This window comes from Macaca mulatta, chromosome 13 (genome assembly GCF_049350105.2).
Source record: "Macaca mulatta isolate MMU2019108-1 chromosome 13, T2T-MMU8v2.0, whole genome shotgun sequence".
Classification (NCBI taxonomy): Eukaryota; Metazoa; Chordata; class Mammalia; order Primates; family Cercopithecidae; genus Macaca; species Macaca mulatta.
In genome coordinates this window covers 77,061,187-77,133,275 of record NC_133418.1, presented here as the reverse complement: position 1 = coordinate 77,133,275, position 72,089 = coordinate 77,061,187, and the positions used below count along the sequence as shown (strand labels likewise).

Genomic DNA, 72,089 nt, shown 5'->3' with positions numbered 1-72,089 from the left:
TTAGTAATCTTCATGAACATACCAGCTTTTTTCCCTTTTTTTTTTTTTTTTGGAGACAGGGTCTCACTATGTTGCCCAGACTGTTCTTGAACTCCTGGGCTCATGGGATCTTCCTGCCTTGGCCTCTTAAGCAGCTCAGGCACCATCACACCCAGCTGGCACCAATTTTTAAATTAGATTCCTGGAAGTGTTTTACCTACTCATTCCAAAGTTATCAGAAACCTGTATTCAGAAACCTGTATTCAAAAGTGCTTGTCAGGGTGCTTTCCATGAATTTCCCTGAAGAAACAAGATTGTGGATTGTATCTTATTACAAATGGCTTTTTGAGAAAAATCAATATAAAAATCATTATCTGTGGATGACAAAAGGCTTAGGATGGCCATAGTTAAAGATGTGATTGACAGGCTGGGCATGGTGGCTTATGCCTGTAATCCCAGCACTTTGGGAGGCTGAGGTGGGTGGATTTCCTGAGGTCAGGAGTTCAAGACCAGCCTGGCTAAAATGGTGAAACCCCGTTTCTACTAAAAATACAAAAAATTAGCTGGGCGTGGTGGTGCAGGCCTGTAATCCCAGCTACTTGGGAGACTGAGGCAGGAGAATCCCTTGAACCTGGGAGGCGGAGGTTGCAGTGAGCCGAGATCGCACCATTGCACTCCAGCTTGGGCAACAAGAGCAAAACTTTGTCTCGAAAAGATGTGATTGACAAAAAAAAAAATTTGGTTATTTCTGTGACATACAAAAGTTTAACATAATAATCATTATAATTGATCACATTTACTAAGACATATCAGAATTTTAGGTATCTCACCCAATTTTGGAACACATTAACAACACATTTATACAAATAGAGCTCAGAGAAAGTTAAACACCATTTCTTACGTGACAATGCTTCCTGTGTGATATTTACATACAAAATAAACTTAATGTGTCTCTCTCGAACTTCCAGAGGCTCTTTTTGGAACTTGAAATTTAATTTTAGGAAGTTTGTCAAATATCAAAGGTTTAAAACATTTTATCAAAATAGGATCACAGGTCACTGTAAAATAATAATCATTCATTGAGCCAAAGTGATAATTCAAAGATTTCAAAAAGCAAAAATTTTACTCTTTGATAGAGAAGAGATTCATTTTCCCAACAATCAAAAGACTTAAGAAAGACAGCATGAGGCAGTCTGTCTCTCCTTCTCCCCTCATTTTTTTCAGTATACTTAAAAGTAAACAAAAATCTATTATTATCTCTTATTAATACTACATGAGAATCTCATTCAAAATTCTACCTTTGCATCAGTGTATTTAACAAAACCTTATAAACAAATTCACCCAACTTCAATCAGTTTGACCATACACAATAAGAGTTCCATGAACCTTTTAGAACCTCTCACAATTTTTCATTCTCTTTCTTTTAGCTTTTTATATGCATTCTATTTTATCTATCATTCCTTTTATTTCTTAAATTTATTTTTATGTATTTATTTATTTATTGAGACAGGGTCTCTCTCTGTCACTCAGGCTGGAGTGCAATGGTGCAATCTCAGCTCACTGCAGCCTAAACCTTCTGGGCTCAGGTGATCCTCCCATCTCAGCCTCCTGAGTAGCTGGGACTATAGGCATAAGGCACCATGCCTGGCTCATTTTCTGCAGTGAGGGGATTTTGCCATGTTGCCCATGGCTGGATATCTGGTTTTTTTCTTTTTCTTTTTCTTCTTTTTTTTTCTTTTCTTTCTTTCTTTTCTTTTCTTTTTTCTTTTCTTTTCTTTTCTTTTCCTTTCTTTTCTTTTTTTTTTTTGAGACAGAGTCTTGCTCTGTCGCCCAGGCTGGAGTACAGTCATGTGATCTCAGCTCACTGCAACCTCTGCCTCCCAGGTTCAAATGATCCTCCTGCCTCAGCCTCCCTAGCAGCTGGGATTACAGGTTCCCACCACCACGCCCAGCTAATATGTGTATTTTTAGTAGAGATGAGGTTTCGCCATGTTGGCTGGGGTGGTCTCGAAATCCTGATCTCAGTTAATCCACCAGCCTCGGCCTCCCAAAGTGCTGGGATTACAGGCGTGAGCCACCACACCTGACCCTAATTTTTTTCTCTTTTTGGGACAGGGTCTCACTCTGTTGCACAGGCTGAGTGCAGTGGTGTGATCACAGTTCACTGCAGCCTTGACCTCCCAGGTTCAATTGATCCTCCCACCTCAGCCTTCCAAGTAGCTGGGACTAGAGGCATGTACCACCAAGGCCAGCTAAAAATATGTGTTATTTAATTTGTCTCAGCAAAACTCTAAGCGTATAGAGTTACCAAAAATATTTTATAAACTTTTTTAAAACTCTTTCTCTCTCTCTATAGGAGACAGGGGTCTCACTTTGTTGCCCAAGCTGGACTAAAACTCCTGGAGTCAAATGATCCTCCCACCTCAGCCTCCTGAGTAGCTGAAACTCCAGGCGTATGCCACCACACCTGCCTCTGACAAACCTTTTTAAGAAAACACATTATAAAACGTAATTGTTATTAAAAGTTCATTGTAGGCCAGGCAAGGTGGTTCATGCCTATAATCTCAACACATTGGGAGGCTAAGGCAGGAGGATTGCTTGAGCCCCGGAGGTTGAGGCTGCAGTAAGCTATGTTCGTACCACTGCACTCCAGCCTGGGCAACAAAGCAAGACCTTGTCTCAAAAAAAGAAAGTTCATTTCTAAACTTTTATCTCATTTACATTTATTTATTCTTTTTTTTTTGAGACAGAGTCTCGCTCTGTCCCCCGGCTGGAGTGCAGTGGCGGGATCTCGGCTCACTGCAAGCTCCGCCTCCCGGGTTCCTGCCATTCTCCTGCCTCAGCCTCCCAAGTAGCTGGGACTACAGGCACCCACCACCGCACCCGGCTAATTTTTTTGTATTTTTTGTAGAGACGGGGTTTCACCGTGGTCTCGATCTCCTGACCTTGTGATCTGCCCGCCTCGGCCTCCCAAAGTGCTGGGATTACAGGCGTGAGCCACCGCGCCCGGCCCCTATTTATTCTTAACAATTGTGTTTGAGGCTGGGTGCAGTGGCTCAAGCCTGTAATCCCAGCACTTTGGGAGGCCGAGACGGGCGGATCACGAGGTCAGGAGATCAAGACCATCCTGGCTAACACGGTGAAACCCCGTCTCTACTAAAAAAAAAATTACAAAAATCTAGCCGGGCGAGGTGGCGGGCGCCTGTAGTTCCAGCTACTCGGGAGGCTGAGGCAGGAGAATGGCGTAAAACTGGGAGGCGGAGCTTGCAGTGAGCTGAGGTCCAGCCACTGCACTCCAGCCTGGGCCACAGAGTGAGACTCCGCCTCAAAAAAAAAAAACAAAAAAAAACAAAAAAAAATTGTGTTTGAAAAACTGCATGAGACATGAAACAAATTCAGTCATTTATCTCAAGTTAAATTTTTTATTAACTATTTTATATGTTAGGCAAGTATCAAAAAAGAAAGAACTTTGAAGTTAAATACATATATAGTTTGCTGATAACTCAAAAGACATAGTTTTTTTGTTTTTTGTTTTTTTTTATTAAACCAACAACATTAAACCAGTCCTTGACCAGGCACATTGGCTCACGCCTATAATCCCAGCACTTTGGAAGGCTGAGGCGGACGGATCACTTGAGGTTAGGAATTCGAGACCAGCCTGGCCAACATGGTGAAACCCCGTCTCTACTGAAAGTAAAAAAAACTAGCTGGGTGTGGCGGTGCACCCCTGTAATCCCAGCTACTCAGGAGGCTGAGGCAGAAGAATTGCTTGAACCCAGGAGGTGAAGGTTGCAGTGAGCTGAAATTGTGCCACTGCATTCTAGCCTGGGTGACAGAACAAGACTTGGTCTAAAAAAAAAAAAAAAAAAAAAGTAAATATAAACCAAAAGACTGCTAAAGTCACATTAACTTGTGTCTTGTGAAAGGGTCATATAGGCAAAGTGACCCTGATAAGCAGAAGGAGCCAGGAAACCAAAGGAGGCAGACAAGTCCAGCATGTCATCATAGAGATGATTTTGCTGGGGAACTTACAGACAGAAGCGTGGTCTTGGGCAACCACAAGAGAGTTAGATCGACAAGGAGTGGTGGCTCACACCTGTAATTCCAGCACTTTGGGAGGCCAAGATGGGTGGATTGCTTGAGCCCAGGAGTCCAAGACCAGCCTGGGCAAAATGCAAAATCCCCTCTCTACAAAAAATACAAAATATTAGCTGGCCATGGTGGCATGTGCCTGTAGTCCCAGCTACTCAGGAGGCTGAGGTGGGAGGATCTACTGAGCCTGGAGAGTTTGAGGCTGTAGTGAGCCCTGATTATGCTACTCAAGCCTGAGTGACAGAGAGAGACCCTGTCTAGAAAAAAATTAAGATGGTTGGATTCATGCTGTGCCTTTGTAAGTGGGAAAGGTTAAAGTTTATCTCTCCCACAGTCGAAGGCCCCTACCAAGTTTTAGAGAAAACTGAATGGCAAATTTATATCTCAAAGCACAGAGAGAAAATTTAAGCTTTTTCAAGAAGTTTAGGTATGTTAGGGGAAGATTAAACATGGATGCCAAGGTAATACAATATCATGAGTTCACTGTAGGGTTTTACAAGGAAACATATAGAAAAGCCTAGAGGAAATTCAGAAGTCTTTTCAAAATAATCACTTAAATGGCAATCTACTTAGATATGTGCTGATTTAGCCTTTGTTTTCTTTTCTTTCTTTTCTTTTCTTTTTCTTTTTTTTTTTGACAAAGTCTCGCTCTGTTGGCAGGCTAGATAGAGTGCAGTGGCACGATCTCGGCTCACTGCAACCTCCGCCTCCCGGGTTCAAGTGATTCTTCTGCCTCAGTCTCCCAAGTGACTGGGACTATAGGCACCTGCCACCACAGCCGGCTAATTTTTGTGTTTTTAGTAGAGATGGGGTTTTACCATGTTGGCCAAGATGATTTCAATCTCTTGACCTCATGATCCACCCACCTTGGCCTCCCAAAGTGTTGGGATTACAGGTGTGAGCCACCGCGCCTGGCCCTTTTTTTTTTTTTTTTTTTTTGAGATGGAATCTTGCTCTGTTACCCAGGCTGGAGTGCAATGGTGTGATCTCAGCTCACTGCAGTCTCCACCTCCTGGGTTCAAGGGATTCCCCTGCCTCAGCCTCCCAAGTAGCTGGGACTACAAATGTGCACCACCATGCTTGTTTAATTTATATATTTACACACACACATGTATATACACATATATATACACATATATGTGTGTGTAATATATATGTGTGTGTATATATACATATATGTGTATATATTATATATGTGTGTATATACACACATATATACATATCACATATATACATATATACACATATATACACATATGTGTGTAATATATATACACATATATACACATATGTGTGTAATATATATACACATATATGTGTGTGTAATATATACACATATATGTGTGTAATATACATATTACATACTACATATACATATCACACACACGTATATACACATATGTGTGTGTAATATGTGTGCATGTATATATACATATATGTGTATGTGTGTGTGTATATATATACATATACATATATGTGTGTGTGTATATATATATATTTTTTTCGAGACAGAGTCTCACTCTGTCTCCCAGACTGGAGTACAGTGGCATGATCTCGGCTCACTGCAAGCTCTGCTTCCGGGTTCACACCATTCTCCTGCCTCAGCCTCCAGAGTAGCTGGGACTACAGGCACCCGTCACCACGCCCGGATAATTTTTTTTTTTTTTTTTTTAGTGGAGATGGGGTTTCACCGTATTAGTCAGGATGGTCTTGATCTCCTAACCTCGTGATCTGCCCACCTCGGCCTCCCAAAGTTTTGGAATTACAGGCGTGAGCCACCGTGCCCAGCCTCCAGCATGATTTTTTAAGGGCGTTCTTTTGTGTGAAATAATTCAAGTAAGGATCCACTCTAACTGCCTGCCTGACCGGTTTTTCCTTTCTTCTCTCTCATCAGGTCCCTGGTTCCCATGACTGCAGCTTCCAGAAGAGCAGAGATTTGGTATCCTGCTCACAGCGCCAAAACTGCAGGGGCCAAGGTAAAACTTCCTCTTTACCCTCTGAAGGTTTGCTGAAAAATCAACTAACAATAGCAGATTAATTGGAGAAAAGGAATACAAATGTATTAACGTGCATATGGGAGAGAACTGCAGAGTGATTATCCCTACCACACAATAGGGTTCTGAAGCTTACATGTCATCTTGAGGTTCCAGAAAGAATGGGGGCTTTGGTTGTGGCAAAACAGGTTCTGGCACGGGGAGGAGGCCTGACTGGCAAAGGTGGTCTTGTTATGCAGATGAAACCTCACAGGTAGCAGTCTTCAGAATAGATGATAAATGTTTCTTTTGAAACCACCTTTGCAAAAATTCTAACAGTGAGAAGATTATGACAGTGAAAGAGATCTAACCTAACCAACCCCATCTTGCCTCTAACCTTCAAACTGCCCTTAATCATTCCTGGACTTAGACCAAGCTAACTTTGGGAGACATTTAGTTTATAGTTTAAATGATGATAACCCTTCCCCAAAACTAAATCACCTTTGTAAAGCTAATGAGAGACTACCAGCTTAGCAGGATGTGAGCAGGCTGAATTCTGATAAAGTGTAAACATAAACAATTACCAGCCATTATTCTGGAGGTCATAAGATTTGCAACTCTCCCAGTTACTCCTGCAGATAACATCACTATTACGTTTAATTGCAAAAACTGCAATTACTTTTGCACCAGCCTAATAGAACCTAAGATTGGTCTTTTGTTGCTGTTGTTTTGTTTTATTTTATTTTATTTTTGAGACAGAGTTTCACTTATGTTGCCCAGGCTGGCGTGCAGTGACCCGATCTCGGCTCACCACAACCTCCGCTTTCCGGGTTCAAGTCATTCTTCTGCCTCAACTTCTCGAGTAGCTGGGACTACAGGCATGTGCCACCAGGCCTGGCTAATTTTGTATTTTTAGTGGAGACAGGGTTTCTTCATATTGGTCAGGCTGGTCTCAAACTCCTGACCTCAGGTGATCCGCCCACCTTGGCCTCCCAAAGTTCTGGGATTACAGGCATGGGCCACTGCGCACAGCCGAGATTGGTCTTTTGAGATATCTTTTCAGGTTTTTGCATTTCTGACCACGGATGAACCAATGGCTCCACTCAGACGTGCTGATCTCTGCCACCTGGTCATGTGGCCCCACCCAAAAGCAGGCTCCCTGGCCTGCCAAACTATCCTTAAAAACCCTAACCTCTGCATTTATCAGGGAGATTGATTTTAGTAATAATTCAGTCTTCCACGTGGTGTGGCCAGCCTTGTATCTGTTAAACTCTTTCTTTATTGCAACGCTGTGGTCTCAGTGCATTGGTTTTGCCTGTGCAGTGGGCAGGACAAACCCATCAGGTGGTTACACTTTCAGACTTTTAAAGGTGTCAGACTGAAACTGCCTTTGCAAAAATCATAACTGAGGAAATTATCACAGTGAAAAAGATCAGACCTCACTGATTCCATCTTGCTTCTAGCCTCTAAGCTGTCTGTTCATTCCTGGGTGTAGGCTGAACTAGTCTTGGGAAGGAATTTAGTTTATAGTTTAAACTCTGAACCAACAAAATTGATAATAGCTCTTTCTGGAAAAAAAGCCCTTCTTGGGTGGAGACCAGTCTGTCTTTGGAGGACTAACAAATTAGCCACAAGATTAGAAATTATGATTGAGGAACCATGCAGTCTCTGGCTAGAAGAGTCTGAACCTCCCCAAATTGCTTCTGGGAATAAGATCACTGTCGCAAAACCTAAGACCAGTGTTTGAGATCTTTTGCAGACCCTGCATTCCAGTGCAGCATATGACACCACCCAGACTGCTAATCTGGCTCAACCAGTCCTGTGATCCCATCCAGGAACAGAAGTCAGCAAGAACTCACTTTGACCCCCTGTAATTTTATCTTCAATCCGATCAATCAGCGCTCCCTACTTCCTGAGCCCATACCTGCCAAATTATCCTTAAAAACTCTGATCCCTGAATGCTCAGGGAGACTGATTTGAGTAATAATAAAATTCCAGTCTCCCACACAGACAGCTGTGCATGAATTACTCTTTCGCCATTGCAATTCCCCTGTCTTGATAAATTTGCTCTGTCTAAGCAGTGAACAAGGTGAACCCATCGGGTGGTTACAAGACTCTCAGTTAATCTTTGCTAGATTCAGAGAAGGGAAGGCTTTAGAGGAAAGAGAAAATGCAGAGAAAAATGGCTGCATTAACGCAGATTTTCTCTACAGATGCAAATCTTCCCCACAAAAGACAGCTTTGCAGGGCTACTTCCGTTTGCAGGCCCTCTGAACAGCCGTCTCAAAACATGTCAAAGAAGTATATCTTGGGGTGAAATATTTTAATTTCCTTCCTATACGTGGGAAATAGCCAGGAGAAAATGTGTAACTCTCCAAGAAGTAGCTTAGAATTCGGGCTTATATTGCATATTCAGCTAAAAATCAAAGGAAAAAGAGTATGGGGGATGCTGGTTATAAGGATATGACCAGGAAAAGCATGGTAAACAAGATTAAAGTTTATTGTGCAGATTTAATTTGGTGCCTTCTCCATTGAAAAGAGTTTCCTATGATTTAGTTACCCTTCTCTTCCTGGTACAAAGAGGGAGACACCCTTACAAATGGAGGTTTTCTTTATAGATGTAAATTTCCCTTACAAAAGGGTAACTTCTACTCTGTTTTTAGAGCTTCTCCTGTGTCTGCTGTTTCTCAAAATAATCAGCTCAAAATAGTCTTTATGCCAAAGAGGCATATTTTGGGGTGGCACATTCTGGTCTCCTACACTACCCATTTAAATATTGTCCTTTACCTCCCATTATAGCCTTCATTTTTTGTATTAAATATATTTACTTTTATGGAGATAGTAGATGGTATAAATTTTCTGTTTTTACTTGACAGAATAAACCTTGCCAACCTTACTGAGAAAGTATACTTCTCAAAAAGTTAAAAAACATGAATCTCATGCAAATAAAAAAATGAGCACACGTCAAATGTTTAGTTAACTCATTAATGAAGGAACCAGCAAAATGGTAAGGCTAGTTCAAAGAGAATTAAAGAGAGTGAAGCCTTATAGTGGCTAAAAGAAAGAATGCAAAAGTTTGCCAATTTAGATACAAAACTGGGTAATTTTTTTTTTTCTTTTTGAAACTGAGTCTCACTCTGTCGCCCAGGCTGGAGTGCAATGGTGCAATCTCGGCTCACTGCAACCTCTGCCTCCTGGGTTTAAGCGATTCTCCTGCATCAGCTTCCCAATTAGCTGAGATTACAGGCACCCACCACCATGCCCAGTTGATTTTTGTATTTTTAGTAGAGATGGGGTTTTACCATGTTTGCTAGGCTGGTCTCAAACTACCAATCTCAGGTGATCCACCCCCGCCTCGGCGTCCCAAAGTGTTGGGATTATAGGCGTGAGCCACTGTGCCCAGTGAAAACTGGTTAATATTCTACAGTAACTGTCACCTTTGGGATTGTCTTCTCTAAAGGACAGAAATAATCAGCATCTCTATAGGACAAAATTAATTTAAATTCGTATTCATTTTCTACCAGTTAGTCTTCTAGTTAAATACTCAATAGAGTAGCAATTCAAAGGAAGGCACACGCCCCTAGCCCATCAGATAAATCTTTGGGTACCATTACTAGACAAAGCCCAGCAGCACCCTGAGAAGAAAGGGAGTAATCCCTTTTCCCTATTTCCAAGTTTTGGAAATCTTTCCTTAATGTGCTTTTGGTCACCTAATGGTTTTGAGTTTTCTTTATATCTTTCTTTGTTTTGTTTAATTTTTATGTTTTACTAATCTACCCCAAAACTTTAGAACTCTTCACTCTGGGAAATGTTTTACATAAAATTTTATTGAAGAAAAATAAAAGTCGCTGGGCATGGTGGCACGTACCTGTGATCCTAGCTATTTGGGAAGCTGAGGCAGGAGGATAACTTGAGCCCAGGAGTTTGAGACCAGACTGAACAACAGAGAGACCATGTCTAAAAAAAAAAAAAAAAAAAGAGGAGAGAGAAGAAAAATCAAATAAAAATGTTTACAAGAGGCATTTTCTTTTTTTTTTTTCCTTTTTTTGAGACAAGGTCTCGCTCTGTCACCCAGGCTGGAGTGCAGCTGTGTGACCCCAGCTCACTGAAACCTCTGCCTTCTGGGTTCCATGCCTGGCTAATTTTTTTGTATTTTTTTTTTTTTTTTTTTAGCAGAGATGGGGTTTCACCAAGTTGGCCAGGCTGGTCTTGAACTCCTGGCCTCAAGTGATCCACCAACCTCAGCCTCCCAAATTGCTAGGATTATAGGCATGAGCCACCATGCCTGGCCTTCAAGAGGCATTTTCTACTCTTTCAATGTGAAAATAGCTGTATCGTATCTCTTGGAAACAGTGTATGTTCTCACAACTTTGATAACCTCCCTTTTAGAGTAGAGAAATATTAATGGGGAAATTGGCTCTATTTTTAACTACTGAACCTATTTAAGAAGCACTTTCTAATCTTCCTGGATTGAGATCTCCAGGCCCCAGTTTATCCTGCTAAGGCAGCTCATACTGACTTAGACAATAACTTAAGGGATTTACTGGCAAAACCTCAAAAGAAATGGGGCCCTAGAGGGTGGTGATGGGGTAATATTTGGGGGCCAGTGGGAGAAGGGCCCAGAAAAGAAGGCAGGGTTTGGGGCATTGTAATTCTGCAGAGATCCATGCCAAAAGTCCAAGAGTGCTCAAGTGAGATCCTTAAGATAGTGGGGGTAAACTTAACTTTTGAAAACGTGGAGCTTTCAAAGCAGCCAACTGGGCTTAGAGAATTTAAAAGGAAAGCATTTCCCTTAAGGACCAGACCTAGTCCTTTCTAGATAAGTGAGGGTAGGGGATAAAATGTTCTGCCTCCAAGTCATTATGGGTCCAAGTGGCTGTTGTTCTAATGGCACAGTCTACCAAATAAATGTTTTTCCCTCGTGGATGGCACATGTGCCTTCTATCCATAAGAGTGGCTAATGGTGGGGATTTTAGATACTACATCAAACCAGTGGTACCGATATTACTGGGTGGTGTAGTGGGTGGCCTATCACTACCAGTTCCTATTGTTGCAGACCAAATGCCACCCTAAATCATGACTGTAGGAGACCAGAATATGCCACCCCAAAATATGTCCTTTGACATAAGGACAATTTTGAGCTGATTTTTTTGAGAAACAGCAGACACAGGAAATGGTCTGAAAACAGAGTAAAAATTGCTCTTTTGTAAGGGAAATTTACATCTATAAAGGCAACCTCCATTTCTAATGCTGTCTCCTCTCTGTACCAGGAAGAGAAAGATGACTAAATCACAAGAAATTCTTGTAACTGAGCAGCTTGGCTTAGCCTCAAACTTTTTTTTCTTTAAAACTTTTTTCTTCATCTGGGTGTAGAGGCTCACACCTGTAATCCCAGCACTTTGGGAGTCTGAGGCGGGTGGGTCACCTGAGGTCAGGAGTTTGAGACCAGTCTGGCCAACATGGTGAAACCCCATCTCTACTAAAAATACAAAAATTAGCTGGGCATGGTGGTGGGCACCTGTAGTACCAGCTTCTTCTCCAGCTACTGAGGCAGGATAATCATTTGAACCCAAGAGGCAGAGGTTGCAGTGAGCCAAGCGCACCACTGCACTCCAGCCTGGGCAACAGAGTGAGACTCCATGTCAGAAAAAAAAAAAAAACACACACACAAAGTTTTTGTCAAAGATAAACATCAACACATTCCTCAAAATAAAACTGTCTCAAAAAAAAAAAAAAAGACAACATTTTTTTCTTTAAAACTTTTTACTGGCCAGGCACAGTGGCTCATGCCTGTAATCCCAGCACTTTGGGAGGCTGAGGTGGGCAGATCACTTGAGGTCAGGAGTTCAAGACCAGCCTGGCCAACATGGTGAAACCAATCTCTACTAAAAATACAAAATCTAGCCAAGTGTGGTGGTGCACGCCTGTAATCTCAGCTACTCGGGAGGCTGAGGCAGGAGAATTACTTGAAACCAGGAGACAAAGGTTGCAGCGAGCTGAGATGGCACCACTGCACTCCAGCCTGGGCAACAGAGTGAGATTCTGTCTCAAAAAAATAAATAAATAAAAGATAAAACATTTTTTCCTTTTCCATTTGCTGCTCTCCCCGCCCTACCCAGTTTCAAGATGTAGCTCCGAGATAAACTTTACAGCCTCGGAGTGTTCCATACTCACTTATCTGGTCATATACGTCCTTAAACGCTTCAAGGGTCAGATCCTGATACAGACCTGACACCTCCAGAAGTCTCTCTCTAACAAAAGATGACTTCAAGGCTGGAACCTACTCCTGGCTACTAGATTGACTACGATTAATTTATAACCTGGTAGGACCCACCATGGCACCAGCCCCTTCACCAGAGGGAACAATAATTCGAGATGAGCCGTGGAAGCAAATCACACAGCGTGGCACCTCCCAGTCCTCCTGCCTCTTCTGCATTCCAAACCCGCTCTTTAAAAACCTGGGCGTTCCCTCCACAAATTGAAGAGAGGAATTTTTTTTCACCTGCTCTTCCTCTTGCTGGCATAGATCATAAAGTCTTGCTCTCTTTCTATCACATCTTATTATTATTTTGGCTTCTTTCTACAAGCAAGGAACAGCAGACCCTTTTACGTTATCATTGGTGAAGACACTGAGTTAAATCTGCACAACGAATCTTACTCTTGCCTGTAATCCCAGCACTTTGGAAAGCCAAGGCGGGTGGATCACCTGAGGTCAGGAGTTTGAGACCAGCCTGGCCAGCATGGTAAAATCCGTCTCTACTAAATATACAAGTTCGCCAGGCATGGTGGTTGGCACCTGTATTCCCAGCTATTCGAGGCTGAGGCAGGAGAATAGCCTGAACCCGGGAGGCGGAGGTTGCAATGACCTGAGATCACACCACTGCACTCCAGCCTGGGCAACAAGAGCAAAACTCTGTCTCAAAAAAAAAAAAAAATCTTATTATTGTTTACCATACCTTTCCTGGTCATCTTCCCATAACCAGTCATCAACAGATGATAGTACTTAAGCTTGAATTCGAAATCACCACTTACAGATTTCGTCATTTTTCTGGGTGTCTCCCATGTATACATGATGTGTACATGTTAATAAACTTCTGTTTGTTTTTCTCTTATTAGTCTGTCTTTTGTTATGGGAGGCTCCAGCTGAAAACTTGGAAATGGTAGAGGAAATATTTTTGTCCTACATTATGCTGTCCAGTAAGGTAGCCACTCACCACATGTGGCTGTTGAGTGCTTGGAATGTGGCCAGTACAAAATATACACAGTGTAAAAAAAAAATCAGATTTAAAAGGCTTACTGTGAAAAGAAAAGTAAAATATCTCATCAATAACTTTTTATATTGCTCATATGTTAAAATGACATTTTGGATATACTGAGTTAAATTTTTTATTATTATTATTATTATTATCATCATCATCATCATCATTATTTTTGAGACGGAGTTTTGCTCTCTATCCCAGGCTGGAGTGCAATGACACAATCTCGGCTCACTGCAACTTCCGCGTCCTGGGTTCAAGTGATTCTCCTGCCTCAGCCTCCCAAGTAACTGGGATTACAGGCACCTGCCTCCGTGCCCAGCTAATTCTTTTTTTTTTTTTTTTTTTTTTGTATTTTTTAGTAGAGATGGGGTTTCACCATGTTGGCCAGGCTGGTCTCGAACTCATGACCTTGGGTGAGCCACCCACCTCGGCCTCCCAAAGTGTTGGGATTACAGACATGAGCCACCAGGCCAAGCCAATATATTATTAAAAATAATTTATTGCCGGGCATGTTAACTCATGCCTGTAATCCCAGCAGTTTGGGAGACTGAGGCGGGCAGATCACCTGAGGTCAGGAATTTGAGACCAGCCTGGACAACATAGTGAAACCCTGAATCTACTAAAAATACAAAAAATTAGCTGGGTTTGGTGGCGCGTGCCTGTAATCCCAGCTACTCGGGAGGCTAAGGCAGGAGAATCGCTTGAACCTGGGAGACAGAGGTTGCAGTGAGCCGAGATAGCACCACTGCACTCCAGCCTTAGCAACAAGAGCAAAACTCCATCTCAAAATAATAATAATATCTTGGCTCCCGCACCACCTGACACTCAGATCCTCAGGCCACGGCCAACACTGAGAGCATCATTATCAATCCTAGTGGTGTTCATCACAGCCTGGTGGGTGAAATCATCAAATACTCTGAGCAGAAGGGATTCTACGTGGCGACCATGAAGTTCTTTGGGTCTCTGAGGAACCCCTGAAGTAGCACTACACTAACCTGAAAGACCACCCATTCTTCCCAGACCTTTCTGAGCATAAGGTCTACTCTGCAGTATGGTTGTCTGTGGACAGACTGTCTTTCTCCCTCAGGTCTGAGTGCTCAAGCAGATCATGGTGTATTCATCAGTGTATCCCAGTGCCTGGCACATATTAGGCACTCAATATAAGTGAAGTACATGAACTCAGGGCAGGTTGTGGCCATGGTCCTGGAGGGACCGAATGCAGCAAAGACAGGGCAAAGGATGCTTGGGGAGACCGATCCAGTGGGATCTATGCTAGGGACTATTATTCGCAGGGACTTCTGTGCTAAAATAGGTGGGAACATCATTGGTGGCAGTGATTCAGTACAAAGTGCTGGAAAAGAAATGGCTTAAAGAAGAACTGGTTGACTACAAGTCTTGTGCCTATGACTGGATCTATGAATAAGAGGAAGTCAAAGCAGCAGTCTGCTCTGATGTCCTTCCTGTGTCCCTAGTCACAGCTCTTCATTTCATTGACTTAGAGGCAATAGGATCAATCATTCTTTGCTAATAAAGCCTTTGGAAACTGGAGGAAAAACTTACTTTGTTTCTTTCTACTTTTAAAAATGTGTGTACTGGAAATGTTAAAATGACACAAGTGGCTGGCATTACCTTCCTGTTGGACAGTGCTGGACTACTATCATTTGCTGGCTTCCCACAACTCCTAAGGTGCAGCAGCTCCCAAGCCTGTCATTCCTCCCACCTGCCTTGACAGCCTCATCTGGCACTCATTTGTAGGATGGATGTCTTTTGTCCCAGGTAGTGATTACTCCATTCATCTCCATCCATGCTCTGTGCAATCAGTGATATGGGAACACACTGTGGAACTGGGGAATCAGGGACTTGGCATTTAGTCCCAGCGTTGCCACTAACTTGCTATGGGACCAGGCAAGTCCCTTAACCAACACCCACCCCGCCCTGCTGTCTCACCTTCCCCACTTGAATTATATAGCCTGAGTGAGACCAACTCCAATATCTCTTCCTGCTCTAGAGGTTCTGTTTGTTTTTCTCTTTTTTTTTTTTTTTTTTTTTTTTTTTTTTTTTATAACAGGGTCTTGCTCTGTTACCCAGGCTGGAGGGCAGTGGAGCAATCTCAGCTCGCTGCAACCTCTGCCTCCTGGGCTCAAGCAATTTTCCTGCCTTAGCCTCCCAAGTAGCTGGGACTACAAGCATGTGCCACCACACCTAGTTAATTTTTGTATTTGTTGTAAAGATGGGGTTTCACCATGTTGCCCAGGCTGGTCTTGAACTCCTGAGCTCAAGCAATCTGCCCACCTCCATGAGCCACCACGCCCAGCCTAGAGGTTCTGTTTCTTTACAGGAGCCTCAGGCCATGCATGTTCTGCTTGAGGATAAAAGGAGAAAAAGGAACTCTTAAAATTATTGTTGGGGCTGGGCTCAGTGGCTCACACCTGTAAACCCACCACTTTGGAGGCTGAGGTGGTCATATCATCTGAGGTCAGGAGTTCAAGACCAGCCTCACCAACATGGTGAAACCCTGCCTCTACTAAAAATACAAAAATAAGCCAGACATGGTGGCAGGCACCTGTAATTCCAGCTACTCAGGAGGCTGAGGCACGAGAACCACTTGAACCTGGGAGCCAGGATTTGCAGTGCGCTGACATTGCACTGTAGCAGTGAACCAATCACTGCACCCCAGCCTGGGTGACAGAGCAAGACTCTGTCTCAAAAAAAAAAAGTTATTTTTGACTGGGCACGGTGGCTCATGCTTATAATCCAGCACTTTGAGGGGCCAAGGTGGGAGGATCTCTTGAGTCCAGGAGTTTGAGACAAGCCTGGACAATATAGCAAGACCCCATCTCTACTTTGTATTATATAATATTTAAATATAAAAATAATAAAATTATGGTTGTTATTTGGTGACCTGTATCCTTTGTCTAGATGAGCGACCAGAGCAGGTACACCAGGCCTGTCTTTTTGACCCTGGGCTCGAATAGTGACTTTTAGCCTTGCTGCATTTCACCCAGGCAAAGTAGGTCCTGCTGCCAGGCTTTTGCCCACATCAGTCCCTCTCTATCAACATTCATTCAGCCAACTTATATCAAGTGCCTAATACGTGTGAGGCACTGGGATACACTGACGAATATACCACGATCTGCTTGAGCACTCAGACCTGAGTGGGGAAAGAGTCCATCCACAGACAACTGTAAAGCAAGGTGGACCTTGTGCTCAGAAAGCTGTGCCTACTGAGGGGGTTGGGGGTCAGGGAAGGTTTCCTGGGGGAGGGCCACCTGTGCTGTGTTTCGTGGGGTAGGTGGGAGTCAGCCAGCTGAAGAGAAGTGGGAGAGGGAAGGCATTCCAGGCAGTGGGAACAGCTTGAGCAAAGACACAGAAGCAAGGCACAGCTTGGTGTGGGCCGGAATTCTAAGTCCTCTAGTGTTGTTGGAGCTTAAAATTCAGTGGTAGGAGAGGAAGCTGGAGAGGTGGGCAGGAGGCTCTGCTTCAGGGCAGCACTTAGAATTCCTGAGGACATCCAGGCCCACTGCCTGGTTCATTTTCCCTACCTCTTGCCTTCTTTTTTCCTGGTTTAGGAAAGGTACAAAATTCTTGTGTGCAGCCTCTTTTGGACTCCAGCTCTTGTTCTCTTGCTGAATCCCACCCCCACCCATTCAAGTCATAGGCTGTGATTCACCTGTGGGCTTCTGAAGGCTAGAAGCTTCCACAGTGAGCCAGGAAACAAGTTCTGATTGGCTGGAAACAGACCCCTGCTCCAAGATTCGGGGCTGGCAGTATTCCTTCTGTTCTGGTGGCTCAGTCCTCATGACTTTCCTCTGGACTTGCAAGTTATTCCAACAAACCCCAGCTGCTCTGCAGCGAAATGTTCCAAATAATTAATATTTCTGCAGGAATTACCTTGTAAAAGATATGTGCTTTTAAGCATTTGGTAGTGCAAATGTTTTTGACTGCCTTTTGTGGCCAATTTTCTCCTTCAGCGGGACTCATGTATAATTTTAGATAAAAGTACAAGGAAATTATATTTCCATAATCATAAGTCTTCTTTCAGCAATACACGTATCTTCAGAGAATCCCAGTCTCCCTGCAGCATCCTCCTGGTGCACAGACAAAAACTGCTGAATTCTGGCAAGATACTCAAAGGATTCTGACAGGTGACCATCTCAGGCCAGAGATATGCCCAACCAACTGGAGAAGCAGAGACAGCCATGGACAGATCCGCTGATGCTGAAGTATATAGACAGCTGAGGTACAACCCGTATAATCACCCAGATGTTATTAGGCCATGATCATTCTGTAGTTAGCTACCTCCCTTCTGTGTTTCCTCTCACCTGAGAACCTATTGTGGCCACTTCCAAGGCCCCACTGTGTCCAAATCACACCACCACCAAAGCTCACAGAAACACGCTGGTAGATTTCTCCTCTTTGGTGGTTTCCCATGACCAGCCAAGCGAAATACCCAACAGTCATTCTCAGTGCGCACAGATTTACCTTCAGTTTTTTTGGTTATATTGTCATTATTATGTTCTTTGCCAAGTGGGAGAGTTAAGGGGCCTGCTATGGACTGAACTCTGTCCCCCTCAAATTCATATGTTGAAGCCCCAACCTTCAATGTTACTATATTTGAAAACGGTCCCTTTATGGAGGTAAAGTTAAATGAGATCACAAGAGTGGGGCCCTTGTTCGACAGAATTGGTGTCCTTACAAGAAAAGGAAGAGGCTGAGTGCAGTGGCTCACACCTATAATCCCAGCACTTTGGGAAGCTGAGGCGGGAGGTACGCTTGGGCCCAGGAGTTCAAGACCAGCTTGGGCAACATAACAAGACTCTATCTCTACAGAAAAGAATTAAAAACTAACCAGGTGTGATGGCATGTGCTTGTGGTACCAGCTACTCAGGAGGCTGAGAAAAAAAAAAAGCCATCTGCAAGGCAGGAAGACAGCCTTCAACAACAACGAAATCAGTCAGCAACTTGGTTTGGACTGCTCGGTCTCCAGATCTGAGAGAAAATAAATTAAAATAAATTTCTGTAGAATTAAGCCACCCAGTCTATGATGTTTCATTACAGCAGCCAAAGCAGATGAATACAGGGCCATTCATTCATTCCCCACTTATTGAGCATCTTCTTTTTTTTTTTTTTTTTGAGACGGAGTCTCGCTCTGTCGCCCAGGCTGGAGTGCAGTGGCCGGATCTCAGCTCACTGCAAGCTCCGCCTCCTGGGTTCACGCCATTCTCCTGCCTCAGCCTCCGAGTAGCTGGGACTACAGGCGCCCACCACCTCGCCTGGCTAGTTTTTTGTATTTTTTTAGTAGAGATGGGGTTTCACCGTGTTAGCCAGGATGGTCTCGATCTCCTGACCTCGTGATCTGCCCGTCTTGGCCTCCCAAAGTGCTAGGATTACAGGCGTGAGCCACCGCGCCCGGCCTTATTGAGCATCTTCTATGAGGCATTCTGATGGTTAATTTTAGGTGTCAACTTCACTGGGCTGAGGGATGCTCGGATGACTGGTAAAACATTATTTCTGGGTGTGTCTGCAGGTATTTCTGGGAGAGATGAGCATTTAATCAGTAGACTGAGTAAAGATCTGTCCTCATTAATGAGGTTAGGCATCATCCAATTCATAGGGAGCCTAAATAAAACAAAAAGTTGGTGAAAAAGTGAATTTGCTCTCTTGTCTGGAGCTCAGACATTCATCTTCTCCTGCCCTTGGACAATGGAGCTCCTGGTCCTTGGGACTTATACCAGGCCCAAGAGATGAGAAGCCCTATCCTTCCCCACTGTCTTTATATCCCCAAACTCCTGGCCAGTGTGCAGCAGTGTGGCATGGATGACTCTATTCCCTGCTTTAACAATCGAGTTTACTGCAGAGGTGTAAAATATTCATGCTGAGAAAGGCCTGGGAAGCTTCAGCGAATGCTTCCCAGGGGTCTAGCTGTGCCAGAGGCTTGAAGTCAGGGAGAAAATGAACTGCCTCCTCCTCCTTCTGTGAAGCGATGCTGGGAGAAGGACATAGTTCTCAAGAGAACATGCTCTGAGCAGTGGTTCCCAAAGGAGGGTTTAGGAAAAAGCCAAGTTGGGACCCTGGGGAGGGACTGTGTGGCCCCTACTAGAGGGGTCTTCCAAGGCCACATTTCTATGATAACCTGGAGAATCCAGGAGATCAGTGGGAAGGGAGCTGCCTCCAGAGGGATTCACCTGCCACCTGAACCAGAGGGAGGCAAAGATGAAGCAGTGGGGAGGCCCTTCCTGGCTGGTAAATCCTCCTGGGTCAGGCACTTGTAGGAGCAGCCCTGTGGCATGGAATTGAGCTCATTACTTTTACAACATGCCAAGGACAGGGCCGGGTGCTGGAGATACAACCAAGAATAAAATGCAGCACCTGTTCTCCACAGTTAAGTTAAAAGCACAGACCCGAACAGACAAAATACAACTTGACTTAGTAGTGGAAGAGCACGCTGCACCAAACTGGTTGTCCAGCAAGAGAGGACTGAATTAATAACCTGTGATCTATCTATACAGAGGAATACCAGAAACTGTTGAAAAAACTAAGGCATTGCTTATTTTATGATTTGAAATGATGCACAAGAAATACGAAGTAGAAAAGCAATGGAAGCTTCCAGATAGCTGAATTCCTAGAGGGTGGCAAGCCAGAGAGGGTGAAGAAAGAAGCTCTGTGCTTCTTCCCTCATACACACCCTATGCATTTCTTCATCTAAAACTTTAAGGACAAAGCAAAAAAACTGCCTGACTTCTTGGTTGACAATTTGGGCTGGATACTGGTTTCTTCTTATAATAATTATTGCTTTATAAATTCAGGTATATAAGGCCGGGCGCAGTGGTTCACACCCATAATCCCAGCACTTTGGGAGGCTGAGGCAGGTGGATCACTTGAGCTCAAGAGTTCAAGACCAGCCTGGTCAACATGGCAAAACCCTGTCTCTATAAGAAACACAAAAATTCGCTGGGCATGGTGACACCCGCCTGTAGTCCCAGCCACTTGGGAGGCTGAGGTGGGAGAATTGTTTGAGCCCAGGAGGTTGAGGTTGCAGTAAGTTGAGATTGTGCCACAGCATTCCAGCCTGGCCAACAGAGCAAAACCCTGTCTCAAAAAAAAAAAAAAAAAAAAAAAAAAATCAGGTATATTAAAAAAAACCGAGGCCTGATGTGGTGGCTCACGCACGTAATCCCAGCACTTTGGGAGGCTGAGGTGGGAGAATAGGTTGAGCCTAGGAGTTCAAGACCAGCCTGGGCAACATAGTGAGACCCTGTCTTTACAAAAGAAAAAAATTTTTTAATTAGCTGGGCATGGTGGTAAGCATATGTGGTCCCAGTTACCCAGGAAGCTGAGGTGAGAGGATGGTTTGAGCCCAGGAGGTCAAGGATGTAGTGAGACATGATTGTGTCACTGCACTGCAGCCTAGGTAACAGAGCAAGACCCTATCTTAAATATATATATATATATATAAAATAAAAATGTAAAAATAGGAAAATCTAAAAAGCAAAACATAACAATCTACACAACAGTTTCTAGGATGGTAGGATGGAAAAGTTCACTGGGTTGCCCAGGTCAAAACGAATCTACAGCAGCCGGGCACGGTGGCTCACACCTGTAATCCCAGCAGTTTGGAAGGCCATTGCGGGTGGATCACAAGGTCAGGAGTTCGAGACCAGCCTGGCCAACATGGTAAAACCCCGTCTATACTAAAAATACAAAAATTAGCTGGGTGTGGTGGTGTGTGCCTGTAATCCCAGCTACTGGGGAGGCTGAGGCAGAAGAATGGCTTGAACCCAGGAGGTGGGTGAACCAAGATCGTGTCACTGTACTCCAGCCTGGGTGACAGAGCAAGACTCCATCTCAAAAACAAAACAAAACTTATCTACAATTGGTGGGCAAGTAGGAAGCACTTGCCTCCAGGGTACAGGTGGGCCAAGGTTAGCGGGTGGGAGTACAGAGGGAATCAAGGCCTTGGGAACCAACTTAGCAGCAGGACATGTGATGCCTAGGTTCCATGGTATCCATGTTAGGAGGGTCATAGGAAACAACCATTTGGGGTGCAGGTGGGCCGAGGCTAGTAGATGGGTACACAGAGGGAGTCAAGACACCATGAGCCCACTGGCTGGCAGGGCAGCCTGAGGCCTAGGATGCATGGTATCCTTTGTAGTCCTTGGGAAGGACTACAGTGAGGTGGTTACCAGGCTGGAGCCAGCAAGCTCACTGAGGAATTTTGTGCATTGTGGTTGTCAGTCATGCAACAAGAGCAAACAAACATATGGGCAAAAATGGAAGCACTGGAGGCCAGCAGGGTGGCACACGCCTATAATCTCAGTGACTCGGGAGGCTGAAGCAGGAGGACCACTCAAGGCCAGGAGTTTGAGACCAGCCCAAACAACACAGAGGGATTCTGTCTCTAAAGTAAAAAGTAAAAAAAGGCTAGGCATGGTGGCTCATGCCTATAATCCCAGCACTTTGGGAGGCCAAGGCAGGTGGATCACCTGAGCTCAAGAGTTCAAGACCAGCCTTACCCACGTGATGAAACCCCGTCTCTACTAAAAATACTAAATTAGCCAGACGTGTTGGTACACACTTGTAATCCCAGCTACTTGGGAGGCTGAAGGCAGTGAGGCTGGAGAATCGCTGGAACCCGAGAAGCAGAGATTGCAGTGAGTTAAGATTGTACCATTGCACTCCAGCCTGGGCAACAAGAGGAAAACTCCATCTCAAAAAAAAAAAAGTAAAAAAAAAAAAAAAAAAAAGGCCGGGCATAGGGGTGCATTCCTGTAGTCCAAGCTACCAAGGAGGCTGAGGTAGGAGAATCCCTTGAGCCTAGAAGCTTAAGGTTGCAGTAAGCTATGATTGGACCACTGCACTCTAACCTGGATGGAAGAGCAATGCACTATCTCTAAGTGGAAAAAAAAAAAAAAAAGGACACACTGGAACCAGGAGAGAGCCAATAATTCCTGTAAAGTCCCTCTAGCCTCCTCTTCTAACAAAAACTAATATTGTTGTCATTGCAAAAGAGAAATGCTGAAAAGATCCAGTTCATTATCACAGAGCAGATCATGAAAGGTTGATTTAGCACTTAGACACAATAAATTGATAACTAACTAGCACAGCAGTCAAGAACTTTAAAATAGCTATTGTGGCTGGGCACGGTGGCTCACACTTGTAATCCCAGCACTTTTGGAGGCCGAGGCGGGCTGATCACCTGAGGTCAGGAGTTCAAGACCAGCCTGGCCAACATAGTGAAACCCCATCTCTATCAAAAATACAAAAATGAGCCAGGCGTGGTGGCGTGCACCTATAGTGCCAGCTACTTGTGAGGCTGAGGCACGAGAATTGCTTAAACCTGGGAGGTGGAGGTTGCGGTGAGTCCAGTCTGGGCGACAGAGTGAGACTCTGTCTCAAAAAAAGAAAAAGAAAAAGAAAAAGAAAAAAACCCCCAGCTATTATGAATATTTTCAGAGATGTAAAGGAAAAGGCAATTACAATGACTAAGCAAATGGAGAATCTTAGCAGAGAAATGAAAATTACAAAAAAGGACCAAAGAGAGTTAGGTTTCTGGATGGGAATAGTCAGTTGATTTTTGACAAAAGATTCAGAGCAATTCAATAAGGAAAGAAAAGTTTTCAACACATTGTACTGAAATGACTAGACAAACATATGGAGGAAAAAATGAACTTACCACCACATACAGAAATTAATTTAAAATGGTTCATGAATGTAGACAGAAAAGCTTAAATTATAAAGCTTCTAGAATAAAATATAGGAGAATATCATAATCTTAGGCTAGACAAATATTTCTTAGGACTCAGAAAGGAGTAACCAGGCCGGGTGTGGTGGCTCACACCCGTAATCCCCATACTTTGGGAGGCCAAGTTGGGAGGATTGCTAGAACCCAGGAGTTCAAGACCAGCCTGGGCAACATACTGAGATCCCATCTCATTTAAAAAAAGATGGGGTGGGGAGTAACCACAAAGAAAGTTGATAAATTTGACTTCATCAAAATTAAAAACTTCAGTTCATCAAAAGACATCCAGAAAATGAAAAGAGCTGGGCACGGTGGTTCACACCTATAATCTCAACCCATTGGGAAGCCAAGGCAGGAGGATCACATAAGGCCAGGAGTTTGAGACCATCCAGGGCAACATACTGAGATCCTCCTCTCTATAGAATTTTTTTTTTTTTTTTTTTTTTTGAGACAGAATCTGTCTCTGTTGCCCAGGCTGGAACACAGTGGCATGATCTCGGCTCACCGCAACCTCTGCCTCCCAGGTTCAAGCAATTCTCCTGCCTCAGCCTCCCGAGTAGCTGGGATTACAGGTGCCCGCCACCATGCCCGGCTAATTTTTGTATTTTTAGAAGAGATGGGGTTTCACCATCTTGGCCAGGCTGGTCTTGAACTCCTGACCTCATGATCCACCCGCCTTGGCCTCCCAAAGTGCTGGGATTACAGGCATGAGCCACCGCGCCCAGCTGAAAACGTTATAAAAAATTAGCCAGGAGTGGTGGTGTGTGCCTGTAGTCCTAGCTGCTTGGGAGGCTGAGGTGGGAGGATCATTTGAGCTCAGGAGTTTGAGGCTGCAGTGAGCTATGATCGCACCATCACACTCCAACCCGGGTGACAGAGTGGGACCTTATCTCTAAAACTGAATAAATTAATTAAAATTAAATTTTAAAAAGTGTTTAAAAGAAAATGAAACATAAGCCATAGGCTAGGATGTGCCTATATCCCATTCCATATTTGTAACTCATATTTCTGACAAATGACTTGTATCCAGATTATGTGAGGAATTCATACACCAATTTTAAAAGAAACAACAGGCCGGGCGCGGTGGCGCAAGCCTGTAATCCCAGCACTTTGGGAGGCCCAGGCGGGCGGATCACGAGGTCAGGAGATCGAGACCATCCTGGCTAACACGGTGAAACCCCGTCTCTACTAAAAAATACAAAAAAACTAGCCGGGCGATGTAGCGGGCGCCTATAGTCCCAGCTACTCGGGAGGCTGAGGCAGGAGAATGGTGTAAACCTGGGAGGCAGAGCTTGCAGTGAGCCAAGATCCGGCCACTGCACTCCAGCCTGGGCGACAGAGTGAGACTCTGTCTCAAAAAAAATAAAAATAAAATAAAAAAAAATAAAAGAAACAATAATAAAAATAGTGAAAAGACAACAGACACTTCACAAAGAAAGTGGGCTGGGCATGATGACACATGCCTGTAATCCCAGCACTTTAGGAGGCTAAGGTGGGCTGATTGCTTGAGCTCAGGAGTTCAAGACCAGCCTGGGAAATGTGGCGAAACCCTGTCTCTACAAAAAAATACAAAAATTAGGCATAGTGCCACACACCTGTAATCCCAGCTACTCAGAGCTGAGGCACAAGAATCGCTTGAACCCAGGAGGCAAAGGTTGCAGTGAGCCTAGATCATGCCATTGCACTCTGTCCTGGGCAACACAGTCTCAAAAAAAAAAAAAGGATATGCAGATGACCAGTAAGTGCATGAAAATGTATATATTACTCCTCAGACAAATACACATTAAAACCATAATGAAATATATACCATTTCACACTGCTGTAATGACTAAAATTCAACAGACAGACAATAACAAGTGTTAGCAAAGATGTACAGCAATTGGAATTCTCGTAAAATGCTCATGAAAATGTAAAATGACACAAACACTTTGGAAAACAGTTTGGCAATTTCTTATAAAGTTAAACAGTTAAACATACGCCTACCCTATGATCTAGCATTTCTACTCTTAAGTATTTACCAGGATAAATGAAACTATCCACAAAAATATTTGTGTCCAAATGTTCGTAATAACCTTATTTCTACTAGCCCCAACTGGGAAACAACCCAACTGTCCTTAAACAGATGAATTGTGATACGAATTGTGATAGATCCATACAGTGGTGTCTAACTCAACCTTTAAATGGAAAAAAAATTTGGCCAGGCCCAATGGCTCATGCTACCTGGCCAAGAAAGTTCTATATCTTGATTGAGGTGGTGGTTAGATGGGAATATGCATTTGTCATAACTCATTAAGGGTCAGGCACAGTGGCTCACAGCTGTGATCCTAGCACTTTGGGAGTCCGAGGTGGGATCATTTGAGGCCAGGAGTTCCAGATCAGTCTGGGAAACAAAGTGAGACCCCTTGTCCCTAAAAACATCATTTAAAAATTAGCCAAGCACGGTGGTGCATGCCTGTGGTCCCAACAACTCAAGAGGCTAAGGTGGGAGGATGGCTTGAGCCTAGAAGGTCAAGGCTGTAGTGAGCCATGATCGCACCAGTGCACTCCAGTCTGAGTGACAGAGTGAGATCCTATCTCCAAAGAGGAAAAAAACCCAACTCATTGAGCTATCTACTTTAAATATGCAGTTTATTGTTCGTAAATTATATCTGAATAAATTTTACTTTATTTATTTATTTTTAGAGACAGGGTCTCGCTCTGTCACCCAGGCTGGAGTGCAGTGGTGCGATCACGGCTCCCTGCAGCCTTGACCTCCTGGGCTCAAGCCATTCTCTTACCTCAGCCTCCCCAGTTGCTGGGACCACAGGCATCCACCACCATGCCCAACTAATTTTTAAATTATTTGTAGAGATGAGGTTACACTATGTTGCCGAGGCTGGTCTCTAACGCCTGGCCTCAAGCAATTCTCCCACCTCGGCCCCCCAAGGTACTGAGATTGCAGATGTGAGCCACTAAGCCCGCCTAAATTTGACTTCATAAAAAGAATTATTTAGCAACCACTAGATGCCAGGTTTGTAAGGTGAGAAGAAAGAATGAACAAAGAAGAAATAGTTGAAGATATATGAGAAAAGGGATAGCAGACAAGGTCCCTGAGAAAGCGAGAAGGAAGGAAACTCAGAGCCCAGATGGAGGAGTTTGCCGTGGCCAATGCAGTGAACACTGAGGCACAAGGGAAGGAAGGCAATGGGAGAGGGAGCCGACTAGAAACAGGCAGAAGGCGCTGGGCATGATGGTTCATGCCTGTAATCCCAGCACTCTGGGCAGCCGAGATGAGAAGATTGCTTGAGGCCAGGAGTTCAACACCAGCCTGAGCAACATAGTGAGACCTCATCTCTATTTAATTTAATATATATATGACTGTCAGGCCATGCCACAGCCCAGTTCATATCAGTACCCAAATAATTTTCCTGTTCTTATTATGAATTCACTGGTATGCCATTGCATTGCACGGAAGTACCATATAACCATATATATATATATATATATATATATATATATATATATATATATATATATATATATATATATAAAACTTTCAGGCCATGCCATAGCCTAGCTGAGTCTGGCGACCTTGGATATTCAATGTCCCCAAGAATGGAATTTCTCCAGCATTGCTCAGTAACCTGGAGGAGGAGGCAGAGAGTCCAGAGTTTGGGGAGTTTAGGTTGGGGCATGGTGGCTCACGCCTGTAACCCCAGCATTTTGGGAGGCCAAGGCAGATCACTTGAGGTCAGGAATTTGAGACCAGCCTGGGCCAACATGGTAAAACCCTGTCTCTATTAAGAATACAAAAATTAGCTGGATGTGGTGGCAGGTGCCTATAGTCCCAGCTACTCAGGAGGCTGAGGCAGGAGAATTGCTTGAACCCAGGAGGTGGAGGTTTCAGTGAGCTGAGATCATGCCACTGCACTCCAGCCTAGGCAACAGAGCAAGACTCTGTCTAAAAAAAAAAAAAAAAAAAAAAAAAAAAAAAAGGTTGGGGAGTTTAAAGCAGGTGGCATGAAAGAAAAAAACATGTTAAGAGTTGGAGGCATTGACAAGTAACTTGTAAGACACAGCCCTTGGAGGGCTCAGCTGGATGGGGAAAGAAGTGAAGCCAGGAGGAGTACGGATAAAGAAAAGGGAAAGCTTGAGGGGCAGGTGGAACAAGTAAGAGTCTGGGGGCAGGAGGTGGTGGTTAGGCTGGATTTGGAGCTGAAATTCTCTTTAGCTTCTGTCTGCTCCTCTTCAGCTCACAGACAAAGCATTTAAGATATCTTTGACAACCTACATTTCAGCAAATTCCACATATTTGTTGAAAGCCTATTGTATAGGAATCCAAACTGTACTGTAAAAGGAAGTTTGTGTAGGTTGTTTCTGCCTAGTAGAAGATAAATTCTCCTGCAGCTGTATTCATACAGCTCTGTATCCTCCCACCGCAGCAGCGAACATCACACTGCATCTTTAAGTCGATAACCTAAATATCTATCTCACACCCTTTAGTCCACGATTTCACTTTTAAGAATTTATTCTTAGGCTGCGCGTGGTGGCTCACGCCTGTAATCCCAACACTTTGGGAGTCCGAGGCGGGCGAATCACGAGGTCAGGAGATCAAGACCATCCTGGCTAACACGGTGAAACCCCATCTCTACTAAAAATAAAAAAGATTTAGCCGGGCTTGGTGGCTGGTGCCTGCAGTCCCAGCTACTTGGGAGGCTGAGGCAGGAGAATTGCCTGAACCCAGGAGGCGAAGCTTGCAGTGAGCCGAGGTCGCACCACTGCACTCCAGCCTGGGCGACAGAGCGAGACTCCGTCTAAAAAAAAAAAGAAAGAATTTATTCTTATGGATGTGTTTGCATATGTGTGCAACGACTTCAGTACAAGACTTTTCATTTGAATACCATTTGTAATGGCAGCCCTAGGAGGGCTAACATCACTGGGAGGCTAGTTTAAAAAATAATGGCACTTCTGTGCAATGGCATGCCATTGCATTCATCACAACAACAGGAAAATGATTTGGGTACTGATATGAACTTATTTTAAAAATGTATTACTTAGCCTGGGCAACATAGGGGGACTATGTCTTATATATATGTATTAGAGACACCTGTAGTCCCAGCAGCTTGATAGGCTGAGGTGAGAGGATCACTTGAGCCCAGGAGGTTGAGGTTGTAGTGAGCTATGATAGCTACTGCATTCTAGCCTGGGCTTCAGAGTGACAACCTGTATCCAAAAAAAAAGGAAAGAAAAAAGAAATGTATTGCTTAAAGTGAAAATGAAAATAGGGCACAGAACAGGGGCGATGGTGTTTTATCTTTTCTATAAAAATAAAAAACACATATACACGTAGGAACTGGTGTCACTCCTGAGGAAGGATAGGGAGGAGGGACCTTTACAATTTTATGTGATTTTACCCTTAAAATTTGGGGAGAAAGTGAGAGAGAGAGAGGGGAAGAGAGACTTCACTTGTTAGTTTCTGGAGGGACAGCGAAAACTACAACCTACAGAATGAAGCTCTAATGGTGGAATTTCAGGACTTGAACTCCCCAGCATCCCTCAGGAGTCACTATGCTGCTGACCTCTATCCAGCATCTCCTGGAGCTGATCGAAGATATGTCCCTGGCTCTAAATGACTGGACTTAAGAGGCCAGGCCTCTGGAAAGGGGGATCCATAAAGCATCTATGTACAAACACCTCACCAATCCATCACAGAGCTACTCAGCAGCCTCAACAGAACATAGCTGAGAATCAGAACTTTTGGCTTTTTTGAGACAGGGTTTTGCTCTGTTGCTCAGGCTGGAGTGCAGTGGTGCAAGCACAGCTCACTGGAGCCTTGACCTCCCAGGGTTGAGCAGTCCTCCCACCTCACCCTCCCAGTAGCTGGCACCACAGGCGTGCGCCACCAGACACAGCTAATTTTTTTTTCTTTTCTCTTTTTTGAAATGAGTTCTCACCACGTTGCTCAGGCTGGTCTTGAACTCCTGGCTTCAAGTGATCCTCCCGCCTCAGCCTCCCAGATTGCTGGGATTACAGGTGTGAGCCACTGTGCCCTGCCCAGAACTTTTTTTCTACTGACTCTGAAGTGTTACCATAGATGATACTGAAACTCATATATCTCCTTGCTCCTCAGTCAGAGCCCATGTTCCTCTTCTGGGGATCCACTTGGCCATCTAGAATAAGTGTGAAGATTATTTTAAACTGAAGACACTAGAGATACAGCAGATGCAGAAAGAAGCCTTTTTGGAACTTCCTTTATTTTACTAAAAGGAAGAGACTTCTGGGAATAAAGTTGCCGTAAATCTCCTCTCCAGAGGAGCTCACTCCCAGGGAGAACACCAACCACTCATGTAGACAAACACAAACAAACTGCATACACAGACATCAGCAACAAACTCCCATCTCTTCCATTTGTTTCTCTAAAAGTCCATTTGTCTTTCCTCAAACGTCCATGTGTCTTTCCCACAGAAGCCTTTCTCTCTCCTCTCTTTCCCTTATTAGGTTGAGATCAATGAGCTTCTTTATCTGAATATTCCTGCATGCATATAAACAAAACTTGTTTCCTTTTTTTTTTTTTCGAAACTGAGTCTTGCTCTGTCGCCCAGGCTGGAGTGCAGTGGTGTGCTCTCAGTTCACTGCAACCTTTGAACCTCCCGGGTTCAAGCAATTCTCTGCCTCACCCTCCCTAGTAGCTGGGATTACAGGTGCCCACCACCACGCCCAGCTAATTTTTGTGTATTTTTAGTAGAGGTGGGGTTTCATCATGTTGGCCAGACTTGTCTTAAACTCCTGACCTCATGATCCACCTGCCTCGGCCTCCCAAAGTGCTGGGATTACAGGTGTGAGCCACCGTGCCTGGCCAACTTGTTTTCTTTTTCTGTTTTGTTTTTGAGACAGGCTTTTGCTCTGCTGCCCAGGCTGGAGTGCAGTGGCACAATCATGGCTCACTGCAACCTCAACATCCTGGGCTTAAGCAATCCTCCCACCTCAGCCTCCTGCATAGCTGACACTACAGACACATGCCACCACACCTGGCTAATTATGGGGTCTCACTTTGTTGCCCAGGCTGGTCTTGAACCCCTGGGCTCAAGTGATCCTTCCACCTTAGCCTCCCAAAGTGCTAGGATTAAAGGCGTGAGCCACCTCGCCCGGCCAAACTTATTTTCTTTTTGCCTGTTTATCTGTCTATTGTCAGTTAATTTGCAGGCCCCTGAGCATTGGACCTAAGTCCTCAGTAGAGAAAAATATTTTTCTCCCACAAACCTTCCATATAGAGTTTTTAACTAAGCCTGGTTAACAGATTTTCAAGCCAATAGGGGAAAACAGCAAATTACAAGGGGAGAAAGAGGTTATTTCAGGCAGAAGCCTTCCCTCAGCTTCATTGTGACAGATGACAACCTAGCATTTGAAGGAGAGAAAGAAACATCTATTAAAAAAAAAAAAAAAAGGCCGGGTGCGGTGGCTCACACCTGTAATCCCAGCACTTTGGGAGGCTGAGGCGGGCAGATCACGAGGTCAGGAGATCCAGACCATCCTGGCTAACACGGTGAAACCCTGTCTCTACCAAAAATACAAAAAATTAGCCGGGCATGGTGGCGGGCGCCTGTAGTCCCAGCTACTCGGGAGGCCGAGGTAGGAGAATGGCGTGAACCCAGGAGGCGGAGCTTGCAGTGAGCCAAGATAGTGCCACTGCACTCCAGACTGGGCAACAGAGCAAGACTCTGTCTCAAAAAAAAAAAAAAAAGAAAAAAAAAATCCAGGCACAGTGGCTCACGTCTGTAATCCCAGCACAAAGGCCAAGGCAGGAGGACCACTTGAAGTCAGGAGATTGAGACCAGCCTGGCCAACATGCTGAAACCCTGTCTCTACTAAAATACAAAAATTAGCTGGGCGTGGTGGTGCGCGCCTGTAATCCCAGCTAATCAGGAGGCTGATGTGCGAGAATCGCTTGAACCCAGGAGGCAGAGGTTGCAATGAGCTGAGATTATGCCACTGCACTCCAGCCTGGGCGACAGAGTGAGACTCCATCTCAAAAAACAAGCCAGGAACCGTAGCTCGTGTCTGTAATTCCAGCACTTTGGGTGGCCAAGTCAGGAGGATTTCTTGAGTCCAGGAGTTCAAGACCGGCCTGGGCAACTTAGTGGGACCCCATCTCTACAAAAAATGAAAAAAAAAAAAAATTAGCCTGGTGTGGTGGCATGGGCCTAGAGTCCCAGTTTCTTAGGAGGCTGAGGTGGGAGGATCACTTGACCCCAGGAGTTCAAGTTTGCAGTGAGCTATGTTTGCGTCACGGCACTTCAGCCTAAGCAACAAAGTGAGACCCTATCTGAACAATAAAAAAAGAAAAAAGAAGAACTTCCAAGAAGTCCAGAATCTGCCATTCTGCATGCCTTCTTGGATGTCATGAGAGCATTGGAGTTGCCTCACAATCCAGCCGGCGGTGTCTGTACCGTGGCTCGTCCTTTATTACAAAGAGCCCAGTTCTCCTCAGGATTCTCTGAGAAGACAAGAGTGGTGCACTTCAGAAAGATTTCTACACAATCCTTCCAAAACTGCCTGAGGCTTAAAGGGGTAAACTCTAGCCTAGGAATCTTGACTTTATAGAACTACTCATCCTTCCATGATTCACTTCAGATAGTGTCAAGACCAGCATGGGCGGCAAAGCAAGACCCAATCTCCAAAACAAAAAATACAAAAATTAGCCAGACATGGTGGCACATACCTGTAGTCCCAGCTACTCAGGAGGCTGAGGTGGGAGGATCGCTTGAGCCCAAGAATTGGAGGCTTCAGTGAGCTGTGATTGTGCCACTGCACTCCAGCCTAGGTAACAGAGCAAGACTGTCTCTCAAAAAAAAAAAAAAAAAAAAAAAAAAGAGGGCTAAGCATGGTGACTCATGCCTGTAATCCCAGCACTTTGGGAGGCTGAGGCGGGTGGATCACAAGGTCAAGAGATCGAGACCATCCTGGCCAACATGGTGAAATCTCGTCTCTACTAAAAATAGAAAAATTAGCCAGGTGTGGTGGCGTGCGCCTGTAGTCCCAGCTACTCGGGAGGCTGAGGCAGGAGAATCACTTGAACCTGGGAGGTGGAGGTTGCAGTGAGCTGAGATTGCCCCAATGTACTGTAGCCTGGCAACACAGTGAGACTCTGTCTTAAAAAAAAAAAAAAAGCGGCCGGGCGCGGTGGCTCAAGCCTGTAATCCCAGCACTTTGGGAGGCCGAGACGGGCGGATCACAAGGTCAGGAGATCAAGACCATCCTGGCTAACCCGGTGAAACCCCATCTCTACTAAAAAATACAAAAAACTAGCCGGGCAAGGTGGCGGGCGCCTGTAGTCCCAGCTACTAGGGAGGCTGAGGCAGGAGAATGGCGTGAACCCGGGAGGCGGAGCTTGCAGTGAGCTGAGATCCGGCCACTGCACTCCAGCCTGGGCGACAGAGCGAGACTCCGTCTCAAAAAAAAAAAAAAAAAAAGCAAAGCCAAGAAAGGAAACCCAACCAACTCTACAAAAGAAAGTGTCAATATTTTTCTTGAAGCTTAGAGTTCATAGTGACATTTCATAAGAGGAGCAACATAGTTTGAAACCACATCCAGCAAGCTAAAGGCCCATAGACCAAATCTGGCTCACAACGTGTTCTTACAAATCAAGTTTCAGTGGAATGCGGCCATGTCCGTTCATGTTGTCTGTGGCTGCTTTCACATGATGACAGCAGAGTTGAGTAGTTGGTACAGATACTATATGGCCCCAAAGCCAAAATTATTTTCCAGTTGATCCTTTACAGTGTGGACATAAAGACCAACCAAATGAGAACAAGGAAAAGCTGTTTATCTGTAGCTTGCTCTACAAGGGAGTCAGCTATCACCTGTGTTTGGCAGAGACTCAAAAGTAGGCAAAGGATTGGGAAAGCTTTATAACAAAAAAGGGCAAGGCTTCAGGCATGCCTTTGTTGGGGCAGAAAAGTGTGATCCCTTTCCTCACCCATCATAAGTGTTATGGCCAACACTCCCTTAACAAAAGACAGGTTAACAAGAGGAAAGCACAGATTTATTCAACCAAAGTTTCACACAACATGGGAGCCTTGGGAGATGAAGACTTAAAGACCCAGAGAAAACTGTTTTTATGCCTAGGTTTAGACCAAGAACAGACATTTGTGTAGAATGTGATTGGACAAAAGGGTGTGCTCTAATGGTAATAGACTGAGGGGGAAACAGTGGGCCCTGTCTGTTCAGATTCTCCTTGGCCTCTCTGTGCAGCATTCCATCCTCCCGGGTGGAGGCAAGACTCCTCTGGACTGAGAGTCTTGTGATCTACTATCAGACAATGTAGGTGGGAGAATATCTATGGTCAGCTCCTACACAGAAAGGCGTGGGTAGGTTTCTAGGTTTTCTAGCTTGCTTTGGGGAAGAAAGGATCTAGTTTCTATGGTCTACCTTGGAGAAGAGGAATTCTAGTTTCTATATCTTGCTTAGGGGAGAGAGAGGAGCAGGAGAAAGGAGGATGGGAGGTCAGAAACTTCTGAGGTCCTTTCCATTTCCTTCAGTTCAAAGTACTCAGCATGCCGAGGAAGCATGCTTTTGGGTCTTCTTTTTGGCCACCCGACACCGTGATTGGAGGGTGTCGGTATAGGGGGGCTAACTGGAATTAGGGCATCCTACGTGATTGGTTAGGGGAACATATTTGACTTTTTCTGGTTCATCCTAAATTGGAAGCAGGGACAAAAATAAAGGAAACTGTCAGTTATTAATCAAATCCTAATTGATTTGGGCCAGTTATTACAAGGGTTATTGTTTGGCTTCCTGGACTGATTGCTAGGGAGAGCAGCCTGACTTTCTACAAGTCTGCTTAGAGATAGCAATATGGCTTCCTGGGCTGGTTACCGTAGTAATGGGTTGATTTCCTGGACTGATTGCTGCAGGTTGCAGGCCAGAGTTCTATTCTCATGTATGGTCTGGCCATTGTCCATTGCATATTCAGTGTCTCAGTAGAAAAAGTTTACCTATCCCTGGATTTAAAATTAAGTATTTAAATGAGTGGGTTCTTGGGTGAATGAGTACTAAGGTCTCTGTGCCTTAGTTTTCTCATCTATCCATTGGAAATTATAATAGTTTCTACCTCACTGAACTAAAACTGGAGGGCATGTCGGCAGCCCATTTCAATTAGAGGATTATCTCTTTGATTGTTTATCAAAAAAACAAAACAAAACTAAGTTTGAGGCCCCTCATTCCCACTCTGAAATCCAGGACATAGCCCTGTCTTAAAGCCAAGGGAAGATTGTTCTCCACTTACCCTACCTAAGGAAGTCCAGTGAGGGGGCAGTCTCTCACTTTCAATGATACTTTGGCTTTATTAAATTATTCAGGTATTTTCTTAATTACAAAAGACTTTAAACCACCCCTCTGTCTTTTGGAGAGCCTTCCCGCTCCTGCAGTTGGCCAATATTTACAATCAGACTCCGAAGTTTTCCAAGCTGCCATGATCCTTCAAGCTAACAAGAAACAACAAACAGCTAGGGAATATGTCTCTTCAATCTGCTTCTTTGACCTTAACAGAGCCTCACCTGTAGAGAAGTGGGGCCTTGGGGTCTGGGAGCTGCTCCAGGACCCCCAACCTCTAGTCCTGCCGGGGAACAGCACCCTGTCCAAGCCCTACTACCCAAGAACCCATCTTTCTTGTAAATCCTACCCAGAAGAGGCAGCCCCACCCTCTGAAACCAAGGGGTCACTCAGTGCTGCTGACTCTATCCACTTAAGCTTCTTGGATCATCCCCTCTCACCAGCCCTCCTGCTATTGCGATGTTTCAGACCCTCAGATGTTCTTCCTCCAGCTACAGCAATGTCCTTCTAACTCCAGGCTTCTTCTGGTCCATTGAGATGACGTAAGTCACTTCAGTTTATCACCTTCCAAAGACTCCCCATCACCTTCCGGTTAAAGTCCAACACCCTTGAAATGGCATTCATGGCCCTTCACGGAGCTCTCCTGGCCTGCCTAACCTCTCACCATCTCCTGCCTTGCACTTTACTGCCTACAGTCACTGTACTGTCTAATATGGTAGCCACCAGCTGCAAGCGGCTCTTTCAATTACGTTATTTTATTTTAGACAGGGTCTCGCTCGATCACTGAGGCTGGAGGGTAGTGGCGTGATCAGGGCTCACTGCAGCCTCACCCTCCCAGGCCCAAAAGATCCTCCCAACTCAGCATCCTGGGTAGGTAGGAATACAGGCATGCACCATCATGCCCAGCTAATTTTTTATTTTTTGTAGAGATGGGGTCTCACTATGTTGCCTAGACTGGCCTTGAATTCCTGTGCTCAAGCAATCCTTACACATTAGCCTCCCAAACTGCTGGATTACAGGCGTGAGCCACTGTGACTGGCCTAAGTTTTAGTTAAAGTAAAATTAAAAATTCAGTTTCTCAGTTGCACTATCCACATTTCAAGTGCTTACTAGCTAGAGATTACATACTGGACAGCATAGAAATAGAACATTCCCATCAACACAGAGTTTTACTAGACAGCATTCCTCTAGAAACACCCAAGGGTTTTTATTTTTCTACACACATCATGTTGTCTCGCCCTGCCAGGTCTTTGCTCATGCCTCTGCCCAAAAGATGCTTTCTTTTATCTTTTCACTTGGGTGATGCTTTAAGAGTCAGCTCAGAGGTCATCTCCAAGAAGGCTTATTTGAATCTCCAGGCTGGGGCAAGTGCTGGGCTCCTGTGTTCTAATAGTTCCTTGCGTTAACTAATCTCTATCTGACCACTTAGCATTGGCTGATATTTCTGTCTCCTCCATAAGACTCTGAGTTCCTCTGGGGCAGGGCCGTGTCTTCATCAGCTCTGTATCCCCAGTGTCTGGCACAAAGCAGGTGTCCTTTGGCGTTGGTCGAACTCATCTGAGTGGAACTCTCGGTGGTGCATGACCATAGAACAGTGCAAGTTGAACTGTGTATTAGTAAAGACTCCTATGTAGAGAGAAACAACCTCAACTCAAACTAGTCAAGAGAAAAGAGGATGTAATGGTTCAATAATTGGGAAGCCCCAGGTTGGTTCTGACTTCATGCATGACTGGATCCAGTGGCTCAACACACGTTACCAGGGCCTGGTTCCGTCCCCAGCTCCTGACTCTGTTGACTGCCCTGTAACATCCCTCTCAGGCAAGATGACCACCAGTAGTGTTGGTCCTAAGTATTCCCAATTTAGCAACCTCAGTGAAGAGAGAAATTCTCTCCCAATTATCTACTTAGTGGTCTCCAGGAAGATCCTGTTTGGCCTTGATTGGGTTGTGTGCCCTCCCTCCATGAATCACTGTGGACTGTGAAAAGGAGTAGTTTGTTTGGCTATGTCATCCTGGCTTATGTGTCTGTTCCTGGAGTGAGAGTGGGGGAGGTGAGTATACGAGCATCATGATTGACAGCTTCCCAGGCCACTTGGAAAAAGAAGGAGTTACCCAAAGGAACCAGAAGAATAGATTGCAGGAATAGTGGGAGGTAGGGGCTTTACCTCCCATAGGCCCCGCTGCCCGTTTGGAGATAGGAGGCAGAGTCATCTGCTCTCTCGGTGACCTGGACTCCTGCTTGCTTTCTCTTGCCCTTCATACTTTTTCCATGTAGACCAGAGTCTTAGGAGAGTCCACTCACCCTCAGATTTCAAGCCACCAATCAGCAGGCTGCAAAGGGTCTTGAATTTAGAAGATTTTGCTGGCCTGGAAATACATAGTGATGGAGCTTTGAAAGACAATGGGCCAGGCATAGTGGCTCAGGTCACCCATCACTTTGCGGGGCCAAGACAGGCAGATCACTTGAGGCCAGGAGTTCGAGACCAGCCTGGCCAGCACAGCAAAACCCCATCTCTACTAAAGATACAAAAATTTGGCAGGCGTGGTGGCGCATGCCTGTAATCCCCAGCTACTCAGGAGGCTGAGGCACGAGAATCGCTTGAATCCGAAACAGAGGTTGCAGTGAGCTGAACTTGCACCACTGAATTCCAACCTGGACAACAGAGTGAAACTCTGTCCCAAAAAAAAAGAAAGAAAAAACTGACCTCACTCTGGAAAGACCCCTGGTAGAATTTGCCAGCTCTGGTCAAGGACCTATAAGCTGTTGTAACCTTCTTTTTTTCATCCATTTAAAAAATTAACTGGGCATAGTGGCTCATGCCTGTAATCCCAGCACTTTGGGAGGCTAAGGCAGAAGGATCGCTTGAGGTCAGGAGTTCAAGACCAGACTGGGCAGTGTAGGGAAATCCCATCTCTACCATTTTTTTTTTTTTTTTTTTTTTAATTAGCCAGGCATAGTGGGATGGGCCTGTAATCCCAGCTACCCAGGAGGCTGAGATGGGAGTATTGCTCAAGCCCAGGGATTCGAGGCTACAGTGAGCTGTGATTGCATCACTACACTGCAGCCTGGGCTTCAGAGTAAGACTCTGTCTCTAAAAAACAGAATAGAAAAAAAATTTAAGGTATAATTTACATACAGTAAAATTCACCCTTTTTAGTGTAGAGCATTGTGAGTTTTGACTATAGTCATCCACCACAGTCAAGATGTAAAACAGTTCCCTCAGCCACAGTTCCCTGGGCCCAGTTATAGTCATACTTTCCCCAGGCCCTGTCCCTGGCAACTACGGATCTGTTTTCTATCCCCATAGTTTTTATTTTTTATTATTAATTTTTTTATTTTAGAGGTGGGAGTCTCACTCTCTTATCCAGGCTGGAATTCAGTTGTATGATCACAGCTCACTGCAGCCTCAAACTCCTGGGCTCAAGCGATTCTCCTGCCTTGGCCTACTGGGACTACAGGACTGTGCCACCACACCCAGCTAATTAAAAAACAAAACAAAACAAAACAAAAAAACTTGTTTGTAGATTCGGGGTCTCACCCTTATCATCTTGCCCAGGATGATCTCCAACTCCTGGCCTCAAGTGAGCTTCCCACCTTGGCCTCCCAAAGTGTGGGGATTAGAGACATGAGCCACCTCCCCTGTCCCTATAGTTTTAACCTTCCCGAAATATATAATGGAAACATAAGGTATGTAGGTTTTGAGTTTAGCTTCTTTCATTTAACATAAGACAATTGATACATATCCATGATGCTCTATACATCAATAGTCATTCCTTTTTAATGCTAAATAATACTTCACTGGTGGATGTACCACATATTAGTTATGCTTTAATTTAGGTACGTCTGGGTTTTTTCCATTTTTTCTCATTTATGAATAAAGCTGCTATAAACATGGATTTTCTCTTTTAAAAATTGTTTTGGGGATAGGGACTGGTCTCACTATGTTGCTCAGGCTGATCCAGAGCTCCTGGACTCAAGTAATTCCCCCACCTCAGCCTCCTGAGTAGCTGGGACTACAGGTACACACCAGCATCCCCAGCCATAAATTTTCATTTCTCTTGGGTAAATACTTAGGAGTGGGATTTCTGGGTTTTATGATAAATGTTTAATTTTATATAAAACAGTGAAATTGTTTCCCAAAGAGACTATATTATTCTGTATGGCTACTATATTATATGAGCATTCCAGTCACTCTGCATTCTTGACAGAACTAGGGTTTGTTGGGTTTTTTTTGTTTTTGTTTTTGTTTTTTAAGCTATTCTAGTAGATGTGTAGTGGTATTACACTTTGGTTTTAATTTGAATTTCCCTAATGACTAATCATGTTTAACATTTTAGCAGCTGGGTGCAGTGGCTCATGCCTGTAATCCTAGCACTTTAGGAGGCTAAGCCAGGTGTATCACTTAAGTCCAAAAGTTCAAGACCAGCTTGGGCAACATAGTGAGACCCCATCTCTACAAAAAAAATTAAAAATTAACTGGGCATGGTGGTATGCACCTGTAGTCCCAGCTACTCAGAAGGCTGAGGTGAGAGGATGACTTGAGCTGGGGGGGTTGAGGCTGCAGTGAGCCAAGATTGCACTGCTATACTCCAACCTGGAAAACAGAGTGAGATCCTGTCTCAAGAAAAGAAAAAAATTTTTTTTGCATGTGTTTATTTGCCATCTATATATCGTCTCTGTGGAAGTGTCCATTCAAATACATTTTTTTCTTTTTTTGAGACAGGTTTTCACTGTGTTGCCCAGGCTGAGTGCAGTGGGGGCGATTACCAGGTTGTTACTGGAAAGGGGTCCCAATCTAGGCCCTAAGAGAGCATTTTTGGATCTCGCACAATAAAGAATTTGAGGTCCATAAAGTCAAAGCAAGTTTATTAAGGAAGTAAAGGAATAAAAGAATGACTACTCCATAGGCAGAGCAGCCCCAAGGACTGCTGGTTGCCCATTTTTATGGTTATTTCTTGCTTACATGATAAATAAGGGGTGGATTATTCATGCCTCCCCTTTTTGGACCATATAGGGTAGCTTCCTGACATTGCCATGGCATTTGTAAACTGTCATGGCGCTGGTGGGAGTGTAGCAGTGAGGACGACCAGAGGTCACTCTTGTGGCCTTCATGGTTTTGATGGGTTTTAGCCGGTTTCTTTACTGCGACCTGTTTTAGCAGCAAGGTCTTTATGACCTGTATCTTGTGCTGACCACCTATCTTATCCTGTGACTTAGAACGCCTTAACCTCCTGGGAATGCAGCCCAGCAGGTCTCAACCTTATTTTACCCAGCCCCTATTCAAGATGGAGTTGCTCTGGTTCAAACACCTCTGACAAGTTGAGGTCAGAGGCCTGGCATCGGAAATTGGTTGACTTGCAGGTTGGTAAGAAGAATTTACTGACAACACTATAGATTTGAAAAGGAAAGTTTTATTAGATAGAAAGTACACTGCAGAAGAGTGCAGCCAGGTGCATCAGCAAGAGAACTGAGCGTGCCACGGCGGATTGTCCTTAGGGATATTTATGGACCTTAAAGCGAGAGTTTAAGGGTAATTTAGACCATATTAGCGCACATAAGTCATGATTATTGATTACCTTTGCAGACATTTTGGCGTCTTAATGTCAGCAAGGGTTGTACAATGAGTTTCAACATGCATGCATTCTGGAGATGTATAGAAATTCTAGTTATGTATAAATTTTGAGGAAAGAGGTCTGGAACCAGATGCTGACTTTAGGTAACAGGGAAGGCTAATTACTTCTAAATTCCTCAGATAAGGAGTTTTGCCTCTGGATGGCCTGCTTGATGGTCACCAGGTGATCTTGTTCTTCTCAGTGATCACAGCTCACTGCAGCCTTAACTTCCCTGGCTCAAGCGATCCTCTCCCCTCAGCCTTCTGAGTAGCTGGAACCACAGGCATATGCCACCATATTTTTTGTGGAGACAGGGTCTCGCCATGTTGCCCAGGCTGGTCTTGAATTCCTGGACTCAAGCAATCTGCCTGCCTTGGCCTCCCAAAGTGCTAATATTATAGGTATGAGCCACTGTGCCTGGCTCATTTCTCATCTTTTAAAGTAGGGTTGACTTTTTATTATTGAGTTTTCTGAGTTCTTTACATATTCTGGATTCAAGTCCTTTATCAGATATAAGTTTTGCCAAAAAAAAAAAAAAAAAAAGGATCTCCCCATTTGTGGCTTCTCTTTTCATTCTTTCAACAGTGTCTTTTGAAGAGAAGTTCTTCATTTTGATGAAGTCCAAGTTATTGATTTTTTCTTTTACGAACTGTACTTTTGGTGTCATATCTAAGAAATCATGGCCTAACCCAAGTTCACAAATATTTTATCCAGAAGTTTTACAGTTTTAGGTTTTACATTTATGTCTATGATCCATTTCGAATTAATTTTTATGGGGTGTGAAGTATAAATTGAGATTCCTTTTTTTGCACCTGGATATCTAATTGTTCCATCTTCATTCCTTAAATACACTGTACTTTTTCCATTGAATTATTTTTGCCTGTTTGTCAAAAATCAATTGACCATATATGTATGTAACAGGACTGCTAGGTTTGTATGCCTGCTGCCACAGCAACAGACCAATACACTGACAGCAAGGTTTGCAGCAGAGAAAGAGTTTATTAATTCCAAAGTGCCAAACAAGGAAACAGGAGGAATTCTCAAGCCTCAAATCCATTTTCTCTAGGGTTTTCTGGGCAAAGATTTTTAAGGGGCTCATGGAGGGTAAGGGGCTAGAAAACTGAGGTCATTGATTAGTTGGAGTAAAGCAGATGAAGTAATCAGGATGTGTTGACCTGGTGCAGTGGCTCAAGCCTGTAGTCCCAGCACTTTGGGAGGCTGAGGCAGGCAGATCACCTGAGGTCAGGAGTTCAAGACCAGCCTGGACTACATGGTGAAACCCTGTCTCTACTAAAAATATAAAAGTTAGCTGGGCAAGGTGGCGCGTGCCTATAGTCCCAGCTACTTAGGAGACTGAGGCAGGAGAATCACTTGAACCCGGGAGGAGGAGGTTGCAGTGAGCCGAGATTGCGTCATTGCACTTCAGCCTGGGCGACAGAGCTAGACACTATCTCAAAATAATAATAATAATAATCAGGATGTGGAAACTGCATTCTTCCATGAATCAGCTTTCTGCTGGGCCCCTCAGACCAGCTGGTGTGGGTAGTTTTGTTGTATGCAAAACCCAACGGAGAAACTCCTTGGAAAACTTTTAATCTCACAAGGCCTTAGATTTCATCTACAGAACAGAAAAAGAACAGTCTTGTGACAAGGACTACCAATATCCTGGGGTAGTAAGCAGAGAGCAGCCACAAGGAAGTGGGCCAAAGAGCAAGCTGGCTTAACGATGACTGCTAACTGTGCTGCAAGCCTGGTTGAATTTTTTCTTCTCTTAATTGATTTTGTAAAGTTTTCCTAGGGACAGTTGCATGCATGGATCTATTTCTGGGCTCTTTATTCTATTCCATTAATCTATATGTCTCTCCTTTCTCCAATATCACACTGTGTTGACTACTGACTACTGTATCTTTATGTAAAATGTAGAAATCAGGTAGGGTGGGTTCACCAACATTATTCTTCTTTTTCAAAATTGTTTTAACTATTCTAGTTCTTTTGCCTTTTTTTTTTTTTTTTTTTGAGACAAGGTCTGGCTCTGTCACCCAGGCTGGTGTGTGGTGGCTCAATCTTGGCTCCCTGCAACCTCCTCCTCCTGGGCTCAAGCCATTCTTCCACCTCACCTTCCCAAGTAGCTATTTTTTTTTTTTCAGAGTTTTGTTCTTGTTGTCTAGGCTGGAGTGCAATGCCTTGATCCACCACAACCTCTGCCTCCTTGGTTCAAGTGATTCTCCTGCCTCAGCCTACCGTGTAGCTGGGATTACAGGCATGTGCCACCATGCCCAGTTAATTTTGTATTTTTAGTAGAGATGGGGTTTCTCCATGTTGGTCAGGCTGGTCTCAAATTCTCAACCTCAGGTGATCCACTCGTCAAAGTGCTGGCATTACAGGCATGAGCCACTGTGCCTGGCTTTTTTTTTTTTTTTTTTTTTTTTTTTGAGGCAGAGTCTCACTCTGTCACCCAAACAGGAATGCAGTGGTGCTCGGGTCACTGCAGCCTCCGTCTCCCAGGTTCAAGTGATTTTCATGTCTCAGTCTCCCAAGTAGCTGGGATTACGGGGTGCACCACCACTCTTCACTAATTTTTGCATTTTTAGTAGAGACAGGCTGGTCTCAAACTCATGAGCTCAAGAAATCCACCATCTTGGCCTCCCAAAATGCTGAGATTACAGGTGTGAGCCACCACGCCTGACCCAATATATATTTTATTTATTTATTGTATAAAACATTTAATTTCTTAGTCTTTGTGGGGAATTAGATGCATCACCACTATATTACAACTGAGCCATTAATTTTGTAGCTTCACCAACATTAACTGGTTTGCTTTCATGACACTGCTGAGGAATCAATTCTTTCTGTAGAGGTTCAAGAGAAAGGCCTTTTGAGACATGTGCAAGTTCCTTTTGTACATTTACAAAAGCTTTATTTACTCTGTTAGCTTTTTCATCATTCATAATGTTTAAGATTAGTGGTGGGCCAGGCGCGGTGGCTCATGCCTGTAATCCCAGCACTTTGCGAGGCCGAGACGGGCGGATCACGAGGTCAGGAGATCGAGACCATCCTGGCTAACACGGTGAAACCCCGTCTCTATTAAAAATACAAAAAATTAGCCGGGCGCAGTGGAGGGCACCTGCAGTCCCAGCGACACGGGAGGCTGAGGCAGGAGAATGGTGCAAACCCGGGAGGCGGAGCTTACAGTGAGTTGAGATGGCGCCACTGTACTCCAGCCTGGGCGACAGAGCGAGACTCCGTCTCAAAAAAAAACCAAAAAACAAAAAGATTAGTGGTGGTTGGGCATGGTGGCTCAAGCCTGTAATCCTAGCACTTTGGGAGGCCAAGGCAAGTGGATCATCTGAGGTCAGGAGTTCAAGACCAGCCTGGCCAACCTGGTGAAACCCCGTCTCTACTAAAAATACAAAAATTAGCCAGGCATGGTGGCAGGCGCCTGTAATCCCAGCTACTCAGGAGGCTGAGGCAGGAGAATCGCTTGAACCCAGGAGGCAGAAGTTGCAGTGAGCTGAGATCGTGCCATTACACTCCAGCCTGGGTGACAAGAGTAAAACTCTGTCTCAAAAAAGAAAAAAAAAAAAAGATTAGTGGTAACTGGTTTTGCTTTGTTTTTAGCTTTAAAGTTTTTTTGGTTGGCTATGTGAAATACATTCTTGGATTTCTGCCCTCTTAATTTGTTCTTGGCCCTTGTCAGGAATTCAATACTTGCATGCAGCTTCTTAAGCTCCAGGTGACACCATCTGTTTTTTTGGGTTTTGGTATTTTGTTTTGTTTTGAGATGGAGTCTTGCTCTGTCACCCAGGCTGGAGTACAGTGGCGCTATCTTGGCTCACTACAACCTTTGCCTCCCAGGTTCATGCAATTCTTCTGTCTCGGCCTCCCAAGTAGCTGGGATTACCGCCACACGCCACCACGCCTGGCTAGTTTTTGTATTTTTAGTAGAGATGGGGTTTCACCGTGTTAGCCAGGATGGTCTCGATCTCCTGACCTCGTGATATGCCTGCCTCGGCCTCCAAAAGTGCTGGGATTACAGGCGTAAGCCACCGCACCCGCCCTGGCCCAATCTATATTTTTAAATCAGCATACAGACTCCATTTTTCTCTAAGGGACCACTGGCTTACAGGGGCTCCCTGATCAGAATCCACACCAGTGTTCATGATTTATCCAGAGGTGGTTCTAGTATAGGGTGAAGGAAATCAAAATATTTTACCCCAAAATATATTTATTTGACATATTTTGAAATGGTTGCTGCAGGGCCAGCAAACAGACGAGTCCTTGCAAAGCTATTTTTTCTGGGGAAAATTGGCATCTGTAGATAATCTCTACTAATGCAGCCAGGCCTTCTTTTTCTAGAAATTTTCGATGTCTAAGAGAGATTAACTGAGTCTAACACCTTTAAAGGTCTGAAAAAAGACTTTTACCATATGTTCATTGCAGCACTATTCACAATAGCAAACACATGAAATCAACCCAAATGCCCATCAGTGGATAAAGAAAATGTGGTACGTATACACCATGGAATACTATGCAAACACACACAAAAAAAACAAAAAACAAAAAACAAGATCATGTCCTTTGCAGGGACTTGGTTGGAGCTGGAAGCCATTATCCTCAGCAAACTAATGCAGGAACTGAAAATCAAACACCACATGTTCTTACTTATAAGTGGGACCCGAACAATGAGAACACATGGACACAGGGAGGGGAACAACACACACTGGGGTCTGTCAAGAGGTGGGGTTAGGGGTAGGGAGAGCATTAGGAAAAATAGCTAATGCATGCTGTGCTGAATACCTGTGTGATGGGTTGATAGGTGCAGCAAACCACCATGGCACACATTTACCTATGTAACAAACCTGCACATCCTGCACATGCATCCTGAAACTTAAAATAAAAATAAAAATTTAAATTAAAAAAAAAAAGACTTTTACCATCTATCCTCTCTGAGGACTGCTACCTATGAGGCCTCATCTGTGTAACAAAGCCATCTTTGCAAGCCAGACCTCTTTCTTTCTCCCTTTCACACCGTGTCTTGCTACTAAACATGGTTTACCAACATAAACTTTTTGGGGCCATACTCTTAGCCCACATTCTTTTTGTAACCTCAAGATGGTATATAAGCTTCTATATCTTATTGTTGGGTTGAGTCTTCATTCTGAAGGCTCCCATGTAAGTACATTAAATAAATTTATATGTCTTTCCTCCTATTAATCAATTTGCCTCATGTCAGTAGTTTTTCAGTGAACTTTTAGGGGGCCAATGGCCACGGCCCCCACAAGGGTGATGGGCAAGTGCACGATTCTAGAACCAGACTGCTCAGTCTCAAATCCTAGCTTTAATTCTTACTAAAACTTGGGAAAGTTACCTAACATCCTTGTGCCTCAATTTCCTGTTCTGTAAAATGGAGAAAATGTAATAACTATTTCATGGGATCTTTGTGAAGACTGCATTAACACATGAAAAATAGAACAGAACCTGGCACCTAGTAAGCCCTTGATAAGTGTCAGCTATTATTTGCCTTATCTTTACCTATCTCAGTTTTTCTCCTTCTCTTCATACCCCTGATAAATCTGCAACTGTTGAATGGCTAATTTTTCTTTTGAAGACACTTCTTAGGCTTTTAAGCCATTTGATAGTCAGCTTAGCACATTGCCATGGCCCTCCTGGACGATCAACATACAGATGGTCTCCAACTTATGATGGTTCAACTTATAATTTTTAGGCTTTACAATAATATGAATTTGATATACATTCAGTAGAAACTGCACTTTTCCCAGGCTAGCCATATGTGGTATGATACTCTCTCAAGATCCTGGGTAGCAGCGATCACGAGAGTAAACAACTGGTACCCTACAGTGTACTGTGTTGCCAGTGTTTGGGGATATTGTGTTTTATGCTTTCATATCTCATTATGTCTGCAAAATGCCCATTTGTGTCTCCTGCCTCTGGTGAGAAGAAGACGAAGGCAATTACCCTTGAGATGGAACTCAAGATCTTAATTCCTCAGCATGAAGGTGGTAAGGTAGTAATGGTCATCTCAGGTAAGTTAGGACTTTCAAATTCTGTAATTTCCACCTTCTTAAAGGAAAGAAGCGAATAAGATGTAGTGAAATAATCAGCATTGGTTAAATCCACTGTCATCATGAAGAAAAGAGGTGAGCTGACTGATGATATGGAAAAATTACTTGTCACGTGGATGGAAGACCAGAAACAGAAGCACATGCCACTGAGCCTTCTGGTGATCCAGGCTAAGGCAAGAAGACTTTTCAATACTTTAAAAGAGTGTGCTGATGATCCTTTGGATATGTAAAAGTTTATAGCAAGTCGGCCGGGTGTGGTGGCTCAAGCCTGTAATCCCAGCACTTTGGGAGACCGAGACGGGCGGATCACGAGGTCAGGAGATCGAGACCATCCTGGCTAACACGGTGAAATCCCGTCTCTACTAAAAAAAAAAAAATACAAAAAACTAGCTGGGCGAGGTGGCAGGTGCCTGTAGTCTCAGCTACTCGGGAGGCTGAGGCAGGAGAATGGCGTGAACCCGGGAGGCGGAGCTTGCAGTGAGCTGAGATCTGGCCACTGCACTCCAGCCTGGGCGACAGAGCAAGACTCCGTCTCAAAAAAAAAAAAGGTTTATAGCAAGTCATGGGTAGTTCCAACACTTCAAAAGTTGTGATCATTTTCATAATGTGGAGGTCAGCAGTGAGGCCACAAGTGCAGATACTAAATGTGCCAAAGCTTTTAAAGAAGAGCTGTGTAAGATAATTGTGAATAAGAAATACTGTGACAGCAAATATTTAATGTCAGTGAAATGAGCTTATTCTGGAAGCGTATCCTGGAGCATCCATACATTCATCAAGAGTACAGGAAGATGCCAGGATTCAAGGCATTCAAAGACCTTATAATGCTGTTTTTGGGTGGAAATGTTGCATGGTTCAAATTCTCCACTTGGAGAACCCTAGAGCATTCAAGAATGTGAATAAGCAAACCTTTTTATTATTGCCATAACAGGAAAGCTTGGATTACAAGCCTTGAAAACAAGTCAGCATTGTTTTCAGACTAGTTTTTGAACTGTGTTATGCTATAGACAAGAGGATATTGTAGGCAAAACAGCATCTGATTCAAGATTCTTCTGATCTTAGACAATGTTCCAGGGCACCCACAGCATATCATCGACGCCCATCCTGACATAAAGGTTGTGTATTGTCGCTGAACACAATCTCACTCATTCAGCCAAAGAATCAAGGTACAATAGCTGCATTCAAAGCCTACCATTTACTCCAAACGTTCGCATAGGCTGTTGAAGCAACGGAATCTGGCCAGACTCTCCAAGAGTTTTGGAAAGGTTTTAACATTCTAAATACTATCTGGAACATTGCTTCAGCTTGGGAAGAAGTCACACAGCAATGCATGAACGGCATTTGGAAGAAAGTTTAAAAGACATATGTTGAACATATTCAAAGGCTTTAACAAAAATTCCGCTGTTGATGAAATAGTAAGTAACAAGATATTAGTGCTTGGGAAACAGCTAGAATTAGACATCAATAAAGAGGATATTCATGAGCTTGTTGGCATTGAGGCTGAAGAGCTTTCTAATGAGGGAACTGATCAAACTGGAGGAAGAAATAAGTGAAGAAGCTGAGGCGGAAGAAGAAGAAGTAATACCTGAGGCACCAAGAACATTCACAGCAAAGAAACTGGAGGAGGTGTTTGCTACTCTCAGCAGTGGGGTATAAATCTCAGAAGAAATGGATATCAGCTACTGAATATGTGTAAGAACTGACAGGGAGTTACAATATGCTCTGGCTTGCTATACAGAAATACATAATGAAAAGAAGAAACAAACTTCACAGTCAAAACTTACTATCTTTCTGAAGAACAGGATGCCGCTGAACCAACAATAAGTGTCCTTCTACCAGCTATTCTCAACCCTCATCAGAAGAGAGAGAAATTTATCACCTTGTCACTGTAGCATCCCTATCATCCAACAATTAATTTTAGTTCAATGCTTCAAACATTCTTCACACCCAATGTGCTTTCAGCTATGCACATTAATGATGAGGACCCATACAAGCATTCTGTTTTTCACTTTCAGTACAGTATTCATAAATTACATGAGCTAAGACAGGTGCAGTCGCTCATGCCTGTAATCTCAGCACTTTGGGAGGCTGTGGCGGGCGGATCACTTGAGGCCAGGAGTTCGAGACCAGCCTGGCCAACATGGTGAAAACCTATCTCTACTAACAATACAAAAATAAGCTGGGCATAATGGTGCATTCCTGTAATCCCAGCTACTTGGGAGGCTGAGGCAGGAGAATCGTTTGAACCTAGGAGGCAGAGGCTGCAGTGAGTCGAGATTGCGCCACTGCACTCCAGCCTGGGCAACACAGTGAGACTTCGTCCTAACAAAAAAATAAAAAATTACAGGAGATATTCAACACTTTATTATAAAAGAGGCTTTGCATTACATGATATTGCCTAAGCTATAGGCTAATATCTGAGCACAGTTAAGGCAAGCAGGCTAAGCTATAATGTTTGGTAGTTTAGGTGAATTAAATGCATTTTTTGCTTGTGATGGATTTATCAGGACATAACTTCATTGTAAGTCAAGGAACATCTGTATAGATTTTTTTCCACCTTAGTTATTCATTCTCAATAATTACATATTACAGAAAATCTGCTTTGTGAGTTATACAGTTTGGCTGGTGACTGGCTGAGTTCTGATTACCATGTCCCACACCACCACACTAAAGGCCAAGGTACATGTATGACCCCAGAATTGTCTGACAAGCAAGGCCTGTGCTTCTCCTATTGGACTCATTCCATTCTTCCTCCATTAGCTTGGGATATCCCCAGTGGAGGGGACTTGATCTGTCTGGCTCCATCAGGGAATCCTCAATATTGGAAACTGCTGGGCGCGGTGGCTCAAGCCTGCAATCCCAGCACTTTGGGAGGCCGAGACAGGCGGATCACGAGGTCAGGAGATCAAGACCATCCTGGCTAACACAGTGAAACCCCGTCTCTACTAAAAAATACAAAAAAATAGCCGGGCGAGGTGGTGGACGCCTGTAGTCCCAGCTACTCGGGAGGCTGAGGCAGGAGAATGGCGCAAACCCGGGAGGTGGAGCTTGCAGTGAGCTGAGATCGGGCCACCGCACTCCAGCCTGGGTGACAGAGCGAGACTCCGTCTCAAAAAAAAACCAAAAATATTGGAAACTGCTCCTTTCATAGGACCAGGAGTTGTCCAAGAGTAAGGTCTCAGTGCTTCGAATCCACCAGAGATTCCCCAGAGAGGCATTTCTACCTGTCCCACTGGAATGGGATCATTGAAGGGTGGGGGCTATGTCTACTCCGAGGCTGAATACTTTTTTTCTAAATACTTTAATGATTTTTACCACTGTCAACATAAAACAGTCAAGAGGCTCAGACTCTAATCTAAAGAGAGTTTATTCAAGCACAAAGTATAAGGACTGCTGCCTGGGAAGCACAGATTCCAAAGAATGAAAGAAAGTTAGTGTTCTGAAGTATAGAAGTTTGGAATTGTTTACATAGATAAAGTTTAGGGAAACTTAACAGAATTTCAACATCTTTCTGTTTTTGTTTTGTTTTGTTTAGAAACACCCTGTGTTCCAGGCTGGAGTGCAGTGGTGCAGTCATAGCTCACAACGGCCTTGAACTCCTGGGCTCAAGCCATCCTCCCACGTCAGACTCGCAAGTAGCTGGGATTACAGGCATGCGCCATCATGCTTGCCTTCAACATCTTTCTATATAAGGCTTAATGCATAGCTACAATGATTCTATTAGCTGAGGAGGACTTTTTCTTTTGGGAAAGGTATAGTTAACATCCCACAATGAAGACATAAACATGGGGTATTTTGTACCATCTGGTCTCAGTTATGTAGAGAACAATGAAAGAGGCAGTTACTCTACAACATTTTGTGATTTGTGATTGGAAATGGGGAGGTCTGGTCTCTGATCTCTCCTAGTCATTTACAGAATAAGAACAATGAGGAAGAGAGTTCATCTATAATCTAAGAAACGGAATGGCAATCATGCTATGTGACTCAGTCTCCAGGGCTTAACTTCTCCCTCAGCAAAATAAATTTAGATGATCCTGAAACTTTATTTTCTTTTACACCATCATAGTTCTAAAATGGATTGCTTTTCCCTGACTTCTTCTTTTTTTTTTTTTTTGAAACGGAGTTTCGCTCTTTCACCCAGGCTGGAGTGAAGTGGCGCAGTCTTGATTCACTGCAACCTCCACTCCCCGGGTTTAAGCGATTCTCCTGCCTCAGCCTCCTGAGTAGCTGGGATTATAGGTGCCCACTACCATGCCCAGCTAATTTTCGTATTTTTAGTAGAGATGGGATTTTGCCATGTTGGCCAGGCTGGTCTCGAACTCCTGACCTCAGGTGATCCACCCACCTTGGCCTCCCAAAGTGCTGGGATTACAGGTGTGAGCCTCCATGCCCAACCTTCCCTGCCTTCTTTTATTTTATTTTTTTTTGAGACGGAGTCTCGCTCTGTTGCCCAGGCTGTAGTACAGTGGCCGGATCTCAGCTTACTGCAAGCTCCGCCTCCCGGGTTTATGCCATTCTCCTGCCTCAGCCTCCCGAGTAGCTGGGACTACAGGCACCCGCCACCTCGCCCGGCTAATTTTGTATATTTTTTAGTAGAGACGGGGTTTCACCGTGTTAGCCAGGATGGTCTCCATCTCCTGACCTCGTGATCCGCCCGTCTCGGCCTCCCAAAGTGCTGAGATTACAGGCTTGAGCCACTGCACCCAGCCTTTCCCTGCCTTCTTGAAAAGAATTCACTGACTATCATTTAATCTTTCCTTGACAATTGAAAGCTATAGTCATATACACCAATGGCTGTAGAGTGATGTCATGATTGGGGCCATGTAAGGCATGCAGGTTGTTTATGCTGAAGGAAACCAAAAATATGCCACCCCAAAATATACTTCTTTGGCATATTTTGAGATGGCTATTCTGAGGGGCCGCAAACACGAGAATAGTCCTGAAAAACTGTCTTTTGTGGGGGAGATTTGCATCTGTAGAGGAAATCAACATTAGTGGAGTGAAGTAAACAGCAGATGCAAACAGGCTTTCTCTGAAGCCCCCTTATCCGAATTTAGGAAAGGCTGACTCACAGGAAAAGGAGAGCAAAGGTCTGGCAGACACCTTACCCCAGGCTGCCACCTATTCTTTCTGAGAGCTGCTACCTTTTAGGGTTTTAATTACATAAAAAGACAGCCTTTCCCTGCCCTGCTTTCCTCCCTTCACTGTTCCATAACCCGTGAGGCTACCTCCATCCCAAGAGTCCCCAAATCCCTATCATTTCTGTAATCTCTGAATGGTGTTAAAACTTCAGCCATCTGACCCCTTCTTTGAGTCTCATACTGTGTGTATAGCTCCTGTGATCATATGCACATTAAGTTTGTATACCTTTTTCTCCTATTGGTCTATCTTTTTTTTTTTTTTTTTGAGACGGAGTCTTGCTTTGTCGCCCAGGCTGGAGTGCAGTGGCTGGATCTCAGCTCACTGCAAGCTCCACCTCCCGGGTTTGCGCCATTCTCCTGCCTCAGCCTCCCGAGTAGCTGGGACTACAGGCGCCCGCCACCTCGCCTGACTAGTTTTTTGTATTTTTTAGTAGAGACGGGGTTTCACCGTGTTAGCCAGGATGGTCTCGATCTCCTGACCTCGTGATCCGCCCGTCTCGGCCTCCCAAAGTGCTGGGATTGCAGGCTTGAGCCACCGTGCCCGGCCTGGTCTATCTTTTATTATAGAGGTATCCCAGCTAAGAAGTTACAAGGATTGAGAAAAGAAATTATATTTTTTCTCTCTTTCAATAGCCTGCTGTAAGCTGAAAATGAAATTCTTTTTTTTTTTTTTTTTTTTTAAGATGGAGTCTCTCTTTGTTGCCGAGGCGAGAGTGCAATGGCACAATCTTGGCTCATTGCAATCTCCACATCACAGGTTCAAGCAATTCTTGTGCCTCAGCCTCCCGAGTAGCTGGGATTACAGACATGTACCACCATGCCTGGCTAATTTTTGTAATTTTAGTAGAGACAGGGTTTCACCATGTTGGTCAGGCTGGTCTCGAACTCCCGACCTCAAGTGATCTATCTGCCTCAGCCTCCCAAAGTGCTGGGATTACAGGCGTGAGCCACTATGCCTGGCTGAAAATAAAATTCTAAAGCCCCCAGCTGACTGAATGGACCATCCTCTCAGCCAAGGACATTACAAAGTAAACCTGAGAAAATGAATTCAGGCCGTGATGGGAAGTGGGGGGTGTTGGACACGTTTCCTCTTGGAATTCAAGCACAGCTAACCACCATTAACATTAAAACAGACCTTAAGACTGACACAACACTTTGTAGTAATAAGATACCAAATTCCAATCTGACTCTAGTATAACATCACATGACAGATAGCAGGCCCTAAAAGAAATCAATGTATTTTACCCCAAAATATATTCCTTTGACATATTTTTTTTATAACTACAAAATTTTATTATCTTATTGTTTTTAAGATCAGAAATCCAAAATGGTTCTTACACAGCTAAAATCAACGTATCACCAGAGCTATTTTCTTTCACTTTCTTCCGTTCCAGGAGTGAATCTGTTTCTTGCCCCTTCCCTCCCTCCCTCCCTCCCTCCCTCCCTCCCTTCCTTCCTTCCTCCCTCCTTCCCTCCCTTCCTTCCTTCCTCTCTCTTCTTTCTTTCTTCCTTCTTCTCTTTCTTTCTTTCCTTCCTTCCTTCCTTCCTTCCTTCCTTCCTTCCTTCCTCTTTCTTTCTTTCTCTTTCTTTCTTTCTTTTCTTTTTCTTTCTTCTTTCTCTCCTTTCTTCTTTCTCTCTCTCCCTTGCTTCCTTCCTTCTTTCCTTCCTCTTTCTTTCTTCCTTCCTCTCTCTTCTTTCTTTTCTCTTTCTTTCTTTCTTTCTTTCTTTCTTTCTTTCTTTCTTTCTTTCTTTCTTTCTTTCTTTCTCTCTTTCCTTCCTTTTTTCCTTTCTTTCTTCCTTCCTTTCTCTTCTTTCTTTCCTTCCTTCCTTTCTTTCTTTTTTAAAAAATTATTTATTTATTTATTATTGTTATTATACTTTAAGTTCTAGGGTACATGTGCATAACGTGCAGGTTTGTTACATATGTATACTTGTGCCATGTTGGTGTGCTGCACCCATCAACTCGTCAGCACCCATCAACTCGTCATTTACATCAGGTATAACTCCCAATGCAATCCCTGCCCCCTCCCCGCTCCCCAGACATATTTTTATTTTTATTTTTGGAGGCAGAGTCTTGCCCTGTCGCCCAGGCTGGAGTGCAATGGTGTGATCTCAACTCACTGAAACCTCCGCCTCCCAAGTTTAAGCAAATCTCCTGCCTCAGCCTCCTGAGTAGCTGGGATTACAGGCAAGTACCACCACGCCCAGCTAATTTTTGTATTTTCAGTAGAGACGAGGTTTCACCATGTTGGTGGGGCTGATCTCGAACTCCTGACCTCAAGTGATCCACATGCCTCGGCCTCCCAAAGTGCTGGGATTACAGGCGTGAGCCACTGCGCCCGGCCTGACTTATTTTTAAATGGCCCTGCAAAGCTGTCTCTTGTGGAGAAAATCTACATTCTGTAGAGAACCCCCTCTCCTTTCCAGGTGTTTTCCTGATCCAGGAAATAATTAACTAAGAGTCTGGCACATCTTAAGGCCTTATAAAAGACATTTACTACCTATTCTATGAAAAAGAACTTTGGTCTCCACAACCCGTTATGCCAGGTTGCACTGTGTTAGGGCATTCTTGCATTGCTATAAAGAAACACCTGGCCAGGCTCAGTGACTCATGCCTGTAATCCCAGCACTTTGGGAGGCCAAAGCAGATGGATTACTTGAGGTCAGGAGTTCGAGACCAGCCTGGCCAACATGGTGAGACTCCGTCTCTATTAAAAATACAAAAGTTACCCGGGCATGGTGGCAGATGCCTGTAATCCCAGCTACTTGGGAGGCTGAGGCATGAGAATCACTTGAACCCAGGAGGTGGAGGTTGCAGTGAGCTGAGATTGTGCCACTGCACTCCAGCCTGGGTGACAGGGCGAGACTCTGTCTCAAAATCAATCAATCAATAAAATAAATAAATACCTGAGACTGGGTAATTTTTATTATATCTATAGAAGAGGTTTAATTTGCTCATGGTTCTGCAGGCTCTGCAAGCATGGCACCAACATCTGCTCAGCTTCTAGGGAGGCCTTGGGGAGCTTTTACTCATGACAGAAGGCAAAGAAAGAGCAGGCATGTCACATGGCAAGACAGGGAGCAAGAGCCGGCGGGGGCAGTGATGGCATACACTTTTTTTTTTTTTTTTTTTTTTGAGACGGAGTCTCGCTCTGTTGCCCAGGCTGGAGTGCAGTGGTGCAATCTCGGCTCACTGCAGGCTCACTGCAAGCTCTGCCGCCTCCCGGGTTGATGCCATTCTCCTGCCTCAGCCTCCCTAGAAGCTGGGACTACAGGCATCCGCCACCACGCCCGGCTAATTTTTTTGTATTTTCAGTAGAGACGGGGTTTCACCGTGTTCGCCAGGATGGTCTCGATCTCCTGACCTCGTGATCTGCCCGCCTCGACCTCCCAAAGTGCTGGGATTACAGGCGTGAGCCACCGGGCCCGGCCCTCTTTAAATATTTTACAGAGTTTGACCTTCTTCGTGGATACTGCCCTAATGTCTTGAAGGAAACCAAAATATTCCACTCAAAATATACTTCTCTGGCATATTTCCCTTTTTTTTTTTTTTTTTGGAGATGCAGTTTCACTCTTGTTGCCCAGGCTGGAGTACAGTGGTGCAATCCTGGCTCATTGCAACCTCCGCCTCCCAGGTTCAAGCGATTCTCCTGCCTCAGCCTCCCGAGTAGCTGGGATTACAGGTGCCCACCACCATGCCCCGCTAAATTTTTTCATTTTTGGTAGAGAGGGGGTTTCACCAGGTTGGCCAGGCTGGTCTCGAACTCCTGACCTCAGGCGATCCACCTGCCTTGGCCTCCCAAAGTGCTGGGATTACAGGCGTGAGCACCACACCTGGCCCTCTTTGGTATATTTCAAGATGGCTATTCAGAAGGGTGGAAATACATACAGAGCTTAAAAGCCATCTCCTTATGAGAAAAATTTGCCTCTGTAGCAAGAATCTGCACTGAGGCCGCCAGGCTTTTCTGAAGCCCTCCCCTATCTGGATCTGGGCAAGATTAGAAAGTCTGACACCTTAAAAGTCTGAAAGAAACATTTACCATCTATTCTTTCTGAGGGCTGCTACCTGTAAGGTTTCATCTGCATAACATGTTCTCCCCATTCCAGAACATGTTTTGCCACAATCCAAGGCAGCATTCCTTCTGTAACCTCAAGATGGTATACAAGTTTCTGGACCCCATCAAAGGGCGGGAGTAATCACTCTGTGGCTCTCCTTGTGCTCATTAATAAATCTGTATATCATTTCTTCTGAGAAAAGAAAAACAGCTGAGAGAAGTCTGAGTGTGTGAGGTATGCAGGCCCAGAGATATATGAGTATGGGACTCCAGCCACACCTCACCACATGCATCCATGTCTGGGGGCAATTGCTTAAAGTCATTTTGTTCCTGATTAGCTGCCTCACCCATTATCTTCATGGTCCTGGACAAAGAACAATGGATAGCCAATCAATAGCTTAATTTATTTAAATGTAAATTCTTGGTAAATAATTTAGGAACTGTCTCTTCTTTTCCTTTAAAAATCAACTTGTATCTGTTGCTAATCAGTGTATATAGAGGGCAACTTGAATCTATGCTCCCAGGTTGCAGTCCTCAAGCTTGGCCCCAAAAAACTCTCTACTTACATTACGTTGGCCTCAGCTTCCTTCCTTTTAGGTTGACAAATCTGGTGAAATTGGCAGGATTCAAAGTGACTCCCCCCAACCATCCTGTGTTTCTCTCTGAAAGTGACACTTGGTACCAGCATGAACATTCCCTCCAGTGTCCCATCTGGTGTTTTGGGTGAGTTATCCTGAATTAGAACCTCCCACTCTTTGATTGAAGGTCTAAATGTTGTTCGAACTATTTTTCAAACCCTCTCTGTCCTGGGGAGAGCTTTGGTGTTTGCCTTTGAACAGGACATTTGAGTAAAGAGCTCTGAAGGGAACTACCTTTTTTCTCCCTCTGCCTTGGGATCAGGGGTTCTGGTCAAAGTTTTTCTACCCCTGTGACACAGCAGAAGTTTTGATCAAAAGATTGACAGGTACTGGTGGTTTCATTTTGTTGGGGCTCAGAAACCAATACCCCAAAAGATGGCTTTTTTTTTTTTTTTTTTTTTTTGAGGAGTCTGGCTCTGTGGCCCGGGCTGGAGTGCAGTGGCCGGATCTCAGCTCACTGCAAGCTCTGCCTTCCGGGTTTACGCCATTCTCCTGCCTCAGCCTCCCGAGTAGCTGGGAACACAGACGCCCGCCACCTCGCCCCGCTAGTTTTTTGTATTTTTTAGTAGAGACGGGGTTTCACCGTGTTAGCCAGGATGGTCTCGATCTCCTGACCTCGTGATCCGCCCGTCTCGGCCTCCCAAAGTGCTGGGATTACAGGCTTGAGCCACCGCGCCCGGCCTTAAAAGATGGCATTTTGACAGATTGAAATTAAGAAGCCTCAAGGTCTCTCTGACCTCTCCCTCCCACCACTCTCTCCCCTGTAGAGGCTGAAGTTCCTTTATCTGCCTAAGATCCAGACCCACCAAGGAGAACGATTATTTTTCCTTCCCCTCCCTGTTATCTCATTCTCTATTGCAGAAAATAAGACCAAGTCATAACCATACCTGAACAGACCCATTTTAATGACAGTTTCCAAGGATCATTTAAATTCCAAAGCGAACTATTTACAAGTTCATCTCTGTTCCCAGATCCATTCATTCTCCCTGGTAATCCCCTCAACAGAATTATTCTTCTCCCCACCTCCATAACCTGTTTTGCCAGGATGAAGTCCCCATTCTTTCTGTAACCTGAAGATGGCATATAACCTTCCATTCATGGAGACTTCTTAGCATGAGAAAAAAAAAAAAAAAAAAAAGATGGTATCTGAGCTTCTGTACTCATCAGGAGGTTGGGTCTTCGTGCTGAAGGCTCCTGTGTATACACATCAAACAAATCTGTATGGCTTTTCTCCTATTAATCAATCTGCCTTATGTCAGTGATTTTTCAGCGAACCTTTAGGGGACTGAGGGCTTTGGCCCCCATAGTTTCATATAGCATGCTTTTAAGATTGCAGATCAGCCAGGCACGGTGCCTCTCATCTGAAATTCCAGCACTTTGGGAGGCCAAGGTGGGAGGATTGCTTCATCCCAGGAGTTCGGGGCTGCAGTGAGCTGTGATCACACCACTACACTCCAACCTGGACAACAGAGCACGACCCTGTCTCAAAAAAAAAAAAAAAAAAAAATGGTGGCTGCTGTTTTCCATCACTTGAAAATGTGGACTTAGCCTTTCATTTGTGACCAATTCCTGTTCCTAACTGAAAAGGTTACCCCTTTTTGCTCTTCTGGACACATATGACAGTCTGGTCTCCCTTGCCTTCATCACTCTGCTGCCACATGGTAGTTAGAGACAGTGTGAGACACGTCACACTTTGACCTTAAACACATTCCCCCATGGGCCACTTTCGAAAAGTTCTTAAATTATGGGAAATCAGCTTCAAAATCTAAGCACTCTTTTTAGAAATACCAGCTGGATTTATGTATAACCCTTCTAGGAAAAGTGGATTCACTTAACCTGGGACACTCACAAGCAGCAGAAGCCAAAGTAGGGATCTTCTGAAATGTCTAAAATAATTCAGCTGGGCGCCATGGCTCACACTTGTAATATCAGCATTTTGGGAGGCCAAGGTGAGAGGATTGCTTGAGCCCAGGAGTTTGAGACCATCCTGGGCAACATAGTGAGACCTTCTCTCTACAAAAAATCAAAAAATAAGTGGGCGAATCACTTGAGTCCCACAGGTTGAGGCTGCAATAAGCCGTGATCACACCACTGCACTCCCGCCTGGGTTGACAGAGTGAGACCTTTCCTCAAAAAATAATAATAATAACAATAATTCATTTGCATTCACAACTATAGAAAAAGTTGGTTTTAAAACCAGACAAACTGAATGGGAGACCTAATTTATGTTTTTCCTAGCTGAAATCTAGTAATAAGAGATTCAAAAAGATTCTTTTTTAGAGTTCTATGGAAAGAAGTCATCTTCACTAAAAGCTGATGTTTAGTACTGGGAGCAGTGGCTTACTGCTCCAATCCCAACACTTGGGGAAGAATTGATAGTGGCAGGAGACAGGCAAATGTCCAGGCAGATGCAGATGGGGTCCCCAGTGAGACCTCACCTTCAATCCAAAGAGTTTAAAGCCTGAAAGCCAAGCTACAAGTCAAGTCTACAGACTGTATTGGGAACCTCTGTTCCCATTTGGTGCACTTTCCTCTGTTTGATCCTCACCCTTCACTTATTTTACATATCCTACACTTCCCTAATTGTTTTTTTTTTTACACTGTCATCCCCACCTTTGAGCGGTGTCTTTCTTTTACCCTTTTGCATACTCACTAGTCACCATACACTCTCCAGTTCTGATCCCATAAAAGCCCCAGACCCAGTCACACTGGGAGAGAAACCACCTGAAATCAGGTGGGAGACCACCCTCATGTCCCCTCTCCACTGAGAGCTGTTCCAACACTCAATAAAATTCTTCTTCTCCTTCCTCACCCTTCAATTTTCAGAATAACCTCATTCTTCTTGGATGAAGGACAAGAACCTGGGACCTGCCAAACAGTAGGGGATGAAAGAGCTGTAAGCTGTAGCCCTCCCATCCTTCGCCAGTGCCAGGTAGCTGCCCCATATGATGGGAAGCAGCTTGCAGGGCCAAGCCAGCTGGGAGCCATGGGCTGGAGTGGGCTGGTGGGAAGAAATAAGCAGAGGCCCTGCCAGCCACAGAAGTTTCCAGCTAGAAAGTGGGGCCAAGAAAAATCCTGCATCAGAATGAGGCAAGAGGATTACTTGAGGCCAGGAGTTCAAGACCAGCCTAGGCAACATAGCAAACCCCGTCTCTACAAAAAATATCAAAGGCTATTGTAGGAGGATCATTGAGCCTAGGAGTTCAAGATTTCGGTGAGCTGGATTATGCCACTGCTTTCAGCCTGGATGACAGAGCAAGGCCTTGTCTCAAAGACCTTGTCTCAAAAAAAAAAAAAAAAAAAAAAAAAAAAAGCTGATATTTAGGCTATAATTTTTTTGAGAAAAAAATATTTCTTCTTTTTCCTTTTTTGGATTCTGTTTCTGGGATTTTTCTCAGTCAGCTAAAGCCCCTTTTTAAATGTGTTTGATCCCTCTGTTTGCTTCCTATCTTGTTGGCATGATTTTTGCTGAGAAAAACGTAAAACTTCATTGGCCTTTTGAAAGCGGATACTCTTCCCAAATTGGCTCCTCTAACACTTGTTCTTCTATTTTCTTCCACGTCTGCTTCTCCTTCCTTTTGTCATTTTCAATACCAAATGAAGCTTCGAAGAGACTTCTTTTTTTTTTTTTTTTTTTGAGACGGAGTCTCACGCTGTTGCCCAGGCTGGAGTGCAGTGGCGCGATCTCGGCTGACTGCAAGCTCCGCCTCCCGGGTTCCCGCCATTCTCCTGCCTCAGCCTCCTGAGTAGCTGGGACTACAGGCGCCCGCCACCGCGCCCGGCTAATTTTTTGTATTTTTAGTAGAGACGGGGTTTCACTGTGGTCTCGATCTCCTGACCTTGTGATCCGCCCGCCTCGGCCTCCCAAAGTGCTGGGATTACAGGCTTGAGCCACCGTGCCCGGCCTCGAAGAGACTTCTAATGACCTTGAGACCCCTAGAAGAACACAGAACATGGCACCACTCACCTGATTTTTGGAGTTTCTGTTTTCCTTACGGAGTCTGAAGTGTTGTGGGCAATTTCTTTCAGGTCTAAAGCTCTGTTCTCTTTTGCATTGTATCACCTAATCTCTTTGGTTTTAGTGGGTTCCATGAATTGCTTTGTGCTGTGAGTGGGAACCTGACGTTTGTGTGTGCACTTGGCTGACAAGTCACCGGTGAAGGCTGCAGTTTTGGAAATGGCTGACAGGGGATACAAGGAATGGTTGCTACTGCAGGCAGGGCACACTTTTCTTTGTGCATTTAGATGAGAAAGGCATCATTTGAACACTTCAAGGGTGTAAGAGTGCTTATCATTGAGGGATAAGACTCCCATGGGGGATGGGCTAGAGTGGGCTTATTGGGTCACCCACCACATGGCTGGTCTCATGGCATTTCCCACTTTTGGGGACCCAGGATTCAGTTAAAATGGGACCCTTGATTTTTAAAGAATTAGGTGCCCTGCCTTCCAGTTGTGCCTGCTTTTCACATTTAAATATTTGGCCCTGAAGACTACAAATGCTTCCTTTGCCCTATTCACTAAAAGGTTCCACCCTAAAGTCAGTAATCTAATTAAGAAGAAACAAGCTAAATTGAAAAGACCACCTATCTAACTAGATTGGTGTTTAAAATAAGACTCCTGGCATTTAGCTGGCTATTTTGTAACACTTTGTAAAATAAATATTTATAAAGGAAAGCTCCATTTTTAAGAGCGTCTCCCTACACTCAAGTCACAAGAAAACTTTTATAATGGGAAAGACATTGCTTAAAGTTTACATAACAGGCTGGGCATGGTGGCTCACACCTTTAATTCCAGCACTTTGGGAGGCCGAAGTGGCCAGATCACTAGAGGTCAGGAGTTCAAGACCAACCTGGCCAACATGGTGAAACCTCATCTCTACTAAAAATTATCCAGGCATGGTAGCCTGTAATTCCAGCTACTCCGGAGGCTGAGGCAGGAAAATCACGTGAACCCAGGAGGTGGAGGTTGCAGTGAGCGGAGACTGCACCACTGCACTCCAGCCTGGGTGACAGAGTGAGACTCCATCTCAAAAAAAAAAAAGACTTTTCCAAAAGGAATGCCTGGAAGTCCAAAAAAGCCATGTTAGGCTTATCTGGTATGTTAAAATCATACAAGAAACATTGTCAAGTAAGAAATATTTGTATAACTATGTTATTGATGTGTTAATATACTTTGGATCAGTGTTCCCACCAAATCTCATGTTAAATTGTAATCCTCAGTGTTGGAGATGGAGCCTGGTGGGAAGTGATTGGATCATGGGGGTGGAGTTCTCATGAATGGGTTAGCACCATCCCCTTGGAACTATTCTTGTGATAGTGAGTGAGTTATCATCAGGTCTAGTTGTTAAAAGTATGTAGCAACCCCCACCCTTCCTACTCCAGCCATGCAAGATGTGCCTACTTCCCCTTCGCCTTCCACCATGATTGTAAGTTTCCTGAGGCCTCCATAGAAGCAGAAATTGCTGTGCTTCCTGCACAACCTGCAGAACCATGAGTCAATTAAACCTCTTTTCTTTATAAATTACCTAGTCTCAGGTATTTCTTTTTTTTTTTTTTTCTTTTTGAGACAAAGTCTTGCTCTTGTCCCCCAGGCTGAGTGCGATGGCATGATCTTGGCTCACTGCAACCTCTGCCTCCCAGGTTCAAGCGATTCTCCTGCCTTGGCCCCCCAAGTAGGTAGCTGGGGTTACAGGCGACTGCCACCAGACCCGGCTAATTTTTGTATTTTTAGTTGAGACGGGGTTTCACCATGTTGGCCAGGCTGGTCTTGAACTCCTGACCTCAGGTGATCCACCCACCTCAGCCTCCCAAAGTGCTGGGATTACAGGCGTGAGCCACCATGCCCAGCCAAGTCTCAGGTATTTCTTTATAGCACATAATGGACTAATTGGTACCGAGGAGTAGGGCATTGCTATAAAGACACCTGAAAATGCAGAAGCAGCTTTGGAACTGGGTAACAAACAGAGGTTGGAACAGTTTTGAGGGCTCAGAAGAAGACAGGAAGATGAGGGAAAGTTTGGAGCTTCCTAGAGATTTGTTAAATTGTTGTGACCAAAATGCTTACAGTGATATGGACAATGAAGTCCAGGCTTAGGACTGAGATGGAAATGAGGAACTTTTTGGCAACTGGAGCAAAGGTCACTTCTGTTATGCCTTAGCAAAGAACTTTGCGGCATTGTGCCCTTGCCCTAGGGATCTATGGAACTTTGAACTTGAGAATGATGACATAGGGTATCTGGTGAAAGAAATTTATAAGCAGCAAAGTGTTCAAGAAATAGCCTAGCTGCTTCTAACCACCTATTCTCATATGTATGAGTAAAGAAATGATGTAAACCTGAAACTTGTATTTAAAAGGGAAACAGGATGGGCATAGTGGCTCATGCCTGTAATCCTAGAATTTTGGAAGGCCAAGGCAGGCAGATCACATGAGCCCAGGAGTTCAAGACCAGCCTGGCCAACATGGACAAACCCTGTCTCTATGAAATAAATAAATAAATAGCCAGGTGTGGTGGCACATGCCTATAGTGTCTGCCACTCAGAAGGCTGAGCCCAGGAGGTCAAGGCTGTGAAGGCAATAATTGTGCCACTGCACTCTAGCCTGGGTGACAGAGACCCTGTCTCAAAAATAAATAAATAAAAACTAAAAGAGAAGTAAAGCATAAAAGCTTGAAAAATTTGGAGCCTGGCCATATGGTCAAAAAGAAAAGCCAACTGGCCGGGTGTGGTGGCTCATGCCTGTAATCCCAGCACTTTAGGAGGCCAAGGCAGGCAGAGCATGAGGTCAAGAGTTCAAGACCAGCCTGGCCAACATGATGAAACCCCATCTCTACTAAAAATACAAAAATTAGCTGCATGGTGGCAGGCACCTGTAATCCTAGCTACTCAGAAGGCTGAGGCAGGAGAATAATTTGAACCCGGGAGGTGGAGGTTGCAGTGAGCCGAGGTCATGCTATTGCACTCCAGCCTGGGCGACAGGAAGAGACTCCAACTCAAAAAAAAAAAAAAAAAAAAAAAAAGCCCACCTTCAGGGGAGCAATTAAAGCCAGCTGCATAAATTTTGCATAACTAAAAAGAAGGCAAATGCTAATAGTGGAGACAATGGGGAAAGGGCCTTGAAGGCATTTCAGAGACATTCACCACAGCCCCTTTCATCACAGGTCTGGAGATATAGGAGGGAAGAATGATTTCCTGGGCCAGGCCCAGGGCCCCATCAGCCTGCACAGCCTCAGGACACAGCTCCCTGCATCCCAACCACTCCAGTTCCAGCCTTGGCTCAAAGGGCCCAGGTATAGCCTGGGTTACCACTTTAGAGGGTGCAAGCCAGAAGCCTTGGTGGCTTCCATAGTGTGTTAAGCCTCCAGGTGTGCAGAGTGCAAGAGTTGAGGCTTGGGAGCCTCTGCCTAGATTTCAGAGGATGTATGGAAAAGACTGGATGTCCAGTCAGAAGCCTGCTACAGGGGTGGAGCCCTCATGGAGAACCTCTTCTGGGGCAGTGCAGTGGGGAAATGTGGGGGTTAGAGCCGCTTCACAGAGCCCCATTGGGCACTTCCCTGTGGAGCTATGAGAAGAGGACCACTATCCTCCAGACCCCAGAATGGTAGATCTACTGACAGCTTGCACCCTGCACTTGGAAAAGCTGCAGGCACTCAACACCAGCCCCTGAGAGCAGCCCTGGAAAGCCACAGGGGCAGGGCTGCCCAAGGCTTTGGAATACCACTCCTTGTAACAGTGTGCCCTGAATGTGTGACATGGAGTCAACAGAGATTATTTTGGAGTTTTAAGATGTAATGACCACCCTGCTGGATTTCAAACTTGCATAAGGCCTGTAGCCCCTTTCTTTTGACCAATTTCTCCCTTTTGGAATGGGAGCATGTATCCAATGCCTGTACCTTTATGGTATCTTGGAAGTAACTAACTTGTTTTTTATTTTATAGGCTCATAGGCAGAAGGGACTTGTCTCAGATGAGATTTTAGACTTTGGTCTTTTGACCTAATTCTGGAATAAGTTAAGACTTTGGGGGACTGTTGGGAAGTCATGACTGTATTTTGCAATTTGAGGAGGATATGAGATTTGGAAGGGCCAGGGGTGGAATAATATGGCTTGGATCGGCGTCCCCACCAAATCTCATGTCAAATTTTAATCCCCAGTGTTGGAGGTAAGGCCTGGTGAGAAGTGATTGGATCATGGGGGCAGAGTTCTCACTAATGGGTTAGCACCATCCCCTCAGTGCTATTCTCATGATAGTGAGTGGGTGAGTTATAGTGAGATCTGGTTGTTTAAAAGTGTTTAGCACCTCACCCTTCTCTCCCTCCTGCTCTGGCCATGTAAGATGTGCTTGCTTCCCCTTCACCTTCTGCCACGATTGTGAGTTTCCTGAGGCCTCCCTAGAAGCAAAAGCTGCTATGCTTCCTATATAGCCTGCAGAATCATTAACCAATTAAGTCTCTTTTCTTTGTAAATTGCCTAGTCTTGGGTATTTCTTTATAGCAGTGTGAGAAGGGTCTAATACATATGTGTTCCAAAATTGTGTGACATTCCTAAATTCTGAAATGTCTTAGTATACGTTCTCAGTAATAATTATGATTATTATGTTTAATTGTTGTATGCCACAGAAATAACCAAATTACCTTGTTGATTGCATCTTTAACCATGGCTATTCTAAGCTATTTGTAATCCACAGATAATTATTTTTACTTTGGTTCTTCTCAAAAAACTATTTGTAACTGGCTACAGTCCAAAATTTGCTTTTTCTTCATGGAAAAGGACCCTGACGTGCTCCTGAATATAAGTGTCCTTTTTTTCTTTTGCTCACTCTGTCACCTAGGCTGGAGTGCAGTGGTGTGATCTCAGTTTACTGCAGCCTCTGCCTCCTGGGTTCAAGTGATTCTGCTGCCTCAGTCTCCCGAGTAGCTGGGATTACAGGTGCACACCACCACTCCCAGCTAATTTTTTTTGTAGAGATGAAGTTTCACAATGTTGGCCAGGCTGGTCTTGAACTCCTGACCTCAAGTGATCCATCTGCCCCTGCCTCCCAAAGTGCTGGGATTACAGGCATGAGCCAACATGCCCAGACATAAATACAAGTTTCTGATAACTTTGGAGATCATATCATTGGATTAAGTAAAAACTTTCAGAATTCTAATAAACTGAAGCATCATTCATGAATATTGCCAACCCAACATTAAGCAGAACAAGAATCAGTTATATGAAACTGATCTGATAAAGGTCTATAAATGGCTTTTATGACTTTTTATTTGAAACACTGCTGATTCCTTTTATATTTTTTTCTGCAGAATCAATAAAACTTTTGTCTTTTGAGTAATTTATAGCTTATAGACATGGAGTAAAAGATACATTTGTTAGCAAAATGGAAATATTTACCTGTCTCTACCTGATTTCTCCAAAGTTTAAAAATTATTCATGAGCATTCTTATTTTATGGCAATCTAGTTATTAGCATAAGTTTAATAAGAACCTATTATTGTAAAAAAAAAAAAAATAAAGAGCCGGGCGCAGTGGCTCAAGCCTGTAATCCCAGCACTTTGGGAGGCCGAGACGGGCGGATCACGAGGTCAGGAGATCGAGACCATCCTGGTTAACACGGTGAAACCCCGTCTCTACTAAAAAATACAAAAAACTAGCCGGCCGAGGTGGCGGACGCCTGTAGTCCCAGCTACTCGGGAGGCGGAGGCAGGAGAATGGCGTGAACCCGGGAGGCGGAGCTTGCAGTGAGCTGAGATCCGGCCACTGCACTCCAGCCTGGGTGACAGCGCGAGACTCCGTCTCAAAAAAAAAAAAAAAAAAAAAAAAAAAAAAAAAGAATCTATTCTTCTTGTAACAAAGCACAGTTGGAGACACTGGTTATTTTATCAAGGGTTTGACTGAAATGTCACATTTTCAGATATGACTAGACAGCTTTAAGGAACTAGGGTTGACATTAGGAAGTCAAATAAACATCCTTGAAAAGACTGACCCCACACTTTAAATTTACAGTTCACATGGTTGCCTTGAAGTAAATAAAGAATGTCACTTTCTTTTCCTGAGTATTATTTTTTTGAAACAGGATCTCATTCTATCACCCAGGCTGGAGTGCAGTGGCACTCCACCATATCTCACTGCAGCTTTGAACTCCTAGGCTCAAGTGCTCCTCCCATCTTAACCTCCCAAATACCTGGGACTACAAGCATGCACCACCATGCCCAACTAATTTTTTTAAAACAATTTTTGTAAAGAAGAGGTTTCACTATGTTGCTCAGGCTGGTTTTGAACTCCTGGGCTCAAGCAATCCTCCCACATTGGCCTCCCAAAGTCTTAGGATTACAGGCATGAGCCACTACACCTGGCCAAGAATGTCACGGCTCAGGAAACTCAGGATATTATGGACACCTGGAGAAAAAGAGGAAATCACCCAATTTGTACATATATTACAGGTTCAGTCTAATGGTGAATCCTTGGCTTGGCTTCAAGTCTTGGAGCTTTTTTTTTTTTTTTTTTTAGAAGGAGTCTCGCTCTGTTGCCCAGGCTGGAGTGCGGTGGCCGGATCTCAGCTCACTGCAAGCTCCGCCTCCCGGGTTCACGCCATTCTCCTGGCTCAGCCTCTGGAATAGCTGGGACTACAGGCACCCGCCACCTCGCCCGGCTAGTTTTTTGTATTTTATTTTTAGTAGAGACGGGGTTTCACCGGGTTAACCAGGATGGTCTCGATCTCCTGACCTCATGATCCGCCCGTCTTGGCCTCCCAAAGTGCTGGGATTACAGGCTTGAGCCACTGCACCTGGCCGTCTTGAAGCTTTTAAAAGTCTAATTTGAAATTCCTTATGAAAGTTCCAGCAGGCTGCGTGCAATGGCTCATGCTTGTAATTGCAGCGTTTTGGGAGGTCGAAGCATGAGGAATGCTTGAGCTCAGAAGTTCAAGACCAGCCTGGGAAACATGGTAAAACCTTGTCTCTACAAAAAGTACAAAAATTAGCTTGGCATGTTGGTGCATGCCTATAGTCTCTGCTACTCAGAAGGTTGAGGTGATAGGATTGCTTGAGCTCAGGAGGTTGAGACTACAGTGAGCTGAGATCGTGCCACTGCACTCCAGCCTTGGCAACAGAGTGAGACCCTATCGTAAGGTAAAAGGTAAGGTAAGGTAAGGTAGTTCCAGCAAAGCCAACTTAAAAAAGCCTATATGGTCATTACTATTCTTGTTGCACCTTATCAGGCAACATATAATACTAAAACTTATTTTGCAAGATAATTGGTCCTTCTAAGGACTATCTTTGGGAGAATGTGGAACAAGAGGGGAAAAGTATGTTTCGGAGGAAAACCATAGCATACCTGTTATTAGATTCCAGGCCTAACTATTGTTTTGAGTTCTAATAATTTTTCTAAAATTTGAACTTAATCTCCAATAGAATAGACTTGACTATGTATCTTTCATTGTTTTACTTGTTCTAAGAAAACCAAAAGCATGAAATTTCAAACACTAGAGATGATTTAACAAGCAATGCCAGTTATGTAAATCAGTGACTCAGGCGAGGACTATCCGGGAATGAGCCTTCCCAGCATGGAGGGACAAAGGACGCCTCTCACTCTACCCTAAGCAGAGACTGATCATTTCTTCTGTGGGAAGATTTTTGAGTCACAGAGGGCAAGTGAGAAAGAAATTTACCTCAGAGAAATCTGAGTTCTGTGAGGTATGCAGGCCCAGAGAGACACGAGTATGAGACTTCAGTCATGCCCACCACACACACCCAAACCTGGGAAGCAATTGGTTTTTGTTTTTGTTTTTGAGGCAGAGTCTTGCTCTGTAACCCAGGCTGCACTGCAGTGGCACAATCTTGGCTCACTGCAACCTCTGCCTCCCGGGTTCAAGTGATTCTCGTGCCTCACCCTCCCAAGGAGCTGGGACTACAGGTGTGCACCACCACACCCAGCTAATTTTTGTATTTTTAGCAGGGACGGGGTTTTGCCATGTTGGCCAGGCTGGTCTTGAACTCCTGACCTCAGATGATCTGCCCACCTTGGCCTCCCAAAATGCTGAAATTACAGGCGTGAGCCACCGAACCTAGACTGAGACAACTGTTTAGAGTCACTTTGTTCCTGACTACCTGCCCTATCCACCATCTTCATGTTCCTGGACAAAGAACAATGGATAGCCAATCAATAGATTATGTTATTTCAATGTAAATTCTTGGTAACGAATTTAGGACCTGCCTCTTCTTTTCCTTTAGAAACATACTTGTAACTGTTGCTAATCAGAGCGTATATTCAAGGCAACTTGAATATATGTTCCCAGGTTGCAATCCTCAAGCTTGGCTCAATTAAACTCTCTATTTATATTAATTTTGCCTTAGAGTCTGGCGGGGTGGCTCATGCCTATAATCCCAGCACTTTGGGAGGCCACGGTTGGGGGGATCACCTGAGATCAGGAGTTTGAGACCATTCTGGCCAACATGATGAAACCCCGTCTCTACTAAAAATACAAAAATTAGCTGGGTGTGCTGGCAGATGCCTGTAATCCCAGCTACTCTGGAGGCTGAGGCAGGAGAATCCCTTGATCCCAGGAGGTGGAGGTTGCAATGAGCTGAGATCTCACCATTGCTCTCCAGCCTGGGTGACAGAGTGAGACTCCGCCTTGAAATAAACAAACAAAAATAATAATTTTGCCTCAGGTTCCTCCTTTTAGGTTGACGTATCTATTAATCTACCTTTTGTGAGTTGACTTCTCAGAAGAGGACAGGGAAGTTTTTTTGGCCCACATGTGGCGAATCTGTTACTGGTGGGTCAGCAGCAACCTCAATTCGTGCCTCCTCAGAAGAAAGAATTTGAGTGAGGGGCATAAGGCAGGTTTATGAGCAGGAGTGAAGGCAAGTTTTAGAACAGGAGTGAAAGTTTATGTAAAAATCTTTAGAGCAGAAATGAAAGGAAGTCAAGTCCATTTGGAAGAGGGCCAAGCGGGTAACTTGTGAGATCAAGTGTGCAGATCAAGTGGCTAGGGATTTTATACGTTGGCACACTTCCAAGGTCTTGTTAGTTCTCCATGTTTCTCCTTGGGGTGGGCTGTCTGCATGTACATGCCTGAGCCCACTCGCCTGACTGCTGAGATCTGATCAGGAAGCTGCTGATCACCTATTTCAGGTGTGTTCTATTAGGAGACTGCCCTTCCCTAGCGCTAGCTGTGACCAATTATTATTATTTAGAGAGACAGTTTAACAACCGCCTGACCATCACGACGGTCACCTCATGTTCTTGGTGTGTGGGCTCTGCTTTTGCCCGACCAGCTCCCTGCTGTAACACACACAGTCTAATGGACTTTCCTGCAGATTAAGTGCATGCGCTTCTTCCTTGGGCCCTGCTGATGCTACCGGTTTCAGGGCCCATCTCTTTGGTTCTCTAAGGTGAAAAATGAACCTTGAAATTAGCAATGTTTCACTGTTAACAGCACTAACAATGAGAAAGAGAAGAGACAAGAGCCAGCCTGGCACCCAGAGCCAGGCCATAGTGTTCTGCTGTTGAACACTGAGGCTCAGGGAACATCAACATAAGACAAGGCCCCTTTGAGAGTGACAAAGAACAAGACTATTCATTCCATCATCATTTCACAACAAAGACCAAACAAGAACATTGCCCAAACCACAGAAATGAACAAAAATTCCTGTTTCTGTCTCATAGGAGTGAGTGGTGCTGCTTTTTCAATTACAGCTTTAGCCTCAGTTTGTTCTTCTAGATAAGAAATATTAAGATTCCAGCTGAGCCGGGTGTGGTGGCTCACACCTGTAATCCCAGCACTTTGGGAGGCTGAGGTGGGAGGATCACCTGAGGCTGGGAGTTTGAGACCAGCCTGACCAACATGGAGAAATCCCATCTCTACTAAAAATACAAACTTAGCCGGGTGTGGTGGCACATGCCTGTAATCCCAGCTACTTGGGAGTCTGAGGCAGGAGAATCACTCAAACCCAGGAGGCGGAGGTTGCAGTGAGCCGAGATTGCGCCATTGCACTCCAGCCTGGGCAACAAGAGTGAAACTCCGTCTCAAAAAAAAAAAAAGAAAAGAAAAAGATTCCAGCTGAGCACAGGGACTCATGCCTGTAGTCCCAGCTCTCTCGGAGGCCGAGGTGAGAGGATCACTTGAGCCTGGCAGGTAGAGGCTGCAGTGAGCTGTGACAGCCTGAGTAACAGAGTAAGACTCTGTCTCTTAAAAAGAAAAAAAAATTATTAAAAAAATAAATAAATATTAATTCTCAATAAAGCCAGGTAATGGTTTACACCTGTAATCCCAGCTACTGGGAAGACTGAGGTAGAAGGATTGCTAGAGACCAGGAGTTCAAGACCAGCCTAGGTAACACAGTAAGACCCTGTCTCCATAAAAACAAAAAACACAAAATCACGCCACTGCACTCCAGCCTGGGTGACAGAGCGAGACTTGTCTCAAACAAACAAACAAACAAACAAACAAACAAAAAACCTGTAGTCTCAGCTACTTGGGAGGCTGAGGGAGGAGAATTGCTTGAGCCTAGAAGTTCAAGGCTACAGTGAGCTGTGATTGCACCACTGCATTATAGCCTGATCTTACTCTGTCACCCAAGCTGGAGTGCAGTAGCACAATCTAGGCTCACTACAACCTCTGCCTCCCAGGCTCAAGCGAGCCTCCCACCTCAGCCTCCCAAGCAACTGGGAACACAGGTGCGTGCCACCACGCCCAGCTAATATTTGTATTTTTTTTAAGTAGAGACAGGGTTTCACCATGTTGCCCAGGGTGGTCTTGAACCCCTGAGCTCAAGTGATCTACCTGCCTCAGCCTCCCAAAGTGCTGGGATTACAGGCATGAGCCATTGCGCCCTGCCAAAAAGATTCTTAATAGAATTACACCCACTTTCTGACAGTATCTCATCCAGAGCAAAGCCTATTTCTTTGATCACTCCTCAAAATCACATAACAGAAACCCAAATTCTTAATAAATTCATAGTATGCATTTCTGCAAGCTTTGAGATACAATGTTTAATGCAAAGGGGAGGATTCCAGTGGAATTATAAGAACCACAGCAGGGCTATTGGGAAGCTTTCTGTGTCTCTCAGATCTCAAACCTTTGTAGAAACCTGTTTATGCTTAAAATGTGAGTGAGGAGTACTCATGAACTGGACTTATATATTTTGGATCAACACAAACTCCAATTAGGAATATGATACTTTCTGCCCCGCTCCCCTTCCCACACTCCAGATTATCCCGAGAGAGCTTAGTTGTATTGTACTAAGGAGAAAAAAAAAATGAAACTGCTCCAAAAATTATTAGTAGAACAATGTCTGCCAATAATGATTGCTTCAATAGTGGAGCCCAAAATAGAATGAACAAAAAATAAATCTGTTGAGACATCTACAGGTTTGGTTTCAGCAAGCATTTGCCACTATTTAGAAGACATAAAAATGAACTTCGCAATGAGCAAGTAGTGTTTTATTTCTGTAGGGGAAGTATTTATCATTTAACCCATTTCCTTTCCTTTATTAAACACAAAGTCCAGACTCGGTGGCTCATACCTATAATCCCAGCACTTTGGGAGGCTGAGGCAGAAGGATTGCCTGAGCCCAGGAGTTGGAGACCTGCCTAGGCAACATGGCAAGACCTCGTCTCAAAAAAATAAATAAAATAAAATAAAATATTTAAAAAGCAACAGGAAGGGTCTCACTCTTTTGGAAGATAATAGCACACAGTATGAAAATGCATCTGAGCTTTGTGTACATGTGAAGCTATTTGGTCCATTGTAGCTAAATGTTTGAATTTTGAGCTAATGTTTTATTTAGTTATTTATTTATAGGGTCGTGTACTATTGCCCAGACTGGGGTGCAGTGGCATGATCATAGCTCACTGCAGCCTCCAACTTCTGGGCTCAAACAATCCTCCTGGTTCAGCCTCCTGAGTAGCTAAGACACAGGTGTGGGCGACCATGCCCAGCTAATTTTTTTTTTTTTTTTTTTTTGAGACAAGGTCTCCCTCGGTTGCCCATGTTGGAGTGCAGTGGTGCAATCAACGTTCACTGCAGCCTCAACCTCCCAGGCTCAAGCAATCTTCCCATTTCAGCCTCCCAAATAGCTGGGACTACAGGTGTGTACTATCACGCCTGGCTAATTTTTTCATTTTTTTGTAGGGACTAGGTCTCCCAATGTTGCTCAGTCTGGTCTCAAGCTCCTGGGCTCAAGCAAGCCTCCTGCCTGGGATTCCCACAGTGCTGGG

General features: G+C 44.4%; 1 protein-coding gene across 1 annotated transcript; it reads right to left on the bottom strand.

Annotated features, from left to right (window-relative positions):
* Nucleotides 1-42,732: 42,732 nt before the first annotated feature.
* On the bottom strand, nucleotides 42,733-64,529 carry LOC100428183 (ribosomal biogenesis factor-like). Its single transcript, XM_077958770.1, has 4 exons — nucleotides 64,506-64,529; nucleotides 58,691-58,746; nucleotides 43,549-43,653; nucleotides 42,733-42,811 (listed from the first exon to the last, which is right to left on the bottom strand). Exons 1-4 carry the CDS (start codon nucleotides 64,527-64,529, stop codon nucleotides 42,733-42,735), a joined length of 264 nt encoding a protein of 87 aa, XP_077814896.1.
* Between the last annotated feature and the right edge of the window lie 7,560 nt (nucleotides 64,530-72,089).

Coding starts and splice junctions, on each gene's coding strand:
- LOC100428183 (XM_077958770.1), bottom strand. CDS start 64,529: ATGGTTAAAGATGCAATCAACAAG. Junction 43,654..58,690: donor GTTATTCTGAAAATTGAAGG/GTGAGGAAGGAG, acceptor ATTCCTGACAAG/GGCCAAGAACAAATTAAGAG. Junction 42,812..43,548: donor AAACCAGTTACCACTAATCT/TTTTTTTTTTTT, acceptor ACCTCTACAGAA/AGAATTGATTCCTCAGCAGT.